This window comes from Kryptolebias marmoratus, linkage group LG1, assembly GCF_001649575.2.
Source record: "Kryptolebias marmoratus isolate JLee-2015 linkage group LG1, ASM164957v2, whole genome shotgun sequence".
Classification (NCBI taxonomy): domain Eukaryota; kingdom Metazoa; phylum Chordata; class Actinopteri; order Cyprinodontiformes; family Rivulidae; genus Kryptolebias; species Kryptolebias marmoratus.
Window position 1 is genome coordinate 21532322 of NC_051430.1, and position 70557 is coordinate 21602878.

General features: G+C 38.5%; 5 protein-coding genes and 1 long non-coding RNA gene across 7 annotated transcripts in view; 4 read left to right on the plus strand and 2 right to left on the minus strand.

Annotated features, from left to right (window-relative positions):
* Positions 1-2807: 2807 nt before the first annotated feature.
* Positions 2808-13662, plus strand: mapk4 (mitogen-activated protein kinase 4). The gene is made up of 4 exons (XM_017431313.3): positions 2808-4832; positions 6576-8146; positions 9153-9328; positions 12829-13662. The coding sequence occupies exons 2-4, from the start codon at positions 7780-7782 to the stop codon at positions 13039-13041; spliced, it is 756 nt and encodes a 251-aa protein (XP_017286802.1). The 5' UTR covers positions 2808-4832; positions 6576-7779; the 3' UTR covers positions 13042-13662.
* Positions 13663-13832: 170 nt separating this feature from the next.
* LOC108244815 (mitogen-activated protein kinase 4) lies at positions 13833-19473 on the plus strand. The gene is made up of 5 exons (XM_025009372.2): positions 13833-14415; positions 14614-14692; positions 14868-15084; positions 15558-15723; positions 15919-19473. Exons 1-5 carry the CDS (start codon positions 14353-14355, stop codon positions 16846-16848), a joined length of 1455 nt encoding a protein of 484 aa, XP_024865140.1. The 5' UTR covers positions 13833-14352; the 3' UTR covers positions 16849-19473.
* Positions 19474-19641: 168 nt separating this feature from the next.
* On the plus strand, positions 19642-29808 carry me2 (malic enzyme 2, NAD(+)-dependent, mitochondrial). Of its 2 annotated transcripts, none has more exons than XM_017431322.3 (15): positions 19642-19820; positions 21989-22145; positions 23712-23845; positions 23936-24085; positions 24306-24381; positions 24625-24786; positions 24909-25122; positions 25312-25409; positions 25558-25671; positions 25772-25883; positions 26038-26180; positions 26275-26377; positions 26527-26597; positions 27113-27211; positions 27529-29808. In XM_017431322.3, the coding sequence occupies exons 2-15, from the start codon at positions 22032-22034 to the stop codon at positions 27688-27690; spliced, it is 1752 nt and encodes a 583-aa protein (XP_017286811.1). In that variant the 5' UTR covers positions 19642-19820; positions 21989-22031; the 3' UTR covers positions 27691-29808. The 2 variants fall into 2 exon arrangements, with proteins under 2 accessions (XP_017286811.1, XP_017286810.1); XM_017431321.3 differs by having other exon boundaries at positions 19642-19816.
* A 242-nt stretch (positions 29809-30050) lies between these two features.
* elac1 (elaC ribonuclease Z 1) lies at positions 30051-33934 on the plus strand. Its single transcript, XM_017431318.3, has 5 exons — positions 30051-30327; positions 30757-30963; positions 31519-31577; positions 32443-32653; positions 32858-33934. The coding sequence occupies exons 1-5, from the start codon at positions 30171-30173 to the stop codon at positions 33346-33348; spliced, it is 1125 nt and encodes a 374-aa protein (XP_017286807.1). The 5' UTR covers positions 30051-30170; the 3' UTR covers positions 33349-33934.
* Positions 33630-42094, minus strand: mier3b (mesoderm induction early response 1, family member 3 b). Its single transcript, XM_017431315.3, has 13 exons — positions 42047-42094; positions 40671-40695; positions 40252-40397; positions 39812-39934; positions 39528-39651; positions 39070-39143; positions 38887-38959; positions 38602-38750; positions 38343-38424; positions 37485-37579; positions 37257-37384; positions 36985-37142; positions 33630-36897 (listed from the first exon to the last, which is right to left on the minus strand). The coding sequence occupies exons 1-13, from the start codon at positions 42053-42055 to the stop codon at positions 36422-36424; spliced, it is 1662 nt and encodes a 553-aa protein (XP_017286804.1). The 5' UTR covers positions 42056-42094; the 3' UTR covers positions 33630-36421.
* A 27265-nt stretch (positions 42095-69359) lies between these two features.
* LOC112451107 overlaps positions 69360-70557 on the minus strand; it is a 2191-nt gene continuing 993 nt past the window's right edge. The window contains exon 2 of the long non-coding RNA XR_003039857.1: positions 69360-69606. This is a non-coding gene — a long non-coding RNA (uncharacterized LOC112451107). The remainder of the gene's footprint in view (positions 69607-70557) is intronic.

Sequence of the window (70557 nt, forward strand, 5' to 3'; positions counted from 1 at the left end):
GTGTCAGAGAGAAACAAACACAGAAAGTGTTGAATTTGTTGCAGGCAACAGTTGTTCATGCATATAATTTGGCGTAGCAATTTTTTTTTTTTCCCCTTTGAGTCATCTTTGCACACCTACAGCTGTGTCCCCTCTGCTTTCCCCCCCCCCCTATTTAGGCCATCGCCTCACTGGAAAAATACTCATCACAAACATGCACACGGTGGTCCAAATGAGCCAGATGCCATCACTGACCTCTAATTTATTTATTTCCTTTCGTAGGATGAGGATCTTGTGAAGGGAAGTAACCTGAGGAGGACATAAATGCAGTGCTGCTGCTCACTTTGTGCCAAAGGGAGATAAACAAAAGGGCAGGACTGCAGTTTCCGTGTGTCTTTGTGCACATCTGAGTACTCTCTCTCTGAGAAAATTCCTTCATGGCGTGCTCAGCTTTACAAAATGCCCTCTCTGGGTTTGTTTCATACCTGTCTGTTTTATTGCAAATCTGCTGGCTTTAAGATCAAACAAGAGGCCTGCTCAGCACAACCAGTCTGAAGGGCTCTGTAGGTGGGTTTTTTTTTTACATTGTTCTCATGAAAACAGAGTCTGTTTTCTCATTAAAGACAGCACACTGTCAGATTCGTTTTTCCTCTCCACTGTTATTTTCAGGACACACACCTAAATAATGATCACCCACCTCTGAGCCCAGGAGCAGGTGCCTGTGAGAATATACTGAGTGTATGTGTGTGTATGTGTGTGTGTGTGTGTCTGGAAATAGTCATCCACAGCCGACACTGTGATGTTTCCATTTGTCAGACATTATCAGTGTTAATTAGGGAGAGCGACAAGAAAAAAAAGGAGCAGGACTACAGCACAGACACCAGAGAACAAAGACTGAAATAGACCTGGACTGCAGCATGATCCATATTATCTATAATGACTCGTGCTTAGAATCTTTACCTTGCAAATCGTGTCACACTTATGCTCCTTTTCTCCCCCTCTATCTGCACTGCCATTAGTCCTTGTCTTGTGTTGTTTTGTTACGTCTCTTTTCGTGTTTCTTGTGTTGAACCTAAAAGTTGTCGGGCGACTTCATTTAGCTTTTGGCTCGGCAACAACGTCCAATCGATTTCTTGAAACCATCAGCTGCTTTGAAACACTCAAATAATAGTCTGTCTCACTAATTTCCAGCTGTTTGATGTCAGACCTCATTTCTGTGATGACAAAGGACACTCTAAAAGATTAAATATGGGCGTTGTTTGACTTACATGACCATTTTATCTTGAATGCAAAGCTTCAGAAGCTTCAGAATAAACAGGTTTTGTTGTATTAAAGCAATATTAAGAGCTATCAAGGCAACTAATTACTGCAAATTAAATTAAACTTTACTACTTTGCCTAAAAGGTATGATTCATTTTACTTTATAGACTGTCCCAAGGTGCTTATTTTGCTTCTTGTTCTTTTAGGAGACTCAATTTTTTAATCCATTGCCATCCATGAACTATTTGGTTGGGACAAAGCTCATAAAAATACATATTATTATCTTGTTTAACAACCGGGTTTATTGGAACCACTTGACAAAACTAAGTTAAATAAATATAACATTTAATTTCTTAGAGGGTACCAATCCATCATCTACTGGCATTCATTAAGCAAGTTGTTAATCAGGATAATTTAATGCATAATGAAGCAAAAAGGTTTATTTTAAAATATCACGATACAAAATAATGTTTAAACCATGAGACCCCCATGATCCTCTGATACCAATAGCATTCCTGCCTTTAATTATTATTATAATTTATTTTCTGCTGTGATGTTTCCAGGGAAAGTGGATATCTTTAGCACTGAACTTTAGGAGGAATCTCCTTTATTAAATATATCATATGTTGTTTTCTAACTTGTGTACTGAATATTTTACATCAAAAACATATTCAGGCTACTTTTCTGCCTGTAATTAACTATAAGATATTGTAAAAACCTGCAGTCTTATTCCTTTCACAGAGCCTTGATTCAGTCTGCCCTGCTTCTTTCTGTTTCCTGACGAATTTAAAATCTCTTGCTCTTCTCTGCACTTTTCGTGACTTTGTTCTTGCCGACAGAGAAAAGCCCCAGCTTAATGTTTTAGACTCTTAAGTGATTCTGAGTAAACTTTCCAGCTCTGCTGCCTTCTCTGGCGTACTTTCAGTCCTTACCAGATACACTCTTCCAAGACATTGCCTGCAAATGTGGGCAAATTTGGAGAAAACTGCACTTCCAAGTTCATCATGTACTGTAATGAAATTAAGGATTCAGTATTAGAATTTGACTGCTTTTCTTTAAAGAACACAGTTCTAGCATTTATCATTGCCTATAAATTACGTTTTTATTTTGTATGTTTCTAGTTTGTGAGGCTAATGATTCAACCAAGTTTCTTTCATTTGATCTGAATGGGAATTCCTGGAAACATGGATAAATTAATAAGTCAGAACAACATGAAACTTCAGAGCCATCTCAGTGACATTCATTCATTACATTAGGAGACTCATGGGTCTGTTACCACATTCTTTGTCTTCTTTAATAATCCCTCCAGCTGCAGCACCTTTCAGAATCATTATTCAGTCAGTATGACCTGAGTGAGCTTCCTGAAAAAAGAATCCTAACTCTTTTCTAACCACAGGGAACAGGGACTTTGTAACTGAACATGAACAGACTGTTGCAAAGAACAGCCTGTAAGATACAGCAAACATTGGCAAAGCTTTGCTTTTTTCTTTTTTTTTCAGCAATTCTGTTGCACTTCCTCCATCTTCATGAAAACCCACACAGTGTCTTAGGTTAACATCATTCTGAAGCAGTCAGAAATGGCTTTCACAAAAGTAAGAAAGCATAAAACAACTTTCACTACTTTCAGAAAATAAAAACCAATGACTGTGAGGCAAAGAACCTTTTCAGTTTGCTTTTAAACCTGGAAGCAGATGATATTGACAGTTTGTTTCTGAGAGGAGGACCAAAATAACTGAAAGCATTCTTAGCAAACTTGAATCTGATTCTGGAAACTGTGAGGAGGCCTCCACCTAAAGACCTGAAAGATGTGATTGGGCTTAAGACGGCGAGCAAGTTAGAAATGACCCAAACCGTGAAGTGTTTTGTGGATTAAGGGTTTTGAAAGGTGATTCTGTGTTGTACCACAATAAGGAGACTTGGTGGAGTGATGTGATTTAAGAACTGTAGCTGCTGCATGCTGAAAAGACTGAAGTTGTTCTGCTGTCATAAAGCAAAAACACAGTGTTACGATTGCCAGCCTACTTAGTTTAAGTGCATGAATCACTTTCTGTGTCTGGTTAAGATGTGGTTTTATTCCCTTTAACTGTTTTTAAATGTTTATTTTAGTTAACAATACACTTTTATGTTAGCTGTGTCGTAAAAGCTAAATGTAAGATTTCTGGACTGCTTAACTACAAATATTTCCAGTCTTGTCTGTCTTTAACTCTAAAAGGTTTCTAGAAATCCATCTACTACTATTGATACAATTTTCCAACACTGTTGACAGAAAAGTTTTGATTAGACAAAAATAATAATTACATCTGTGTGCTCCCAGTGTAAAACAAGCTGTTTATGACAGCATCAAGCAGGTTCATGTAAAGTTTAAAAATATGTGGACCAAGTATTATTCCCTGTGGAGCCCCAAAGAGATTTTTAATGTAAATATTTGGGACATTTTATAGGACACATATTCAGCTTATTGACTGTTTTTTTTGTTTTGCCTTTAAATGTCCTCAGCTATGTTTGTTTCTAGCTTTTAGCTACTGCTCTGTTCCTTTTAAATTTTGGCTAGCCATTTGCTTTGCTACTTTTAGGTTTTACCAACCATCCTGCTACGTTTAGCTTTTAGTTAAACTTCTTATACTTTTAGCTACTTTTAGATTTTAGCTAGCCTTTTATTACATTTAACTTTTAGCTAGTATTTTGCTACTGTTGGCTTTAGCTAGCACTTTGCTTCTTTTTAAACTTTATTTTTACTTTTAGATAGTGTTTTGTTTGCACCATTTAGCTTGCAGTCCGTGTTCTTCAACAGGAAAATTACATTTCTCTGTTACTGAAACAATTACCACTTCCTACAATAACATCTAATTTTGCAAACCGTCATTTCTTCTGGAGGCCAGAAGGACTACATTCCAGCTGCTGCCATAATAAGAATTTATAGTCAACAAAGACCCCTCTCTAGTGTATTTTCCTTGGATATTTTAAACTCCCACATCTCACACCTGTCAGAATGAAAACTCATGACCATGAAACAAAAGTTCCATTTTTAGATATTTGTAAAGACATAACAAGGTTATATTTATTTATTTTTCCTAATTCGTGCATTTTTCATCTGTAGCCTTCAGTGAGGTTTGGAAGATCATTAAGTTCACAGGTTTTAACTGAGGTCATGAGTTTGGGAGGCTGGCCCCAGACTCAGAGACAGGGAGAAAATAGGCGACAAAGCGCTTTAAAGGTCCGTGGTATATATCTGCTCAGGTCTTGTACCTGAATCGGGGTGATCCTCCTCCTCCTTCCTCCTCCTCCTTCCTCCTTCTCCTCCCCCTCTCAGATTCCTCCTCTGAAGCGCTGACAGGGGGCAGACAGTCGCCCACAGTAACACCGGCTCTTACGGCCGCCTCTGGCTTATCTCCGCGGATCGGTGCCAGCCCCCCCGGAGCACACCGTTCCCTCCTGTATCATTCAAAGCTCACAGCAACACCGGGGGCAGGGAGAGGGATGCGCTGACGCTTCACTTTCTCTGCCTCCGAGGATCCGTATCTGTCCCATCTTTTTTTTTTTCCTCCCGGATCTTTGTGCTTGTGGACGGGAGGCTGCGGCTGCGGAACGCTCCTGTGAGTATATCTGCTGATGGTTGCTGTTGATATCTCTGAGTGCACATTTTTCTTTTTTTCCTCCCATCTTCTTCCTAAACATGGATAAGACTTCCAAGGGCTGCTTTTTAGGGCACTTCATGATTGGTTCACTTTTTTTCACCCCCTTCCTTTCTAATAATTTAGGCTCTATGCGTTCTTGTCCACTTCATTTTCAGTGTTTTTGTTCTGTCAGAGGGGCGTTTCATTGTAGACACACAAAGGCAGCTGCATAGAGCCCGTGTTCAGAGAGGATCCATCGTTTCTAAAAGTAAATCTGCTTTAAACAACAAAAGAAAGCCCAAATGTCGTTTTGTTTGCTCACATCTGCCACCACCTACAGATATATGAACATCATATTGGCTCAGACCAAGCAGGAGTTTAATTTTCTCCTCATGAACAAAAACTAAAAGCATTAAAGGTAAGATTTTTTTTAGCCCTTTCGAAATATAAAAGCACTTTTCTTCTGCTTTCGTAAGCTGCAAAATGTCCCTGCTTGGAATACATTTTTTTGTCGTTGCATAACCTGAAGAAGTGTGGAGAATAAAGGCTCAAAGAGAGCACCAACTGCTGTTGCAAGTGGTGATGCATTATTTATACAGTTACCCCAGCGCCGCACCTCCCACCCAGCACCACCGTCAATGCTCTATCTCCTCACTTCTCACCTTACAATCCTGCAGCCTGACTGAGCTTAGCATGAGAGGAAGTATTCTGAAGGCTACTATTGTCCAGTGACTGGATGTGACCTCGCCCTCCCTCACCCCAACACAGGCAAACTCACACACACACACACTTTAAAAGGAGGGAGGGAGGGAGGCGGAGAGTGGGAGAGTTGCCCTCAGGCTTTCCAGCAGGGAGATTTGTTTTATAGATTGATGGATTCTTCAGGTTCTTACAGCTCAGGAAATGAGGGGTAACAAGAAAGTCAATGCATTTGTTTATGACCTTCACAGAGGCAGAACTAAGAACAAAAACCTCAGCTAGATGTGCAGTCGTCTGTAATTCCATCATGTCGACATGACTCTTCGCTCTGAAAATTTGAACAACTTCATACAGCAAATCTCATGAAGTTGGTACTCATTGCAATGTCATAAAGACCGGTTAAATAAAAAAAAAATAATCGTGAAGTAAGAAACAAAATCCGCACAATTATATCGACGGTTAACGTGTCTTTAAATCCTAAATTTGTAAGCAAAATTTGTGAACAGCTGCCAGCTACCACGTGTGTTTGTTAACCTGTAGAAAGTGACTGAAAATAGGTCAACAATGGTGATGTTCATGGAAGTGCCATTTGGAACAAGAAATCCAACAATTTTGATGTTTTGATTTGTATGTGTTCATGCTCAGGATGGTTGAGTAAAATGTGCAGAAAAAAAGTGCTTTGTTTATATGCATATCTGCTTTTAAGGATTTTATATCAATATATCTGGAAAACTACTTGAGTAAACTTTTAAAACTGCACCATTTGTTCATAGTTCAGGATGTAGCACCATATAGTTCAGGATAACCCTTTTTTGTCTGATTTCCCAGTTTGCAATGAGCACCTTTAAGGCATCATTAAACTATCATCCCCTCTGAGCACACAGAGAGTTGCTTGTGTAGATTAGATTACAGTGCTTCTCTGTGTTATGTAACAGCAACTCTTCTGCAACAAACCCTCTCGCTGTTTAACTTTCATCTCTATGTGTTTCTTTTTTCCTTTATCTTTTTTTTTCCTCTCTCCAGCAGCAGCAGCAGATGTGCTAAAAGGCTAAAAGCAGTATGTTGTCACAGTGACAACAGCCAGAATGCTGAAAACCTACATTCATGAGAAGGCAACAGGAGGAAGATTATTGAGGGATTAAACGCAATGCACACGTGGGCCCATGCAAACACGAGGGGACACCACGGATCCAGGATTTAGCCTCCATCCGACTGTGGATGTTGATGTGAATGAAATCGCCTGACTGACTGAGACCCTCTCTGGTATCATGGAAGAAGAGGAGGAGCCAACAGAGGCTCATTGAATTTAAACCCCGGAACCCCTCCTCCTTCCTCCTTCCTCCTGCCTCGCTGTCAGAGGCTTCAGCTGCTCTGTGAGAATTACAGACTGGAAACCAGAAAGGGATTGGAGTGCAGAGTGTCTCGCTGGGGTCCCATGACGCCTCAACGCTTACATCTGCTTTTTTTCTTTCGCATTAATGGATAGCCTTGCCCTGGTTTACATTATTAACTGAGATTCTGAACATTGGCGCAATAAGATACAGAGAAAGATAGGATTTCTGTAACTGTGACAGACTGCAAAACAGGAAAAAACATCCAGCGTCAGAAGGGAAGATGTTGAAGGCAGCTATTTTTAAGCCTTTCGCTGTGGATGTCTTACATGTTTAAACAGGACGGCATAAGATGACTGACAAAACCAAACATTAGATTTCTTTCAGTCCAGATGTTCCATTTTTGGCTCAAACACATCCTAACCACATCATAAATCATACAAAGCATTTTAAATCCTTGTTTCTTCATCTACGGTTATTTGAGCGAAAGATGTTCTAGTTCTGAATCTGAGAAGAAGTGCCCCGAGCAGGATTAAACTAGGAGGAACCTTTATGCACAAAAAAGGGAGGCATAAGGGAAATAATATACTTTATCAGACTAATGAATTTAGCTTGCAAATTCAGAACACGCCTTGTTTGATGCTTTAAACCAATTTCCTCTTTTGAGGGCATCTATTTTTGCCAACACTCTTAATAAAACTTGTAGACATTTGAGCATTAACAACAAGAAAGACAAGTCCAGCAGCTCCCAAAAGGAAAATCAGGTCTCTACTCACCAGCAAAATGTAAAATTATAGTCATAAAATATATATATTAAAAAATTAGATTAAATCCATCATCTATTATCTGCATCTGGAATCACTCATCAGTTAGTCAAGCCTCCAGTCTGAACTGCCATGGCCACCCAGAACACGCCTCTCCTTTTCCACGGCTTTGAACTCGGCGGTCACTTTGTTGACCCCAGACCTCTTGGTACAGGTGTCACTGGCCTGGTTCTGTCAGCTGTTGACCAGCGCAGCGGGCAGCGGGTGGCAATTAAAAAGCTGGTGATGCGAGACGCGGTCACGATGAAGCACGCCCTGCGGGAGGTGAAGATCACCCAACGACTGCACCACGAGAACGTAGTGCGTGTTCACGAGGTCTTAGCTCCGTACGGACGACCATTACCCAGAGATCCGTCTCAGCTCAGTGCCCTGTACATCATCCAGGAGTGCATGGAGACCGATCTGGCTCGGCTGCTGGACCAAGGACCTCTACCCACAAGTAAGTGCACAAAGTGGTTGTTAAATAAACAGTGATCTATGCTTTAAGATGAAAACAAGTCAAAAATAAAACCTAACAGGCAGCAGTAAATGACACCTGTGACTCTGTACACGATTCTGTAGGAAAATATATGTAGTATTTACTTTGGATATTATAATTTAATGTAGAATAAACAATACAATAAACCTGAATATGTCCAAGGATTATCTGCTAACATTTGCATGTTTGACTAGTGTGAGTAAAAAAATATGGCTGGAAAATTGGCCCCATATAGGGTTTTCTATTCATCTTCTATTTATTCTGGAGTGGACTGCCAATGTAGATTTAATGCAGGATTGGGTCCTAGTTGGGTTCCCCTGTGTGTTTCCACAGTGATTTATCAAAACTAGTTGGTCTCACATTGTGTTTCCCATTTGGAGTCCATTCATGCATTTTACATTAGCAATCAGTCTCGTGCACATATGGGAAGCTCACCTGGGTTTGTTCATTTGAGCCCTGTTAGAGGAACCTAATTAGGCCCCAAGATGCCACTAAAGCCACATGTGCCTGAGTATAACTTTAGGATGGAAAATATTTAAATTTCTGTAAACTTTTATTTGGCCGAGTCGGTCTCAGAGTGTTTGTTTGCAGATTTAGTATTCTTTTAGAGTCTGTAACTGTCTTTTTCTGTAAATTTGGAACAATTAAAATCAATTTAACAAAACGTTTTTTATGATGTATTTCTGTTTTTACAATGGTAGTGATAAGAAGGTTGTGATTTTAAACATTTAGAATATGTTATTTTAAGCTTTTGTTCAATAAAGCCAAAATCAAAGTACAAAAAAGAACAAAGTAAACACAAAGAATTACTTAGAATTATACATTTATTCTTTATTTTAATAACCTCCTTGGATTTTATGAAATCACAAAGATCATCATCAGACTCCAGACATTTGCAGTAAGTTACTGTAGGTATAAATGAAAGTATATCCTCAGTTCATTTGATATTTTTTTCACCCACAAACAGGTCATGCCACCCTGCTGTTCTACCAGCTGCTGAGGGGACTAAAGTTCATCCACTCAGCCAACGTCCTGCACCGGGACCTGAAGCCTGCCAACATTTTCATCAACACGGACCAACTCCTGCTGAAGATCGGTGACTTTGGGCTGGCCAGAATAGTCGACCCCCATTATTCCCACAAGGTGAGCCGGAGACACACAAAGACCTACATACACTGTTCTGACACTCACATCTAATGTTTTTGTCTTTAGGAGGTTTTTAAAAAGCCTCATTCAGCTGCAGTCTTTTTATGCTTCACTATGAACAGATTAAAGAAAGTTCATGTAAACAATTTTGATATAACAGCTATATTGCCTATATATGCTCTCATGAAAGAAAACTATGTTTTATGGCTGACAGAGCATATTAATTGACAGATTTTTGTTTGTGACTAGATGTATTTGGTTTGGCGTCATGCACATCCAACCCAAGTTCTAATTTTTATTTTGACAGCAGGCCAGAAAATCCCCTCTTTGAAAGGATTATGATTTTTTAATAAGTCTGGATTCTTAAATAGAAAATCCAGCATTAAAGTTTAGATTATCAGAGTCAACTATGTACTGATTTTATTGTGTTTTAAAAGTGGTAGTTTTTGACTATTTACCTTAAAAGGTGAAGGACTCTATAGGTAGTCGCGTCAGTAGACATGATTTTTCACTCATTTCACAGCTCTGAGGCACTGTGGGCTGTTCTGCAGTCAATGGATAGATCTGAAGAGGTTATTGTAATGTGTTATCTCAATTTCCATCTCAACAGAGTTGCTGTCAGGAGCCTGTTAGACTCTGTGGCTCTGTGTGATTATTAGACAGCCTCATATGAACTCTTAACCCAATGTAGCAATGGATACTGTCGCTAAAGGAACATCTAATAGAAAGTAACTGGGTTACACACATAATTAGACCAACTTGAATTTGTTACATCTCATCTGTTACTTGTTCAATTCTGCTTATAAACAGGACTAGGATATCTGATGATGCTGATCTGTTTCTTTCACAAAGGGATTTCCTCTTCAACACAAACCCTGCTAATAACACCTTCCTACGCTGTGTCAGATTTTGCACTCACCTATCCGTGTGATCAGGCTGTTCACAGAGGCCTCTGACCATTTACCATTTACTACATCACTGTTCTGCTTTATTATGTCCAAAGATCCCACAGCAGTGCTGTAACATTAGGAGGGCAGGATGTGTGGGCATGTTTGTGTCTTTGTGCGATTTTGTTGGGGTTTGTGCATGTGAAGGAGGGCGATCTGAAAGGCGATCTTTGTCGGCTTGGAGCACTGGACGGGGAATCAGCTGGGTGCAGACACAGGGGTGCATTGGGAGAGTGAAAGAGAGTGGAGGAGTCGAAGGGAACTAAGTTATAAAGATGAGATGAACAGCGAGGGTGAGAGGTACATAGCTATGGAGGAGTGAGAGAAAAAAAGAGAGGTGAAAAGTGCAAAGGCAGAGGAAGGGAAGGAAACTGCAAAGGGAAATAGATTGAAAAATGATCAAATGCAGGGAAATGATGAAAGAGATTCAGGTTTGTGTGTGAAGGAGAAGAAAAACAGGTTTACTTCTGTTTCACTGGATGGATGGATGGATGGATGGATGGATGGATGGATGGATGGATGGATGGATGGATGGATGGATGGATGGATGGATGGATGGATGGATGGATGGATGGTATTTACATTGTTTTCAAATAAGACTTTCATTACATTTGTACCTACTCAGATTTTATTTAGTTTATCTTCAACAGCAACATTTGGAATTCTTTGTATTTTTTTTTACATCATTTCCTTTTTTAATCACTTCTAAATTGTGCTTCTGTTATATCATCCATTCCCTATCTCAGTGGTTTTATAGGATTGCCTTTACTCTGCAGTGCAGTCAAATTAGGTTTTCTGACTAGTCATCCGGCATCAAACCTTACAAACAAACATTTACCTTGAGTGGAGAGAGATGGTAGGAAGCTTGTTGTGCAGAAGAGCAAACCAGAATCACACACACAAAAAAAAACACATTTACACCAGCAGGAACTTGATGCATCTGTGAGTTTGCATGTGTGAATGTTACCTGCTGATGCCCTGAAATTGTTTGGATGAAGGACAGAGGGGAAGAAAAGAGGAAAGAGGTAAATGGAGGCTGAATATTCAACACAGGTGGAACAACAAACAGAAGGGAAGAAACAGGTGAAAAAGTGGAGGAAGCAGGGAATTTTTAAAAGAGTGAGATGAGAAGAAAAGATTAAGGCGTGAGAAAACTGTTGCAGCAGCCTAATAGAGGAAAAAGTGGGAGGTGGAGAAAAACAGGCAAAGAACCTTCTGTATCAGTGAAACCTAAGGGTGCTAATATAGATTGTTTTATGAAACTTTGCTGTTTCTTTCATTAGGATCGCATTCTGAAAATCTACTGTAGCATGTCTGAAATACTCCGATGAAGACAGATCAGCACAGAAAGGAGAGAAAAGCGGAATGGGTGCATGTTTTCAGACCGTCACGGAGCGCTCAGCATCAGTTTCTGCTTTGTTATCTGCCGCCACATAAACGAGAACAGACAGTAAGGTGCACTGAAAGCAGAATCAGCGAGATGAGGCATGGAGATAGAACGAGAAAAGAAGTGGATAATGATGTGGTGTTACAAAGGGAAAAAGTAGAAGAGCAAGGGTGACAAGAAAAGGAGGTGATAACTAAAAGACGGCTGAAACAGGCTGTCAGAGACTTTTGCTTCTTATTCACAGCTGCTGCCATGCAGCTAAGAAAATCATTTCACACTGTTCTTCTCCTAATAAAGCTGGTTTAAAAAAAAAGAACTGAGCTGTATGTCAGGGCAGATTGTTCGGTTTGATGGGTGCATAAAGGTTAGGGAACATTTTTGTAGGTGGCCAACAATGATTTGACTCTCTGAGTCATACCCACCACCTACTGATCAAGAAGCAATTCCCCATCTAAGGAAAATACTGAGCCTTGAAGATGGAAAAGGCTGTGGCATTTAGCTGTCAAGTGTTGAAACCAATTTAGCAGGCTTGAAATGTCATTTTGACAGAAGTTTTTTTCTGCTTAGTGTAGAGTTAAACTTAAGCTACAGGTGGATTGATGACGGACAGTTTAACTGGTTGATAGAAAAAAAAGGCTACAGAGCAGTTTATTAGCAACATTTTGAGAGCAATAACTCATTCATGCTGGGATGAATGAGCTAAGTTATAAAATGGTTCAGTCAGCTTTAGCAGCAGGATGAGCGAAACACCTTCAACTCGAAGGATGGAAAGGCTGAAATAAAAATGATGAAGGGAGGATTAGACACATTTTACCCCATACATTTCCTCATATATTGGAAAAATAAAGGAGAAGAAAAAAGAGAATAGATGCAAATTTGTATTTGCACAAATGACACTCAAGTTTGGAAATTCTTTTCTGCCATCCATATGAAGTCTTTTTTTCTTATAATAGCTTGCGTATTTCCAAAAAGAAAGATGTAAGACAGCTTTCTGAAACTTGCTTTAGCATACTTGCTGCATTTTCCAAACTGCTGATATCTAAGTAATCTGTTGCTTGCTCATCACAGTTTTAAGTACAAAACTGGACTGTATCCTGTTGCTCCACCATTCAAATGTGTACTTTTTGTTTTGTTTTGTTTTTACCCACCTGACTCATTTCCAGGGCTATTTGTCCGAAGGTTTGGTAACTAAATGGTATCGTTCGCCCCGTCTGCTCCTGTCCCCCAACAATTACACCAAGGCCATAGACATGTGGGCAGCTGGCTGCATATTAGCTGAGATGCTGACCGGACGAATGCTGTTTGCAGGTACTGTTACTGTCTTATGTAATCTCTATGAAACCACTCTGAGTTCAGCAAAAGTGAGCAAGAATTAAAATTAGCAAAAAAGAATTAAAAGAATTAAAATGAGCAAAAGTAATAAATCTGAGTAGGTGAATAGATGTACTGTCCATCCATCCACCTATTTTCTTTACTTGCTTTCTCCTTTTTGAGGTCACAAAAGAGCTGGTGCCTATCTCCAGCAGTCACTGTGCAAGAGGCTGGACAAGTCCATCACAGGGCCACGTAGAGACAAACATCTCACTCACAGCTAGGGACAATTCAGAATTTGAATACCTGTACAATTCAATAAATTAGCTGTGATGCATGGTGAAAAACAGTAATTTCAAATATTACTTTTAGGTAAAAACAGCCCTAAAAATTGCAACACGGAGGAGACTTCTTCTTTCCAGAGTGTCCTCCACCAAAGACACTTTATTCTCTTCCTGCAGTCTACTTCTTTGCCTGACCAGAATAATAATGATGATTGAGAGATACTCTCTTGTCTGAAGGAAATGTAGTTCCATCTGACAAGCTGACTTTGACCTCCTCTCCCCACAAAACTGACATGAGAAACTCAGAGGGGGCATCTTCTCCCAGGTGATCCTGCGTGAGACTTTCGCACATCAGGTGTTGGAGATGTTTTCCTCACCTTTCACTTCACAAACAAAGGATACAGCTCACACTATATATATATATATTTTTTTTTTTGTTGTTGTTGTTGTTGTTGTTTACCAGTGGGATTTCGAGCACTGCTTGCTTATTCCTCAGAGTGCGCGAAGTGTGGGTACAGCACCACCTGCTGTTGCCTTGGAAACATTTCAAGATGGAAATTCACACTGTGTCGCTTGGGTGGAAAAAACGCTGCAGTGCTGCTGTTTGACAGGCAGAAACTTCTACAATCTGTGCATGGGACCAAAATATTTGCTCTCTATCAGCTGAAGGAAATAACATGAACTTTGTGGCCTTTTTTCTTGGAGTTGAACATGACGACATCCAATTCTTCGCAGCTTGTGTGTTAGTAACAATACACTCAAGGTGGGGTTCAAGCTTGTAGGATTGGAGCTGTTTGGGGGAGAATCCTTGATAGTCTAACAGGTAAACTCTTAAGCTGATTGACTACCGTACAAGTGATATAATTCACATCAGGCAGAACAGAACGGTGGACTCCAGAGAACTCCAGCCTGCCTGGACCTTTATAACAGAATCTTCTAACTTTAGTACTTCTGTCTCTTGACAGCTCACACCTCCCGGGTACACTCGTTTGACTGTATTTTTTTTTTGATTACGTAACCGATCCTCTGTCTCCTCTCGGCTGGTCTCTGATTGGCTGCTTCTTTCTCCCAGGAGCTCATGAGCTGGAGCAGATGCAGCTGATTCTCGACACAGTGCCCGTGCTGAGAGAGGAGGACAGGCGGGATCTGCTGCAGGTGAAACCTCCGCTGCGAGCCACATGTCGTGGGACTGCAAAAGTAGAGGGCTGTTTAAAAAATTACTGTCAAATATGCATAGAAAGTAATACTTTTTGATTATACCTGGAAAGAACGAAACAACATATCAAAATAATTAAAAAAAAGTGCTTTCTGCTAATCGCTTTCATAACAACAGTATGTACTATGTTCTTCTAGGTGATGCCTTCATATGTCAGTAATAGATGGAAAGTCAAGAAACCCTTTTCTGAGCTGCTGCCTGAAGTGGATGCTCTGGGTGAGAGGAAGGAATCGAGTGCTAGAAATAAGCAAAAGGTCTAGCAGTGTGAAAATAACTAGAAACGGTTGAAATTTTAAAAAGTGTAAAACAGATAAACGTGTTGCACATCAGCACAGTGTAACTGACATAGACGTGGTTTCCTCTGAGTTTTTATGTCTTCTTTTCTTCTCAGCTGTGGACTTTCTGGAGCGTATTTTGACCTTTAACCCCATGGATCGTCTGACAGCTGAAGAGGCCCTGTCCCACCTTTTCCTTCAGAAGTACTCCTGCCCCGAGGATGAGCCCACCTCCTCGTATCCCTTCCGCATTGAGGATGAGTTGGACAGCTTCATCACAGAGCAGAGCCTGAGCAGCAGCAACAGTCAGACCTCCAGCTTTTGCTGGGAAAGGTGTGTGTGTGTGTGTGTGGTGGGAGGAGGTGGGCATTTGTTCATACATTTTATAGCAAGCTTACTATACTATACTCTGTTCCGTTTTATTGATTTTCCAACAATTTAAACTTCTAGTAATTTCTTGTACAATGCTGTGCAAAAGTCTTGAGGCACATCTTATTTATTTACTGTTTTGATCCTAGAGTGCCAATCCTTCTTGTAACTTTTGCTGTAATTTTTAAGGTAGCAATCTTGAGCTGTAGTTCAGACTAAATCTACAGTATGGATTTACCACAACATTTACAATAAGTAGGATACAGTGTGTGTTTGTGTGTGCATTTAGCATTTGTAACCTGCCTGTCTTCTGCCAAGGCTTGCAAATTATACTGCATGCTGCCATTGTTTAATAACATTCTAAGTGATTTTTAAATACTTACAAGTGTTCATTCTTCTAGATTAACAAATTAAACCATTTTTTTTTCTTTCTGCAGGTATGATAACAGTTTATCAACAAATATGTGCTGGCAACATTCATGGGAGAAGTGTCGCTGCATGCCGCCTAGTCAAAATCTGTCTGACCTTGGAGACACCACAGATAATGAAGAAGTGCAGAGGGACCCCCGGGCCAATTCCAGCTCACTGGCAGAAGAGGCTCAGGTTGAATTTAATCTGTCCTTTTATCCATTCCTGACTGGTTTATGCCGTTTTCATTTCAAATTTGGTAAAACCTCTGTAATAAAAATGATAAGGCGTTTAGAAACAAAACTGAATCAATCGAAGCAATTAAACACACACTATGCAGTATTTTAATTTAACATCAAGCTAAATGTTCTCGACTTTTGTCTTAAACAGGTTGACCCCCGGAAATATTCCCACAGCAGCTCAGCTGAGCGCTTCTTGGAGAACTCCCACCCCTCTCTGGAACGGGTTTGCGGTTTGGGGTACGGGGAGCTCGACTGTGCCCGCTCCTGTGATTACAAAGTGGGCTCTCCTTCTTATCTGGATAAAATTGCCTGGAGGGAGGGAAAGCCCCAGCACTACTCAGAGCCCAAGCTGATTCTGGATCTGTCTCACTGGAAGCAAAACAGCAGCAGCCTCCCTGTGCCTGCTGAGCCCATCGGTGGCAGCATGGAGGATCTGGGGGAGATTAAGGAGGAGCGAGCAGAAGAAAAAGAGGAAACGGGGGATTTATTCCAGGAAATCTCTCGCTGGGTGGAGACCACTCAGTCTCGTTCGCACTCGCCCAGTCCCAGCCCTTCAATGGAGCAATCCTCACCCTCCTGCTACACCTCCTCCCCTCCTCTCCCACTCTCTCCTACTGACCACCCGACTCTGGTCTTCCACATCAAGGAAGTTGTGCGGCAGCCGTCAGCTGAATATGAACAGGACAGGCTGAGCCCCCTTCCTCCTTTCACTTCGTCGTGTAACACCCTCCCCTCCATTTTCCCTTCATCTCCCACAGCTCCCTTTTCCCCTCAAACAGTGTCACCCCCATCAACACCACTTGTGGGACTCCCAGAATCGCAGCCCCTTTCCTCCACCTCCTCCTCGGTGAACGCCGACTCCATGGAGTCTTTGCCTGTCAAGCAAAAAGAGCGCTTGTTTGACCTGGACGTGTTTATATCCCGAGCGCTGAAACTGTGCCGGCAGAATAAGGAGAAAGTCAACGGGAAGAAAGGAAAAGATGGAATGTGGATGGAAGAAAGCAAAATGCCAAACATTAAGGTACCTGGACTTCCAGAGCACAGGACTCCACCACCATCACAGACTCCCAACTCTTAATGTTTTATTTCAGCTCCAGGTTCAGCACAGGATAACGTTAAAACTGATAACACTTCCAAAAGCTTATTGAGGGAACTCTGTCATGGACTACTGCTTAAATATTTGACCGTAGCAGCTTTTGTCTCTTTGGTCTGACTGCAAAGGCATGCCACAAGCTGTGAGAAACCTTCCTCTAAACAAGCAATCATGAAGCTTTGCTTTGAGATGCTCTCAGCCATCTAAAGGTCATAAAAATAAATAACCCTGCTTACCACAGCAAATAGAAAATACCAGAATAAATCAACGGATCGATTAGACTAGACTTACTGTGTTACAGGAACATCTGAGGTCACTGAGGACAATACTTTGAGAAGGGCACCATCGTGTGTTGAAAGTTGGCTTTTAAATGTGTTTTTTTGTACAAGATTCTTTCAAATAATCAAAACGTCTGACAGTCTTCCGATGGTGACGTTCACCAAAATACTGCTTGTGGCGCAATTTTTCCCCCCAAGCATCTTTGAATGTATTAACAGAAAATTAATCAAACTGGTCAAAGTGTATGATTTTTAATTTATTGCTGCTTTAACACTACCCTGTTGACTTTCTAAATTTAGTCAGTGTAAACTTGTAAATTTTTCTTCATATATTAGTAGAATTATGCTTTTGTTGTGGCTAAATACTAGAACACGTAGCTTTTTTAATTAACTTGTAACTGTATTGTTTGAATGCTCTATGATAGTAATTTATTATTATTATTATTATTATTATTATTATTATTATTATTATTATTATTATTATTATTATTATGCCAGTTCTATTTTGATCATTAGTTGTTTTTTCTGCTTGATATGTCAAACAACGTTATATGTTCCACTAAAAAAATTGCACAGTTTTCTAGACATCCATTTGTCTAACTGGATTTTTGCTCACCTAAATACATGTCACACAAAGCTTTAACACCCATAACAGCAATCTCTATTTAGGAGAAATTTGTTTCTTATCAACTAACATTACAGAAATATATTTATACTAAAAGGTTCTCAGTGACGTGTAACCACATTAATTGAAGGGGTAGCTCAGATATTTTTAAGTGGTGCTCTGTGGAAGGGTTATGAACAAATAATATCTTACCTGTTGTAGATAGCTGTTTGAACAACCTTTAATTCTGACTAGACTGATGAGCTAACAGCTAGCTCGAGCAGGGCCAGCACCAAAGTAGGTGCCATCTTAAAACAACTCCAGTCTTAAAAAATGTCATGACATCAAATAGACTTCAATGGAAATTTTGAAACTGGAGTAGCTTTAGGGAGACGATAATCCACCTTAGTTTTGGCTTTGCTTTGGCTAGCCATTATCTTGTCAGCACAGTCAGAATTAAACTCCATTTTCCCAAACTGAAATCATTCAAGGAGCTATCTACAACAGGTAAGATGTTGGTTGTTCAAACCCTTTCTACAAAACTCCAATAGGAAATATGGAACAATTTTTAAAAAGGTTTTTAAATGCTTATTTTTTCAAGAATACTACAGTAGTGGTTGCTTTCTATGTTAGACATTTTGTTTTGGTATTCAGAAGCTCTCAGCCAAGTTAACTACAGTGGGTGGAATGATGTATTTGCTGTTTAATTTATTACCAGTTGACAAAAATGAACTTTTGCCAAATACAACAGTCTTTCACACATGTGCATCTGACATTTGCTTCATTTGTGTTAAAATGCAATCAGTGAGCTAACAGAAATATAGCATTTGACACTGCCAATAAAACTGTAAAATAAGGATATTTTAACAGTGCTTCAGTCCTCCATCTGACATGCATCCTTACTAGTCCATTTTACAGTCAACAGTTAAAACACTTGTAGCTTTAAAAAAACATAAATTGAAAAATAAATTGCACTGTTTTATGCGTACTGTAGCTTTCAGCTTGTCATACACCAGACAGCTAAAGTTCAAGTAATAATTCCTAATGATACAACTCTATGAAACAGCAAAGCCAGGTATGTGTTAATTTCCACACTGAAGCACATGTAGTATCACAAGCACATTCACAACTGTAGGATTTCTTCACTTCAACTGGAAGGTGGCAGTCCTTTATCATCATTGCTGCCAACGGTGTACCTCTTTCGAACTTTTATTGATTGCCTTCCAAAAAAGTACAAACTCTTAAGTTTCTGATCCAGAGGAATTGGGATGAAGATGCTCAGCAGTCTAAGACATATTTTTCTTTTTCTTTTTCTTACAAATTTAATGGTTATATTTGCAGCACAATTTTCTCTGCAGCAATAACATCATTACTAAATGAGTCATATGTGGCAACTGAGCTGAAGTCTATTATGTTAATTCTGTTGAGAAATGCTAAAAATGTGCCTCAGTACACCTCAATGCTTCCAGCTGGCTGAATGTAACATACGCCCTCTGTTCTGTATGGCTATGCATTTTGCCTAATCATTGTTTTTATGATGCAAGTCTTTGTGAAATTGACATTTAAGTGGCTCTTTTTTGTTTATTTGTTTGTTTTTACTTGTAGCCTACTCATGCTTAAAGGAGACAGCTTTCTTTTTAAAGAAAAAGTCTGTGACGTTTTTAATTGTCAGTATTGATCACTTTTTGGATTGCCAGCTGTTGTTGGGAAATTAATAAAATAATTTTGAAAATCTCTTCAATCCTTCTTTCTAGCTAAGCTAAAACATGCGTTACCGTAGTTACCGCTAACGGGCGTCCGACAAAAAGCTCTCGCGCACGTTGCAGACTTTACGGTAACTAAGAAGGAAACCCCAGCATGTGATTGGCTGAGCGGCCAACTTCTTCTACTGCTGTTCCTGCCCTCCTCTGACCACTGTGTATCACTCGTCTGTCACAGCAGTGGCGGACACCGTCCAAGGGCACTCACTGCAGATACATGATATTCTTGCACCGCGGGCATTTGAAGAAATGTGCTGAATAATCAGGTCAGCCGCCCAACAGAAGAAACAGCAGCCTTGCCACATTTTAAGGCAGGTAAACCGAGTCGGTCCTCTTCGTAAATGTCCCCTGGTAACTTCCCCTTTCTGGGAGCAGCAACAGCAGAGGGGTCTGAATGATTAGTAACAACACGGAGCAAATCCGTCAGGGCTAAACCTGGTAGTGCTGTTTTATCTTACTGCTTCCCAACGTGGTGGAGAATGTGGACTTTTCTGTCGCTGACACATATATGAAACTTATGTTCAAATAACGGAAATGTACGACAAGCGCGAGACGTGTTAGCTTGTAGCACCTGTTAGCTGCTTTTGCTTCAGTTTGTTGTTGTTGGGGGGTTTTTTTTTTCTTAAAACTGTCAGTCAGTCTAGTTTTTCTGCTTTAGCCAGTTAAACTCTGATTTATTTGCATAAACATACGTGCTCCTTGTGTAGGTTGCCATTTACAGTATTCGCTTTAAGGGGAGAGGCTTGTGAAAATAGTGATGTGGAGCTAATCTTTGATTTATATGTAACCAATTAAATTGGTTTTAAAGCATTAAAACTACGTCTGAACAAAGGCTTCGTTGTTCAGATTGTGGTGAACAGACTATTTTAAATCAGAGAAACTAAACTGTCAGATGAAGCGACAGATAGCAGCTGTCATTAAAACTAGTATTAGTTGCACACTAAAGGCCACATATTAAGACGTGTATGTCTGTGAATTACTGCTTGTTAGTTGCAGAAAGTGTGCAAAAGAGTATAGTGCCCTCCTGTTATGGTATTGACTCATTTTCATTGCTTCTGGGTGTATTTTTGCAACCATATCATGCCTGCATAAACACTTAACATATTTCACAATGGTTGAAGGCTCATAAAAGGTTGTTCAGGGCTCATATTAGTGTAATTGTTCTGTCACAATCACAAGTCAGATTTTGTTCTTTTAGCACCTGAGCTCAGCTGCAATTTTTTTTAGAGACCATCAAATTATTTAATCAAAATCAGGCCTTTTTTTAAAATATCACTCCAGACCCCAAGTTAACTAATAGGGTCTTTAGGAAGAGCCTTAAACAGTTTGGCTGTATTTGTTTTATAAATCTTATATTTTATTATATTTGTTTTATTTATATTTATACCAATGGAAGCGTTGGTCACTGAACTGTTTCATTGTTGCATTTTCACCTGAGGCTTCACATACATTTTAGCTAAAACTAAAATTGATTTAAAAACCAGTTTGTTTTGGCCGCATGTTTGCTGTCTGCCCTGGTGAACATCTGTGTTTAACACCAGACAGCAGCTTATGTGGATCAAGTTTAGAGTTGCAAGTTATCCAGTATTTACCGTCTGCGTTTGTAAACAAAAGGGTCCCTTTCACTGGTCTGCTTCTGCAGTCAGCTCTACATAATGAAATTTGGCAGCAGATCACCGGTCACGTGTGTGACATAACTTTTACAATGATGAAAGGTGAAAGGTCGTAGTTGGGGTCTAAAGAGTAAAAGCTGTAATTGTTCTTTATGCTCTTGTTTTACGGACATCTAGAATCAAATCCTGTTTTTTTTATTTATAAGCTGTGTTTTTATTTACCCACCTAGAATCAAATCTAGAATCTAGAATCAAATCTAGAATCAAATCCTGTTTTTTTTATTTATAAGCTGTGTTTTTATTTACCCACCCCAAATATTAGAAATATTGTGTTCCTTGATCATAGTTGTTTCATGTTGCCACTGTGATTTATTTTGCTCTGTCTTCTGTGGTGCTCTTTACAAAAAAATAGAATGATTTGGTTCTTAGATCAGACATTAAATCTCTTTAGACCACATTCAGATTAATGATCACTGTAAGCTTTTGTAATCCTCAATATGACTTGATTCGAACTACGAGCATTCAGTGGCGTGTGTGTGTGTGTGTGGTATTACGCTGATACTCATCATTACTGATTGCTTAATGTCATGTCAAGCTGTTACAGTGGTCTGATGTCGTATAATTAAAGACTGCTGCCTCTTCAGGCATTATCAGAAGCCAGAACTTCTCACTGATCCTAAGAAAACAGAAAGTTAATTCTCAGGAACCCTTTATGCTTAATGTTAGAATAAAAAAACATTAAGAGATTAATTATGTGCTCTTTGTAATATAAACTGTCTAACTCCTTCATAGCTAATGCAAGTATATGATCATATTTTTGAAACAGCTGGTTACTGATGTTTTGTCTTTTTTTTTTTTTTTTTTACACAGAAAGTTTCTACCTGTGGAGTTTCCAGACCAGCGACAGTTCAGCATGCTGTCCAAGTTGAGGACGACCTGGTCGCTGAGTCCATGCGTCTCTGCTTGCAGATGGGCACACACCAAAGAAAAAGGGAAGCCTCTCATGCTTAACCCTCACACCAACAAGGTAGGCAGACGGCTGACGTCGCCTTTATGTGTCAGCCTTTAAAGGGAAACCGTAAGATGGTGCAGGATGTAGACAGATGCTGGTTGTGTCGCAACATGAAGTTAAATCAGTTGACGTCGCTTTTTTTGTATAGCTGGGCAAAATATAATTGCAAATTCAGCAAAAAGTTTAACTACAGTGGAGAAAAGAAGAACAACCTCAAGGCAAAACTGAAGATCAGACAAAATGAATGTAATCCCTCTCTATATATTTTCTGTTTTCTTATTTCAGGACTCTTTCTTTAAGCTTTTCACAAATTTCCTATAAACTCTGTGTTTGTGGCATGTAGAGCAGTCAGGCGAGAGCTTGTAAATGAAAAGAAAACAAGTGCATTAGTTTAAATCTCGATTGCAGGAATAGAAGAAAACTCACAGAGGATCTTGACAATGAGAAATGAGGCACTGCCGCTTTTCTCACTCTTGTGGAATGAGGAAAGTTCTGTTTTACAAGTGAGACACAAACAACCATTGTTCTGTCTTCACCCTTTTCTTACAAAGAGAATAGTTAACATTTATTTATTGTTTTTTATTGTTTGATTAATTAATTAAAAACTTGAATTGATGCTCACTTCCAGGGGGAGCTTTCTTCGTCCATTTTTGTTGTGTGTGTTTTTTTAAACTTACAAAGCATTTTGACTATGCAGGTAGAACTTTCTCAGCCAGCATAATCAGCATGACTACGCATTTTTTCAGGGGAGCCCCCCCAACATGCATCCCTTGTGCAGCCTAACCATCCCCGTCCCCAGCCCCTCACTGAATGGTTGCATATGTTCAGGCCCCGTTCCATTCCGAGCCGGCTCTGTAACTCCTACACGCTCCAGGCCCATGAAGGCTCCTCTCACGTCCCGCTCCTCACTTTTTACAGGGTGTTACTGCAACACAGGGTTCCTCATTGGCTCCGGAAAGCTACTCCTCTTTTTTAAGTCCTTATACATTCCTCCGGCAGAATTCCTTTCATCTGGGTTCTCTCGGGTTTCTCTTCTTTCAATTTGCTGTAAAGAGTCAGTAGGTTAGGCCTGTTGACCCATCAGTAAGGCAGCACGCCCTCTAGTGGCAGAATCTTATTACAATAAATATACTGGATCTTTTGGGGTTTTTTTTTTCACATACATTCATTTCAATTTTTTTAAACAAATAATAAATTGTCTTAGGTATTATTTTATTCTCTTGCAACACATATGCAGCAGTGTAATGATTTAAAACTTGAATATTCTAAAACACAAATATCTATAATATATTACAGTAACAACAGCACTTGCTGCGATACAAATAGGGAGAGGAAATATTACTGTAATACAAAGATTTCAATTTTTTAACTAGATATAAATCACAAAGAATTGTTTTCTCTCTTTCTAAGTCATTTTAAATGTCATTTTATATGCATTTTGGTTTAAACGATGATTCTTTAACTATGTTTACTTTCTAAAATGTTTTTTTTATCAGTAATTTCTCAACTCTATCAGATTTGTTATTCTAATAATCTTAATATTTAATTCTTGTCGTTTTGGGGTGTGTTTTTGCTCCACAGGGTATGGCCTTCACACTACAGGAGCGACAGATTTTAGGGATACATGGTCTGCTGCCTCCCAAAGTGGAAACCCAGGACATTCAGGCCATGCGCTTTCAAAGGAATCTCAAGAAACTGAACGAGCCCCTGGAGAAGTAAGGACAGGATTTTCTTAAAGTACAGCAAAAAATAAACATTTAGTTGCCTTTTTTATTATTATTTAATTTTGCTTCTTCTGTACACAGGTACATCTACTTGATGGGCATCCAGGAAAGGAACGAGAGGCTTTTTTATCGGGTGTTGATGGAAGACATAGAAGAACTGATGCCTATTGTTTACACTCCCACTGTAGGCCTGGCTTGCACACAATACGGACACATATTTAGGAGACCCAAGTAAGCATTTAACAGCATTTATTTTTGTCTTTTAATGTAATTTATTGTTTGTTTTTTTCAGACATACTGCATCTGTTACACTTTGAATGCTTTCAAACAGAACATTAAAGGTGTTTTGTTTGGAAAAAGAGTTTTCTTATCAATTTTGTAGTAAAAAGAATACCTAATTCTGTTTTTTTTTTTTTTTTTTGTTTGATTTTTTTTTTTTTTTCCTTATCAGAGGCTTGTTTATTTCCATCCTGGACCGAGGACACATTCGCTCCATTCTGGACAACTGGCCCGAGACTAATGTAGCAGTAAGTACCTGAAAACATTTATCACAGTTTTGCATCTTTTCTCGATTCCACAGTGAAGGATTTTAAGTTTTAAATGAAAATGGATTTCATTTTTCCTTTTTTTTCTTTTGACAAAAGTGACAATATAACTATCAATACATCAAAATGAGTTTTAAATATCCACAGAAAGACTTTTTAACCATCCACCTTCAGCTGGCAATAATAGATTTGTTAATTAATGGGCTTCTTTTTCTCTTTCTAAAGGCGGTGGTGGTCACTGATGGAGAACGTATTCTAGGTTTAGGGGACCTGGGTTGCTATGGAATGGGCATACCTGTTGGAAAGCTTTGCCTGTACACTGCCTGTGCCGGCATTAGACCTGAGAAGTGTCTGCCTGTGGCGATAGACGTTGGCACAGACAATGAGGTGGGTTGGCTGTGTGTATCTGCTCTGTTTACTCTGCGTGTGTACTCGAAGTGCTCTGGTGAAAAGAAGGATAAGTTGAAAATTGTTTGCCCCTTTCCCGTTTGTCTTTATTCTCCCGTTAGACTCTCCTTAAGGATCCGTTTTACATGGGCCTGTATCAGAAGCGCGACCGCACTCAAGCCTACGATGATCTGATTGATGAGTTCATGGAAGCTGTGGTGGAGAAGTATGGGCAGGATACGCTGATCCAGTTTGAGGACTTTGGGAATCACAATGCATTCCGCTTCCTTCGGAAGTACAGGGAAAAATACTGCACCTTCAACGATGATATTCAAGGTTCACACATCTTATTCAGTTGTGATGTTTTAAACACTTCCGCAGCATTTAAGCATCCATTTCAAGTATCTCGTTTAAGAATCATGACCTTTAGGTTACCTGACTTATAAGATCTAGAAAAGACAAATAGTCAAGAGTCCGTGTTGGGTTTTCTCCAAGGCAGACACTCAGTTGTTTTACTGTTTCCAGGCACCGCATCTGTCGCTCTCGCTGGTCTGTTAGCAGCTCAGAGAGCCACTGGCAAACCGATCACTGAACAGCGTGTGCTTTTCCTGGGAGCCGGGGAGGTAAGTTGACACTTAATTCATTTAAAATTGAAATCCTCTCAATACGAATCCCGCTGCTTCAAAAATAGTCAAAACAAAAGGTGTTGATTTGCTTTGACCTCTTAGAAAATGGTGTTCGGGTCCGCTCTCTGAAATAGTTTCTTCACAGGCTGCTCTTGGAATTGCCAACCTGATTGTAATGGCCATGATGGAATCAGGGATGACCCAAGCAGCGGCCAGAGAAAAGATCTGGATGTATGATGCACATGGTTTACTTGTGAAGGTCAGTGTGTATCAGAGGCACAGGCTCACTGTGAGTACGTAAACTAACTGGTGATGGAGCTTGAATTGTTTCCCATTTATGATTTATGCTTCTTCTTTAGGGCAGAGCACAGCAAACAGACACTAACCAGGAGGGATTCGTCCACGACAGTCCAGGGGATGTCCACAGCTTCTTAGATGCTATCAACACCATCAAGCCCACAGCTATCATTGGTGATCAACATCTCATTTCTTTATTTCATTATTTTTTTCTGACATGCAGGTTTGAGCAACTAACAACTTTTTAGTTTACTAGCCAATGTTTAGTGTACTTGAATTTTGATGCAGCTGAAGCAATAAAATCTATATATATATTTTTTTCATCCAGGTGTGGCGGGAGCTGGACGTCTCTTTACCCACGATGTCATCAAGGCCATGGCTGCCCAAAATGAACGACCGATTATCTTTGCCCTGAGTAACCCAACAAACAAAGCAGAGTGCACAGCAGAGGATGCTTACACACTAACTGATGTACACATTTTTTTTTATTTATAACTAAGTTTAAATCTAAACACTAACCCTGCAGCGTGCCTAATGCTAAGTTTCCTGTCCCTGTGTTTCTTAGGGTCGATGTCTTTTTGCCAGTGGTAGTCCATTTAATCGTGTTACTCTAAGTGATGGTCGGGTTTTTACACCCGGACAGGGGAACAATGCCTACATCTTTCCAGGTGACATAAAAACAGACACATATCATGACCTTAAATGGTTATTATCAAGTTACATGGTCCAAATATTTAATTAGGTGTTTATGCTTTGGTTAGGCTACAGATGGACATCCTGAAAAATGTTTGTTACACATCTTCATTTTGTGTTTTAGGTGTGGCTCTGGCTGTGATTCTGAGTGGTGTGAGACACATCAGTGATACCGTATTCTTAGAGGCAGCCAAGGTATGATTAAAAAATACGTCATTATTTCTCCATTTAATGTGTCAGACCTGCTGAAGTTCTCCATTTCACTCTCACCCCGTTTTTCCCTTTTCTTGCCGACTCTGTCTTGTGTGCATATGCTTGCCTAAACCTTCTTTAACGTTTTCTTGTCTCCTTTTCCTCTCTCTCTGTAGACTCTGGCATAACAGCTTTTAGATGAAGAGCTTGTAAAAGGCTGATCCATCTGTTCTTCCTTCTTTTGCTGAGCTGTGTTTGACTAAATACAGTTACACAAAGCATTCGTGTTTAGAATTGAAATTGGAATAATTTGCATGATGATCAGTTATGTCTCTTGATCATTCAAATCTTCTTTTATTATATCCTATTTGGTATGACATTAAATATATCACTGCATATTGATTTGAATGGAATGCTATAGACAGATGAACATTGGAGTATTTAAATCTGTTTTCTTTTATGAGAGGCTGTAGAAATGAAGGTTTAGTCTAAAAGTGTTTTTTTTTTGCTCCTTCTAGTCACTTGCTGAACAGCTGACAGATAAAGAACTGAAGGAGGGCAGACTCTATCCTCCCCTCTCCAACATCAGAGAGGTCTCTGTTCAGATCACCATCAAGGTAGGACCCCTGATTTTTTTTTTGTTTGTTTTGTTTTAGTTTCTCCTAATGACAGTATTTATTTCCACAACATTAGCTGAATGTTTTGTCTGTTGATATTCCCGTCAGATTTATTTGAAGTCTTTACAGTTTTTTATTTTTATTTTATCCTTGTTTTGTTTTATTTTTATTTAATTCCATGACAGAATCTGACAGATGTCTAATGTTAACAATTCCCTTTTGGCAGCTTCTTAAGCTCTGCTGCTTGCCAGTAAAACTTATGTTTTTATTTAAAGCTATTTGTTTGTCAGTGCTGAAGTTTTCCTCCTTCCCTGCAGGTGATGGAGTACGTCTATGCCAAAGGCATGGCGTTCCGCTACCCCGAGCCCCTGGACAAGAATCGTTTTGTACGTGGCACCGTGTGGAACACAGGTTACGAGTCCTTCCTGCCTGATACCTACGACTGGCCCGGTGCCAGCTTTAGTCCTAAAACGAGCTAAAAGTAGATCAGATCCTTACAGTAGCTGGTGTCATAGTGGACCTCTTCCATTTGAAGAGGTCTGACTTTGTTGTAATCATGCGTTTGAATTAAAGCACTCTTATTAGATTTGTGAAATTTAGGGTGGACACTTGAGAGAGAAGAACACTTTGTGACAATAGCCATTTTCTCCTAGTTATTTTTCTACTTTGTGAATGTAAACCTTCAGAGAAGTCTAGTGCCACCTGGTGGTGAAAATGGGCAGTGTGGAAATCTGGTTTTACTGTTAAGATACTTGAATGAATTATAATTTTAGTTAAAATGCAAAAAGAAAAAACTAAAATAAGTAAAAAAACTTCAGGATTTGAACTCGGTTAAAATATTTTAAAAGTAAATTAGATTATGCTTGTCAGTAAAACATGTTCTGTAAGGAGAATTGTTTTGCTGTTTCTGATTTAAAATGAATTTATTTTACAAGGGTGACATAAGTGCCTGTTGTGTCAGAGACCTAATTTACTTTATTGTTATATATAACCCAATTATAAGTTGGCCTTGTAATCTTGCGCTGTAACGTGTTTATATGTGAACTTGACCTGATCGTAGTATAACAATAACTGTAGATTGATATAATTCTTTTTTTACACTCCTGATGCACAGCTATCTATATTTAGCACAAACAAACCTTTGTTTTAACTCCTCTAACTTAAGTACACGTAGCTGCTAAGAACCCACCACATGACTTGCACATTATTCATTTGGTGTCTGGATTTCCACATTGCCTTTTTCACTTCCCGGTTGACTTTTGGTGGTTTGACCAGGCATGCCGCAAAGCTGAGTGCTAAAAAGCTTGGCGTTTGTCTGCAAACTTGCTGAAAAAAGCAGAACATTGTAACTTATAGGAACAAATTAAGTGAGTTTCTTTATTAGATACCACTTGACTGAAAAAGATCAGATTTGACAAAGGGAAATAGATAACTAAGTGAAAATAATATCTTAGAACATTTAAAGTAACTTTCAGCTAGAACACTTGAATATACACTCCAGCAGTTTATTTGTCAAGTACTCTTGTCACCTTTTATTTTTATCTTTTGAATTAATACATATTATTACTCCTTTAGATGTTTATATAAAGAATAATACATCCTTTAAAAGAAAGTCTTTGTTTTAGTATTACAAAGATATTACCTAAATATTAGAAAGACTTCGCTGTTTAAAATAATTAAATAAAGATTATTTTGGTTAGAATTCATTTACTTTTTTGGCAGCACCTTCCTTATTGTTTTTTTTTATTATTATTAAAATAAATGTATATTTATCACAGAAAATTATATTCCTTCCTGCTAAGAAATAACCATTTTGCTCTTTTTAAATATGACTTTATGCACACCTCCTTGGAGAATGAAGGTTTTTGCTCATTCATATAGTTCACAGGTTAAAAGTTAAACATGCTACATTTATTGTAAAAAAACAGAGTTAAAGTACTGTCTTTATACATTAATTACACAAGCACACATACTCTTGTATGGCTAAAATCTACAGTCAGCTGATGACTTAGACTTATTTTTATACACTCTGTCAGTAGTGTGATTAGTCCTTATACATATATTAGGTTTACACAGCCAGTGTAAACATAAAGCTCAGAGCACTGTATAAGGACCCTGGAATCACTCCTCGTTGAAGTGGCTGGACATGCTTGTATCATGTCCCTCCTTGTAGACCTTACAACATGCTGCAGACACCCAACATATGACTTGTCAGCCCCATGAATATAAAGAATGCTTTTTGTTTTGTATAATCTAATTTGACGCCAGTATTCAGTACGCAGCTTGTTCTTTGTGCAGCTTCGAGTTATGATCTGTTGTTACGTTTTCTACTCGTAAGTTTTGTGTTTTCATTTGACACATTCAAAAACAACTGCAACTCGTTAAAACTCATCAAACGTGTTCATGTGTTTACCCTCATTACGTTGACTTTAATTGTGTTATTTTCCGGTTCATTTGTAAAATGTGTCTCACTGAAGTAAGCATCTGCTTTACGCTTTTTTTTTTATACACATTTCAAAGGAGAGATGGAATATATTTGTGCTGCTTCAACATAGTTGCTGTATTAAAACTCCAGAATAAAATTTAATGGACGCTGACTTGTCTGCTTTTATTTTCTTCTGTTACTAGTTCATCCACACAGATTTACTGCAACAAGGGTTTTTTAAAAAAAAACTTGTAATTTTACATTTTTATTTATAAATAGAGCTTAATCTGTGATTACAAACATGCTCAACTGATTTCCTAACGGTACTAAGGGATAATGTAGTTCAAGTGGAAACAACTTTTTATGCGATGAAATAGCATCAATTGACATGCGCATTAGGGTCTGGTCCTGGTCCCTTCGGCTCCGTCGCGCACATGTCGTCACGTATGTCGTCATCAACATGGGACACTTGGTTAGCTACACTTTTAGTGAAGTTTTTCTTAGTTTGAGATAGTTTTATTGAAACTTGCGAGGATGTCCATGGACATGACATTCCTCGGCACCGGTTCGGCTTACCCGTCCCCTCACCGCGGTGCCTCGGGTCTGGTTCTGCGGACGGACGGGGAGTGCTGGCTGTTTGACTGCGGAGAGGGGACCCAGACCCAGCTGATGAAGAGCCCGCTCCGAGCCGGTGAGTCCCTGCAGCACCACCACGCAGTCTATATAGGGTTCAAATAACTGAAGAAGCGTGAAAGTTAAAAATATATTTTAACCTGCCTACACGTTTCCACTTTCTTCTGCCAAAACTTGAATTATTAACTACGTTGGCTGGTTTCTTTTAACGTTTTTTCTTTTTCTTTTAGTTTTTAGAACATGTTCTCAATTATAAAATTGTTGAAACACCAAAATGGTGTCCAAACTTACATTATTAGGGTAAATTATGTTTAAGTTCTTGTGTAGATGTGAAGGTTGAAGCCAGTCAGCTAGAAGGTTAGCAGATGATTACAGCATTTTGTTCCCATTTCTACTCTAGATTGCAAACCTTTCCCATCCATAGTTTATTCAGACTTTGTCCCACGTTCCCACTTCGACTTCTGTGTATCACATGGTCTTCACGCAGGTCGTATCACCAAGATCTTCATCTCCCACCTTCACGGAGACCACCTGTTCGGTTTGCCTGGCCTCCTCTGCACTGTGAGTCTCAACACCAACGCAGACCCCCAGCAGAACCTGAACTGCGTGGACATCTACGGACCCCGGGGCCTCAGGAAGTTTCTCAGGGTGACGCTTGGCCTCACAGGATCGCAGCTTCTCTTCCCATACGCAGGCAGGTTCAGTAACATCTGTGCACTGCTGGGAGCCTGAACGTGCATGATATTCTGACACCACGACTGTGTCCTGGAGAAAAACCTGTTGTGTCCTTTGAATACAGACTATAGTTTGGAAAATTAATTAAATTATGTTTTTTTTTTTCTAAAACAAATGTAGATATCAGAGCAAATATTATGAGGGAAAAGTAAGCTTAACAGAAATCATTTCTAAAAAGAACAAATATATTATATAAAGCTTTTGTTTAAACACTTTGTTTCTGATCACCATCCACAGGGAAACTGCCTGAGGCTGGATTGTGTTTCAGAAATGTTTTTTTTTTTTTACACAATTAGTGGTACAAAAATTCACTTAAGCTTCTCCCCTTTTTTTCCTGTGCTGTAATTTTTGCAATGCCTAATCTTTGTAGTCATTATAGCAGTTTTTATTTGATGTAGTTTATGCAGATATCACCATTTAGTCCATTTCTTTCCTTTTCTATTTCCTGTTTTTGATCCGTGAGTCTTCTGTGCTCTGAATTGTTGTTTTTTTGCTCTCTTCTGTGTTGCTGTAGTTCATGAACTGGAGCCAACATCAGACCAGTGTCCCGAGGAGGGACATCTGAGCCCGGAGGTAGCTGCTTTGCTTTGATGTTCCTCTGTAATAAGTGATCACACATTGCCTCCTGTTCCATTTAATAGTAAGAAAACATTCTAGTGTTAGCCTTTTTTTAAACATGTGAGGTTTGTAATTTACCTCTTTTTTTGTGGTGTGACTTCCTTGTGGGAGTCAGTGTGTCAGTATCCCAGCTGGTGGAAGCAAACAGCCACCAATCCTGAGCCTGGCTCTGGTTCTGCAGGAAGTTTCTTTCTGTTAAAAGGGGATCATTCCTCTCCACCGGCTTATGTATGCTCAGGATAGGATGGTTGTATTAAAGTAAAGGTTCGATCCAATGTGATTGTTTCCTTTAACTAACTGGTGTTTTGTCATACTGTATACTCAGTCTGAGTTGTATTATAATTTCAGTGAATTAAACTGCACATAATTGGTGAACTTAATCAGGTTGCATGTAGTTTGATATAATTTGGACTTGATGCTTTTATGTGTAGTGCACTAAGATGATTTTTGTTGTGAAATGATGCTCAGTTGAACTGAACAACTTTTTTTTTCAGGAGCAAAAACTTGAACAGAAGCAGCCTAAATTTAATTATAACCCACTCGGTGTCAATTTAAACTGCTGATCCACGCACTGTTTGGACATTCATGCTGTTCAAAATAGTTTGCTGCTGTGCATAAGCTTGATCAGTTAATAATATTCACATCAGGCTTTTAAGACCTAAAGTCTTGCTTTGCTTTTTAAAATTTGGCTTAAACATAGTCATTTGCTCTAATAATTTTACAGAAGGCCTGTTTTTTTCTTCTTCTTCTTTGTACTGTATGCGCTCGTGTGTTTAGATTTTTCTCAGTTTCTAATGTACAGTGTGTCTGTGTCCACCAGCTGACAGCAGAGAGTGGTCCTCTCCATCCTCAGGAGCAGCCGGGCAGGACGATCCCCCTCGATGGCTCCAGTGACGGTTATCTGCTTTTTGAAGATAAGAAGTTTGCTGTCAAGGCCTTCAGACTGTTTCACCGCATCCCTTCCTTTGGGTTTTGCATCCAAGAGCACGATCGGCCTGGAAAACTGAAAACAGAACTACTGAAGGAACTAGGTAAAAATAATAATAACCCATACTATGAATGTAAATGACAAAGAATTTTAACATGTAGCTATAAATTCATATTTTAATTTGTAACGTTTGCTTGTGTTTTATACTCCTAGCACTAAGGGATGTGATTTAATGCTAGGCACCCTTAGAAAAATGGCATCCTGTAAATACAAAACCCAGTGATTGGTCTCATTCTGTGCACCCCAGGCCTGAAACCTGGACCTCTCTATGGGCGCCTGAAAGCTGGCGAATCCGTAATTCTTGAAAACGGACACTTGGTCGTTCCCAGCGACGTGCTGGAAGAGGCCATCCCGGGGAGGAAGGTGTGTATTTTAGGGGACTGCAGCTCTGTTCTCGGGAAGGAACCGTTGCGGATGTGCAGCGGAGCGGACGTTCTGGTCCACGAGGCCACCCTCGGGAACGAGCACCGAGAGCGAGCGATGGAGCACGGACACAGCACACCTGAGATGGCGGCGGCCGTGGCTCGGGCCTGCCGCGCGAGGAGGCTGGTCCTGTATCACTTCAGCCAGCGGTACAAACCCAGCTCCTTACAGAAGGAGGGAGACGAGGACGTGTCCGAGCTGAAGAGGCAGGCTGAGGAAAAGCTTCAGGACAGCAGCGTAGAGGTGATTCTGGCCGAAGACTTTATGACTCTACCCATTCTTCTCAGAAGACAGAAGTCAGGAACAACCAAATAAGAACATTTTAGTAAATTCGATAATGGTAATTTTCAAATTTTCTGACCAGTTCCTTAAAATATTTTCATCTCAGTGTCTTCCTGTTTGCTTGGGATAAAGAATTTGACTACACATAATTGAACAATCAGTTTTACTAATCAAATGTTAATGCTTGGCTTTATTTGAGCACATTTCATGACTCCTGTCCCCTAACTCTTAACTCGAGCATTTCAAACTTCTCAAAAAGTAGACATTTGTTTTAACAATGTATAAGAATTATGAGCTGAGATAATTTCCATTGCAAAAGATATTAAATCATGCTATAATGTGAATTACTGACAAAAAATTGACAGTTGAATTCACTGGAAATGGTCCCTCTCAAATTCTTGAAATGACTTGGAAAAAGTTGTTGGTTTGTAACACTGTAATCTTCTACTAAAAACTCAGTCATCACAGAAATTGTTTTTACATCTGTGATTTAAAAAAAAGAGCATGTAATCATCTGAGAACTTTTTCCAGAGCTTTATTTCTGGATCTGTACACAAGGTATTAAAGTACAACAGAAAATACAAAATAATGTTTAACAAAAGGAAAAAAAAAAAAAAAACCAAAAAAAACAGCAATGTTTATGTACACTTCTTATGAACAATAAAGATAGCTTCTCGAACATTTCTCATAGTGAAGTTTTTGATTGTCTATATTTCTGGATATACATTTTTACGTTTTGTAGGTTTTTATGCACAAAGGTGTTTTCTGTTTCGTCTTCAAAGGACTTGAGTTTTCGTCTCAAAACCACAACTGCTATATCTTTTTTGTTGTTTTTAAACTTCTAAACACAATACAAAATATAAAATAAATTTGTTTAGTGCTTTCCTGCACACACAAGTCTCATATCAATAAAATATCACATTTGAGTTCACAGGGTGGCGAGAACCTACTTGTACTACTTAATGGCCTTTACATTCTGACAGTTTTCTTAGTCTTTGTACAAACCACAGGTGAAATAAATATCACTGCACTGCTAAAGCTAGAAGAGCTCGGAGAACCTACTGCATTACGCACATTGCATTAAAAGAGAATCTAGCTCTCCACAAACTTAGAGCAGCAGCCTTCCCTTTACCATCGAGACAAATATAGACAACATGTAAAAAGATTTATTATTTTTTTTCTCCAAGGAAAGAAAGATGGGTGTCTTTTACACATGGCTGCAAGCCTCAAAAATCCCAACATTAATATCAATACGTGTTCAGGTAATGCCGTTTTTCAGTGGTACACTCGAGAGACGGACGCAGCTGGCATGCGTGGGTTCAGCTGCGTCCTGGTGTTCTGGGATCATGACTGCCCAAAGAGAAAATGAAATTTAAACACCAAGTCAAAACGGTAAAATGCAAAAACCCCAGAATGTCTGTACATATCTACAAATTATTGCCTTTCTGCCAAAGAATCTAATTGAAACCTTTGTATCGACACCAATTCACAAGTGTAAGAGGTCAGTTAATAGACTTTTTAAAGGCTATTTGCTAGTTATTTACATGAAATGCAGAAGAAGTGAATAATATGCTCTAGGTTGCTGGGCTAGTAAACGGTTACATGATCAACTAAACGATGCTTCCGTCTTTACAAATACACGTGATGGTAAAGTACTACATTAAAGGACACGACAAACATGATGTACACCTGGAACAAACTAAATACTCAAAGCACAATGCATAGATAATTTAAGTAAACACTACTACTGCATCCAATAAACTGACGCTGACCCGCTCAACGTGTTCCAATTACGGAGTTCAGTCAAGCAAAATAACTCGTTTCAATTCTGCTACTAGTTTCTCAAGAAATTGTCGACCAGTTTTCAAAAGGCATCTCTCGTCAGTACAGGCTAAGCAGAGGTTAAATACAAAATCAGAGCGGCTTTAAATAAATATAATACTACTAGGAAGTTGATAAAAGCTTGCTAGTAGGCAAAAAAAAGAAAAAAAAAGCGCTACTACATCTTTAAGCAACAACTAGGACAAACAGAGATAACTTGCCTAAGAGCAGCATGAGTGAGAGAATAAACTCAAAAAGGATTAAATTAGGCCTAAAAAAGGTCAAAATAAATTCAATAAATACAAACTATACTGTATCAGTGTTTAAATGGCTATTAACCCAACCAAAACCTTTGCATTGATATATTGCTGTTACAGTTTGCTCCTCGGAAGATTGTGAAAAAAGAAAAAAGTGAACTTTTCATTATGTTAGTCTGAAGATGGATTCTTCGTAGCTTGTTTAGAAGCAGAATGGTAAAACAACACATCAAGGCCAGGAATTTAACTACGTGGGACAAAAAAAATAAACTACTTCAAAGATTCACATCTTCCAGTTTAGCCAAAAAAAAAAAAACCTCAAGTAGGCAAATTAAGAGCAAGCTTTTGTAGGAGGAAATCAGAATGAGAACCAAACAGGAGGGCCTGAGCAGCAAAGCAACGACACTTCCTGACCTTTGGGCTCATCTCCAAGCTAGTGTTGCTCATACATTATGTACCCAGGTATTATAGGGATCAAATAAGAACCATCGGCACCAATCTGGTAACTGAAAGTACCTGTAAACCAAACTTAAATTAAAAACAAAAGTACCACGTCAAACAATAAACACAAGCAACTAATTGCTTACACTAAAGAGGCAGAAAATTAGTTATGGCAGCTGAAAAGAATGGCAGGATAGCAGATTGCAGCTCTGAAGATGTGTGTAAGGGAGGAAGATTCACAACTCTCCTACTGCAGCTTCTGGGCCCCTCTGTACATGGACGTTACACATCTCAAAACACGAACCAAAAAATAAAATAAATGGCTATATAAACTCTTGAGAGAAATCAAGATTTTAGTTCTATATGATAGACATCACTGATGTCATATTACACAAAAAATGAAAACAAAAAGTATTTTCATAAACATATAGATATATATATCTATCTATATATGTATACATATATATAGATAGACATATATATATAATAGAATTTAAACAAATCAGATTTTCCAGTGAGATCAGTCTTATGTACAAGCAGAAAAAAAGGTTTTAAAAGGGAAGATCGGAAGAAGAAGACGAGGAAGATCACTCTGACTGAAGTGCTGCAGTATGCTGCGTGTGGTGCCGTGCGTGTGCTCCGAAAAACCCGTTGGGCTCACCGCTGCCGGCCAAGCTTCCAAAGTCTGTGACAGACACGGCCATTTTGGCGCCGGTGATTCGATGGTGATGCGTCGTCGTCCGTCGAGTTTCGAAGTCCACTCCGAGGTTTGCAACAGAAACGTCGTTGATGAAGGAGTCGGGCAGTGTCATTTTGAGCCTCTTGGAGGGGCGCTCGCAGTCCTTGTTGACGCACACCCCTCCAAGCTGCCCCAGGTCTGAGTGGTAGAAGCCGGCGTCCAGCATGTTCAGGCAGTCGGGGTCTGCGCCGTTGGAAGGGAACCCGAGGGACTCGTCGTGGCTCAGGGATCCACGATGGAGACTTTCCAGAGGAGGAAAGCTGTAGGAGTCCAAGCAACTCACCTCTGCGGGGGTGCATACTGTAGCTACAGTGTTGCTCAAAGCTGAAGCAAGAACAACAACAACGATTGATTGTGATTTAGTGTTTCTCAACATCTTTCTGCCACTGCAGAGCCACGGCTCATACCAACCTGTGAGGTCGCTGGCAGTGATGGAGTTCAGCAGGCTGAGTTGCTGTTCTGTAGTAGTCTCCATCCTCCCTCCTCCGCCTGCTCCTGAACACACAGAGGAGGAGCTGCTGTCCACCGCCAGACCTTCTGCTTCATCAACCAGTCTGTCCATCAGGTCTCTGCCAATGAACACACAAATAAGAGTGTTTGTTTCTCCAACGGCGTTTGAACGTTTTCATTTTAAAACGTGAACTGCTTCACAATTCTGTGAAACAAGAGCTCCTTCCGCTTACGTTACACCAGGATAGCTGCTGTACTTTTTCTTCCCGAACCGATTCTGCTGTACGAAGACGTCAAAGCGCTCCGACTTCTTCCACATGTAATAAAACGCTACGCATTCTGCTACCGTTCGTGTTGTGACCTGAGAGGACAAAAATATGTTAAACAGACAGGAAGTTTTCACTTTTGCACACGTAGCTTTATGCTTGTAAATATTAAAAAAAAAAGAAATCAAGACTCACTTTGTGTTTCTGAATGAGGTGAAAGTTCTTGTCATACATCTGCAGAGCATGTTCAAAGTTCTTGCATTCCTCTTCTGACCACGGAGGGGATTTATCTAAAATGAAAACGCAAAAATGTCTTTTTTCTTTTTCCACATCAGTGGTGAAGAAGTGACCTGTAAGGCTAAATTTAGCCTTAACTTGAAAGTCAATTTAGCTGAATTTGGTAATTTTCACTAAAATAAAAAAAAATAATACATTTTCCAAAGTGCAAACCATGATAATTATAAGAACAGAATAATTTTAAGACTTTAAGGTTCAGAAAAGTTTGAAATCTGGCATTTTGTTTTTAGTGCTTACTTTTGCCACATTAGGTGGGTAATGTTGATCAGATTTATTTGTCATTTCTCATGTCTAAGACGCTGAAGGAGGAGCTGTAGCCCTCAGACTACACAATGAATGCTGGGTGGGTGGGTGGGGTCCTTCATAGTGGTCTTTGCTCTGGTTTTGCCTCTGCTGAAGTAAGTGCCCTCTAGTGAAGGGTGGCTGACTGTCGTTTTTTAAGTTGATTTAAGTGATCATTATATTTTCACATTACTGTTAGTAAACTGAGTGGAGAAAATATTTGCAGTAGTAGTATCAAATTTTGTATGAAGTGAAATCCAGTCTAAACAAAATATGAACATGCACAGATATATACCTCGTTGTACTCCGGAAAGTGGGAATCTGTACAAGTACTTCATACCTATACTTGTCTGGTACCATTACCATCGTTTGTCAGTCATTATTTATAATCTGGAGACTCGTGTTTGGCTTTTTTCTTTCTTGTGTGCTCTTTCTTCTACGCAAAGCTACACACAGTGAAATCTGTTTTCTTACCTTTTGAGGACTTTACACGACTGCAGTATCTTTCTAGTGCTTCACGGGTGTTGTAGTTGCTTCTCACAAGCTCATACAAAGCCTAAATGGGAAAGAAAAGTATTGGGCACATTAGAAACTATAACTTAAAGATGATAAAAGATAAAACAATCTGGGGACAAACTGCTATGAGATGCAACGATTGCCAGAAAAGAAATCAACATCCTACGTATCGATTTATGACGTCAACAAAAGCTTGAAGAATGAAGACACGACTTACCTGCTCATCGTCTCGAACATGCGTCCCTGGTTTGTCATATCCTGTCCTCTCATCTGTCGTCCGCACCAATACTTCAGAGAGGAAACTCCTGACTTTATTTTCCGATAGGCCATCTGGGCTCCATAGTAACTCATCTTCATCTTCATACACTGTTTGAAACACCACGAGTGGACATTAAACATCTTTACTACATTATCTTGGGTTTGAACAGATGACAACACTGCAGGCAGCTGTGGTAAAAAATAAATTATATTTATACACTGAAAATTTAAAAGCAGCAGTCACCTTTCTCTCCATCTTTGTAGTGACAAAGGCAAGAAGGAACCTCTGCTTGGTACTCTGCTCCCACCATGATTTCCTATAAAAGAAAAACAAAACAGTATGTTTAAAGAAAAGACTGAATAATGTTTAATGTAAAACATCAAGTACTTTATCCCTTTAGGTAATTTATAATAAAAATATATTTACCTTTCTGGAGTCTTCTGGACTTGGACCAAGTTCATCACATTCGGACTCTTTGTCACCATCAGAGATAGTATTGGCTGCAAAAAAAAGACACTTTAAGAACCTGAACTACAGAATATCTGAAAAGGTATTTCTTAAGGCTGAAATAGGGAATTAAAAAAAACTAATCTTAATAATAGTAAAACAGAATTTGTTACAGCATCATTTTATGCATGTTAAAATTGTTAAAAGAAAAAAAAGCTGTAGCTGTAAAGTTAATACCCCAAATGTTTTGGACAGGTTTTTTTTTTTTTTTTAATTTTTAAATTTCTAAAATAAATTAATTTTAGTTTCTGAGTTTTACTGATGTCAACAAAAAGCAAGCAAAAAAAATAAAATAAACAGTGACAGTTCTGTCATGGAAACAAATTCACACCTACGATGCTCAGGGTACTTTTAAAAATTTGTATCGTCTCACTTACATCGAAGTGTCCGTGGGAAGAAATCGGTGGTCTCGTGGGAGGTAACTGAGGGGGTCAGATCATCAGCTGAGGACTGGGTCTCCTCCTCATAATCCCCAGACAACAGATCTTTCGCTATTTCCTCCTGAGAAAAAAATAAAGAAATTAAAAAAAATTTACTTTTATTTGACATTGTGCTGGATCAAAGGTGGTCAATGTGCTCTACAGCCATATTACATAAGATTCACTTTTAACTGTTTATTACACATCTACTCAGTACCACTCACACACCAGCAGGTACTTACCTTATCCAATGTCATGTCAGGTAACTCATCAGTCAGGTCTCCAGAGGAACTGTCTATACTGGAGCCAGCTGAAGCTTCGTAGCGATAAATAGCCAAAAGTTCCTCTAAAGGCATGTTCCCTTCCTGAAGGGGGAAATAAAAAATACAACGTCCATTTTTACTGTTCTCTGAATCACTCCAACATGTCTAAATTGGAAAAAGGTTTGCAGATTTCTTTTAAACTTAGGTTTACACAAATGTCAGACATGAAAAAAATAATATATCTTCAAAAATGTTAGTCAAGTTTTACTGAAACCTTCTTACAAGTGAGACAAGATCAAAACAATGAAAATCTCTCACTTCAACTCACTCCTAGTAGTAGAATTATTTATAACTACATGTACACCTACACAGGTAAAAAACAAGTTTTTTTTTTTTTTTTAAGAATTGTATTAGATTACCTTCTCCAGATCTGCAAGTTCAGAATTGAAATTCGTCCCGCCTTCCAAAGACTCCTCTTCTTCCAGAGTCCTCTCGTCATCATACTCGTGAACTAACATTTCTGCGGTCGGGTCAAAATCATGGTCCTCTGACGATAAAGAGCCAACTGATGGAAGAACAAGAAAAGGAAAAATCTCAGTGGGATGGCAACGTTAGTTTAGACTGAAATTTAAACATTTCTACCTAAAAAGATACATAAAAAACATAAGTAGTTATTTAATGCCAATGTTTCAACTTAAGAACTATATTTTCTTTATTAACAAAACAAAATAACAAACATTTTTCCTTCAAGTAAAGCAAATTTATTTCTTTAAAAACATCAAGCCTTTTAGGAGCTTAAACGGCAAACAATAAAAAAAAATACTCATTAGTTTCTTACCTGGACTTGAACTTCCTAGAGAAGCCTGAAAATGCAATAAAAAGTAATTGTTAAAATGTGGTTTTATCAAACTGAAAAATAAACAGCACAGAGAGTAATAACAGAATCATAAAACTTATGTAAAAACTTTGTTTCCTAAAATCTACCTATAAATGAGCTGAATACTGTAAGGATTTCAGCTGTAATAGTGATAAATATTTTCTTACAGTGTATATAACATTTTATCATAAGCTTAACAAACGGGGTTTAACAGAAAACACTTTAAGGGTACTTAGGCCAAATTCTTATAAAGTTAGAACTAAATAAAGCAGCAACTTAGAAGACAATATTTGATCAAATGTTTATGACATTTTATTGACATGTCACAAAATCCTTAAAACATCAATTTAGTTTTTGTCTAAAAGTGCGTGTATTTTACATGTAAAAGCAATAAAAGAAGCGCATTTGCCTTCAGCGATTAAAATACATGTTAAACAATTTTTACAACCAAAATCAGGTCACACAACCAGGTGTTACATCGTTGTTATGTGTTAGCTGCGGTGCGAAATAAGCTAAATTATGAGCAAATTTTAGACTTGAGCTGAAGAATTGGGATTTTCTCCCCCTTTAATGCAAGTTAAATCAGATGAATGTAGGCAGGAACAGCTCAATCTGTGCAGTGTTGCCTCCTGAGACAGTTTGTTAGCCGGCGAGCTAACCTACAGCCTAAATCTGGGGTGGCCAATCCTGGTCCTCCTTGAGTGCTACTACCCTACATGTTTTACTTCTTTCCCTGCTCCAACACACCTGATTCAGTGGTTAAATTATCTCTTCTTGTTCCACAGAAGCCTGTTAATCACCCACTGATTCAAACCAGGTGTGTCGGAGCAGGGAAACAAGTCAAACACACAGGATAGTAGCCCTCAAGGACCAGGGTTGGCCACCCCTGGCCTAAACGTTAACGCCGTGCATCGACAAAATGTAAACATTAAATTTCGCTCAAATCGCGCTGTAATTGGCGGAGCAAGATGTTCTCTCGGATACACACGCCGCCGATTTAGCCCGAATGGTGTAAATAAATTCCCATCAATCGTAAATGCCAAATACCCGGTTATTTCCCTTAAGCGGCAAGCTAACGTTAAATTTACGTATCAATTTACAGAGCCGCTTCGGCGAAGCAGCTGAGAGCGCAGAGAGGCCTCACAGTGAAGGATCAGTCCGGACATTAAGGCATATTTAAGAGAAATAAAGCTCACAAATATGACCCTAAACACGCTACACACGCGGAAAAACCCTTCATCTTTCCAATCGATACAATAGAAATCAAAAATAAAACACAGAAATTGAAAAAAATATCGATTAAAGATCGATTGCTTCTTCCCTGTTTTCCCTCTTACCTCCGCCATATTGGTACCTTTAGCTAATGAGCTCGGTCTGGCGCAGTACCCGGATGTGAGCTCTGAGCCAATCAGAGATCCAGGTGACGGTGGTAGTCGTGACACCGCTCAAAACCCACCGCTGCTCAGACTAACGGTAATAATTCATAAATGCTAAATCCACGGATGAAAATTGAACACGAAAGTTACACGAACATGACTCAAATGCTAACTCTGCTCCAAACATCACATCGACGACCATGGTAACACTTGCAGTTTGCTAGAACATTCCAATAAGATTGGTCCTTGAACACACCACAACACTTTAAACATCTGTAAAGCTCCCTTTACAGACATTATTGTTTGTGTTGCAACTTGTTAAAATTATAGTTTCTCACTGTGGCTGTAGATAAAAATAACTAGAGGTGTAGCTTGTCAGCTGGCCTCATTACAAGTACAAAAATGACTAGTTCGAAGTACAGTATTAAATTCTGTTTTCAAAACATAGTAAAATGAATTAGCAAACAGCCCTACTCACACTAATAGAAACCAAAGTGTTATAGGGCCTGTCTTATTGCATGAAAAATAAACAAACACCCTTTAAAAAAGGCCTTCAAAACAAAACTGAGTTATAGTTAATCTTTGTGAAGATTCTGCTTTAACTGAAGTAAATTGTACAGTAATTCAGCAAGAAACTAATTTAAAAGCTGTCTGGTGTGTGGACACTAGTTCCTTCTTTTAGTTGAGGCTATTTTATTGTTTGAATGATTTGTAGGTCAGTGTTTAGGAGGCCTAACAAATAAGAAATAAATATCAACAGGTAATAACCAGACTGAAAAAATGTATGTTTTTTTAAAGCATCACATTTTAAAGAGAAAAAAAATTGAAATCTTTAAAAAAAGAAAACAACAACAACAACAACACTTTGGAGACCTGATGCTCAGGAACACTTTAAATGTTTACCAGGAAGTTTGACTCTGAAGCCAGATTTACTTTAAAAAAAGAGGGATAACTCATGATGTTTTGTTTAATATTGTAATAAGGTCAGAAATACTGTATTTTATTTCCTTGTGTGTAAACTAACTGGTCTAAAACCAAAACAGGAGGTGATACTGCTTCCATGTATTTAATGAAACTAGTTCTGTAATATTTAAAAGAAAGTTCAAGTATATTTAATTCTGTTTGCTATTGTTAATTTCTAGTTGAAAAGCTGTTGTAACTATTGGAATTAATGACCCTTCTTTTGCTTTAAAAGAAATGTGATGTAATAGCAAGTGATTACCCCTAAAATGTAGTCAGTCACCTTTTCAAAATGTTGTTTTCTAATACAGACCAGCAGGGGGCAAAAGAGCTCCATGAAGAGACATGGGGTGCTCTGTGTGTGCTCTTCTCTGTTCTTGTTTTAAAAGTCTTCATCAAATTTAATTACCATAATTTTACATGAAAAAAAAAATCAAGTCAACAGTTTTAGCAGGCCAGGATATCAGTTAACAGATGAGCTGCATCTGATTATGACGTGACTTCAGTCTGCTCTCTAACCAGCAAACCTTTTTTTTTCTTATTTTCTCTTACCTGTTTTTGCCTTTTTGTTTCAAACATCAAGCTCTTAAAACTGTTTCATGGTGGATTTATGGTGTGTTTGAAAGGGTGCGGAGGTTTGACCACAGGGTGTCAGCTGTTATCTGGCTCCTGGTCTGACTCGATGCATACCTAATGAGCGTAGCTTCAGCAGAACTACTAAAGGAAATAAACCGAATGCATTTTTCATTTCGACAGCTAGCACACGATCCGAGCTTTACTTCTCTGTTTTCTGCAGGGAGGAATCCCTACAAGATGGAAAATATCTACTGTGAGGTGCATGAAAGAATCATATCTTTCAGAGGGGCTACAAGAATCACAAGCAATTTATGTTCAATTTATGTAATTTAATTTATAACTAACACATCTCTTTAAAGGCAACTGAGCTAACCTAAACTTAAAAAAACCCCACCCCAAACTTAAAATAATAACGCTAAACAACTTTTAATGCATACACAATGTAGATTTTCATAAAAAGCAATCTAATCAAAGGTACTGATTTATCTTTTTCTTTTGTTGACTCCTTCAGTACTCAATTAATCATATGCAGTAAGAAGGAATGCAGGTTCATTGGTCAGCAGATTTTCAGCTCGTTGACGTCAATGAGCCCATAGGGTAATAGGATAACATCAACCAAGGGCACTAGCCAATATTTATCTGGTGAATCCTGGTTGGTCCATGTAAACACAAAATCACAGAGTTCGTAAGGTGAGAAAACAATAGACAGTTTTAGGATAAAGTGATATTGCACACAAAACAAAGCTTTGTTAAATTTTTTGACACATTTATGTTGGTAAACATGCAGTGTTATACTTTTACAAGGTATTGTAATAAAGGCTTACGTTTCCACATCAGTGCGTCCCTAGTAATAAGTGCAGCAGAGTCGGAATAATTCTCACTATTTGTCTCTCTTCCTTTATTTGACTGTGGCTAATTTGTGAATAACAATGCTCAATTTGACAGAACAATGAAGTCAGGAAGATGTGGGCCCTTATCTAATGCACGAAACTGTCAGGTCAACAAGTTATCCTCTGACGTAGGTTGCAGAAAGGCGAGCTATAAAGGGTCACAATCCATTGTTACGGTGCAAAACGGAAGCTGCTGATTAACACCGGCCCACACCTACACTGGCTCTGCAGCGGCCCACTCAGCTGATGCGCCATACTTTGCACTGTAAGAATAATAACCTGGTGATAATCAATTATATTTCAGCCTAAATGAACACATCTGCTCCATGTTCACCGAGCATGAACTGATGATAAACGGAGCATGCCTGCACATGTAAGGAGGCGGATATATGCAGTCACACTGAAAACATATGTACTGTTTAGTGGGAAAATATTGTAGAATGTCAAAATCATTGTAAAATATTCAACAAGAGATGCAATTATTGTGTGAAACAGAGTAATATAATGAAATTGTGAATGAACAGATTCAATATTTAAAAGAAATAGGATAACAAAAACCCATGTTAAACACTAGAGCACAGGTATAGTTTGATTCAATCTAGAAATTAAAGGATAAAGAGATAACTAGTGATGACTCTGAATGTGTTCTGAATGCTTTTTAAGCCAACTGTAACATAGTTCACTGTGTACTCATGAACAGCTGGAGACATTATCTCCATAAAGTATCACACAACCACCAGGTGGCAATGTGTGACAGCTTTGGGTTGCTCATGACTCAGCTTTGCATTATCCATTTTCTCCATGTTATTACNCACCCCCACCCTCAGGCTGCCGAAGTGAACCCTGAGTACATGTTATTGTTGATTATTCCCGGGTGAATCAGGGGAAAACTCCATGGTGTGCACTCACACAAGTTTGTGTGTTTTGGAGTCCAGTGTTTAAGCCCAGATAAACAGTCAGCAGCTGTGGAGCAGCCTCTGCAGCGTCAACACACCTTCCTGAAGGACGTTGCCGTTTTGAAGTTTGGATTATTTATCAGAAGCATATACAAGATGATGCGCTTTCTTTCGAATAATACAATTTCCACGAAATCAGGAAAAGGTTATTGCACATTATCCGTGTTCGTACAATTCTTCGAAGTGCAGTAAAAATAGACTGATGTAAGCAGTTTATTAGGAAAGTAAATTAAGCTGCAAAGGCTAACTTTGCCTGTGAGAATAAATCAACTTTTAGGTTGATGTTGTTGATAGATAACATATACAGGCTGATTTGTTAAATGTGGATTTCACTAAATACTCAACAGCTGCTGGAATAAATCATCATTAAAAAACAATCTAATTATAAGAATGGAGTAGGGTCAAGATGTGACTTTAAACATATGATTAATAGATTTTAACTGAAAAAATACACCAAAATTAGAAAAAAAATGGTAAACTTGTTTAAATATTACAACTTGTTAGATCTATTCTTTACATCGTGTTATAAGGTGACGTATAAATCCCATTATAAACACAGGAAAACAAAACCTGTTTACTTATTTGTGGGCATAAAACTGAGAAAACCAAATGGGGCTGAAAAAAATTTCAGTCTCTTTGAGATCATTTTTCTCATCCTTGTCCCATTTTTGTCTGAAAAACAGTGGGTTAGTATATGCACTATATAGGAAATTGTAAGTGAGCTTCTAAAAAGATGAATTTGTCTAATTCTAAATGCACCCATTCAGACTCCGAAGAGGGTTTTTTTTTGCCTTGGATGTCAAGTGTGCATTAGTAACAGTGGGTATATACACTGAGGCTATTAGTGTCACAGCTGCGGTGGAAGTGTCATTTTGTCTGATTCGAAGGGGAGAAAGATTCTGAAGTACTTTTAAGAGCACATCTTTCCAACTGAATGTTGGAGGAATGGAGTGATTATGAAACAAAGGCCTCCTGAGGACAAACTCACTGTTCCTGCCAGGGATAAGTACATCTCGCCTGAACCAGACAAAACACAAATAAACTGGACAGATATAGTTTGTGGATGCTGTTTGTTCCTAAAAATGTAATATACAAAGGTGTTTTGTAATTTAACGCAATTCTATCATCATGTGGTTATTATTTGTCCCAAATGTGATAATTTAGCCAGGATATTTTATCTGTTTCTGTGTCCCTCTCTTGTGTAGTGTCTCATTTATTGGTTGTGCTCGCAAAATTTTTATCATCTGTATTTAACTTTTGTCATTTTCTGACACATTTGGCTTGTTTTGCCCTTCCTTGTGCCCTTTCAGTTTATTTGAACTGTTTCAGTCATATTTAGGTTATGTTTGGTTTCATAGTGTGAGCACTGATTCAGCAGGCCCACTGTTGTTTTCCTGTTTTCAATTTTTCTGTACTTTTGTTTGGGACTCTAACTGCTTCTGCATACTTTGTGCTATTTTAGCCCTTCATACACCAGAACATTCAGCTCATTTTAGAGATGGGTGCTATGACTTTTGGTTTTTGTAACAGTTTTTCAAAATATTTAACTTTATTTTAAAATGTTTGTAATAGAAATACATTTAAATGTCTTTAATTCCTTTAAAAAACATTGCTGTCTTTGGATTCTGCTTCAATATACATACTCTATTTTGGTCTTCTAATGCTGTTTTTAGCTGTTACCTGGTGATTTGCTACTTTTGACTTCTAGCTAACTTTTATTTTTTTGTAAGTCTTTTGCTACTAGATAAGTTAGTTAGATAGATAGATAGATAGATAGATACTAGATAAAAGTAGCAAAAGGTTCCTTTCAGCTGACCTTATGCTACTTTTAGCTTCTAGCTACCAATTTGCTATTTATAGCTTTTAGTTAGTGTTTTGCTGCTTTTAGCAAGAACTTTGCTACTTTGGGCTTTTAGCTAGGGTTGTGCTCCCTTTAACTTTAAGGAGTCAGCTTCTTCAGCAAATATCAGCAATTTCGTTCAACACTCATTCACACTTCATTTTCACAGAAAATACAGTTTTTCTGCTCTTCGATCGTTTTGCTTCTTGTGGTTTATCTTTGTTCAATAATTCGTCAGCATTTTCAACATTGTAATCATCTTTGCCTCTCATTTTGGCAGCTCTCTGCATCTTCATTGCTCCTTTGTTCCTGATTTAGTCATGAATATCAATCACTCTTAGGAGTGTTAATGAATTTGTTCAAGACTATCTGTTTTAAAAATTACATTAAATTAGACAAGCACAAAAATGTAGACTTTGTCAACCTAAGAATAGAAATAATGATTAAAATAATCACTAAAATCTCTAAAATACACTTGCACACTTGCAAGTGTATTACATATTTCATGGATTTGTTAAACCGCACAGATTTCCCCTGTATGTTAAACGTTTCTGAACATCAACAGAAGAAAAGTGCTGTGCCTTGATGATTTTCAAACGTTCTGAAAGTGAAAGAGTCTGTCCCTCACTGGATACCAGCAAAGGTAGAACACAGCAGCCTCAAGAGAGAAGCTTGATTATGATTATGGCTCTTGCTCTTGACTGTTCTACTTCATTATTATTTGCTTTAAGTCTGTCGACCACAGACAATTTGAGAACATTGGGAGATTTTATTCCCTGCTAAGTGTTCTGACCCATATGGTAGAATGATTGAGAGATATTTCATTAAATCAGCTCTCATGCAGCACACATCATCTTTGGTTTAATTCAGCTGTTGGGAGCTGGAACACAAGTTTCTCTAATCTGTGGGGCATCTGTTATGTCTCCTCAGCTGATGTTGAGGTCAGGGAGTTTGAGACATGCATCAGCCCGGAGTCTGGAAATTAGCCCTAATCGGCCCCTTACTGAGCTCTACAGCACAACGCAGCAGGGTCCATTTTTCATTGGACCGCTTTATGTAACACATGTGATGCATGCGTACGGATACACTTATGTTTTAAAATTTAATTCACTTTTATTTATAAAGCTCCGGCTTACAAAAATATGCCGTCCCAGGGCACTTTACATAAAGACATTCATGGAGTCCAGCTGAGTAAGCACTCAGCGACTGTGGGAAGCAAAAACTCCCTTTTAGCAGGAAGACAGCTCCTACAAAACTGGACTCATGGAGGACTGCTGAGAGAGACAATGACAAGAAGATAAAAAGTTGGGTGGTCAGTCAAGTAACCCCAAATAAAAACCCTGCAGCTCTGGAGATAACCAGCAGATTGGAGCAAAAAGCACAAACTAAGAGTCAAAGTTTTGGTCAAATCTTTTAAGTAGGTTAGGTTAGGCTTTATGATCAATTATTATCTTACCTGTTGTTGAACAGACTCAGTTTGAATATTCAGAAATATATATATTAATGTAGTTCTGACCTCACAAGCTAACATTAAGTCTGAGCAGAGCCAGAACCAGGGCTGATGTGTCATAAAACAGCTATAATCTCAAAACTTTCATAGTGGTTCATGCAGCCGTTGTCTTATGACTGCTTTCAATTTTGTATTACATAGTCAGTCTAGCAGAAAGGTTATGACATTCCTGCAGGATATGCTTATGGCTGCATTTGAAGTGCTACAGCTAGCCGCTGCTGCCAATATCTGCAAATAGCCACAGAATTCTATAGCTTAGTGGTTACATGGACCCTGCTTGAACTATCCGTTAGATCATCAATGCATTCAGAAATAAACTCTTTTTCTCCAAACTGAGGCCGTTCAAAGAGCTATCTACAACAGGTAAGATATTAATTGCTTGTACCCTTTCAACACAACCCTATTTCAAAAGACCTGAACTATTGCTTTAATGGCATTCAGTGAAAACCTTCAGATGAGAGAAAGTAGAGAAGTGATTTGTGTACTTGTACCACAGCTAAACCTTAACTGTGAGCTTTATTGAAAAGAAAGGTCTTGAGCTGAGAGGCTGTTTGCCTCCAGAACTCAGACTGAGATCTGATTTAACAAAACCTGACAGCAGAGAGCTCTGCCTCCCATTCCTTGTCTAGAAACCCTAGGAAATGAAAAGAACCCATGCTGTGTACAACATCACCTGGAGATTGAGCAGTTAAAAGCTTTATATGTAAAAAAAAAAAAACTCCATCGAAGCCCTATATTTATCAGTTTAATGTCAGCATGAAAAGCTGCCAAAACTTTACGCTGTAAAAACCTGGCGGGTTGGCCTGCGCTCCGATCCTTTTTGTAAATATTTGCAGCACTTCTTCATGGCAGAGTAGCAGTGAGTGGGCAAAGCATTTCCTCTCTCTCTCTCTCTGTAGTCAGACGTAGTATCTTTCCGTGTGTAGGTGTTTGTATATATATTTATATACGTATAAAATCAGAACCTGCGTCACACTGCGCACTCACGTTTCATGTAAGATTGCTTCTTTGAATGGCTCGTTGTTTTCAGCAGCACCTGCGGAAATGCCCATATTTGTAAAGATGACACTGTGGTGAAGACAGAGCTGGACATTAATATTTAAACAACATTTAAAATGTGGCTATAATCCCCCAGAAAGGGAGAACAAAGAGACACAGAGGTGTAAATTCCACTACCGACAAATCAAATCACGATTCTTTTCCTTTATCAACGCTCCCTTTGAAAGGATTCTTTTAGACGCATCTGTGAACATGTAGGTGTGCTGCTAAGTGACAGTTCAGAGCTCCATTCATCGCGGCAGTAATGGTAAAGGTCTTTAGCAGTTTGGGCAGGATGCTGTGCTCTCCAAAGCCCCTTTGATTCGAGTCTTGTGAAGAATATGCAAATTGATGAGCAATGCACCAAATGTGAAGGAAAGAGGAAACAGCTGTGTTGTCATGGATAAGAGGCTCCTCATGACGAGACATGTGGGTGATTCGGTCTCCATGGCAACCTAAGATTCTACCACAGGAACAGTTTGTGAAAGGGAAGAGAACAGAAGAGGATGTAGAAAGTTAAAACTTGGAGATTTTTTTTTCATTGTTATACTTTGGAGTGTAAAATTAATTTAAATATCATACATCTGCTTCCTATTCTTGCAAAGGCATTCTCACAAAGGGGAGTTGTCGCTTTCAGCCACCTACACTCTGGCTTTTAAAGCTATTAAAGAGAAAGAAATAGGAATTCTGTTAATGGTTCCACTTAGAAAAAAAAGACAACCGTGTTTTACTCAGAGACACTTCCAATTGTGATCAAGAGAGGAAGTGAAATTCTTTTAATTATTACTTCCAGTGAAATAATTTGCTTTTAAAAAGACACCTGAGTGAAACAGGTTACTTCAGTTTGAACTTAACCTTTTAGTTTTTACCTTTTGATAATCACAAGCAGAGAATGTCTGGATTGACCCGGGGCCTTTCTGGGTGGAGTGTGCATGTTCTCCCTGTGCACATGTGGGTTTACTCCGGGTACTCCGATTTCCTCCCACAGACTAAAAACATGCATTTTAGGTTAAATGGTAACTCTAAAATCATCCCTAGGTGTGAGTGAGAGTGTGAATCATTGCTTGTCTTGTTTGTTTCTATGTGGCCCTGGGATGGACTTGTGACCTGTCCAGGGTGTCCCCCGCCTCTCACACAGTGACTGCTGGAGACAGGCACCAGCTCCCCGCGACCCAGAAAGGAGAAGTAGGTAAAGAAAATAGATGGATGGATGGATATTACTGAAGAAAAAATAACGGGTTGCTTGTAAACACGAATAGAGTTATTACTCAGTACTATGATGTAATTGCCTGTGGCTATAACTGAGTAACTTTTACAAATACTGAGCTAAAATTACGTTTGGTAGTAGCTGAGAGCACAACATTTCATATTAGGTGCAATCACGCATATTTTCAAGATTTTACCCAAATGGCTAAAAATCTATTTTAGTTAACATAAGATAATTAAAAGCTGGCGGGCAAAATTCATTTTGTTAAGAAATGCTAGACCTTTAATTTCCCTTTGTTTCCTGCAGGGTCCTCTTTTAACTCCCACCACACGGTGAAACAAATGTCAAATTATTTTCTGCAAGCTGAAGTTGAAAGTGAGGAGGATCTCATTTTAACCTCATAATTAGTTCTGGTTGCATCTATAAGTTTTATTGAGCAGCCATCTGTCTCTGCTTTTCTGCACAGTATGAGATATGATTGACAACTGAATGTCACATCAAGAAAGGACCTTTTATCAAAGATAATTTTAGCATGTTGACATTTTACAACATTCTTTCATGTTATATATTTTTAAAAGTTAAAGTTCTTTGCAGCATATAAGAATGATGCTGCTTGATAAATGAGAAACTTTGCTTCCTTTGGTTCTAGAGAAACCTGAAATCTTTAAAGTTTCAAACCTTATCTGCTCAGCGACTTGTTCAGTTGTCTTTCATTGTCTTTGTTTCTTTTCTACGTAGGAGGTCTGAGATGTAACGGCGGCTCAGATGTGTTCACAGGCTTTCTGTCTGGAAGCAAAAAAGAACAAATTTCACAACTTAACTCCTCGGTGAGCTTGAACAGTGCATCAGTTATTCTGCTTTATTATTTCACTTAGATCCCTGATGGGAACTATTGTTGTTGCAGATTTCTGAAAATAAATAGCAAACTTCTTTCTTTTTATTGAAAAAAAATGAGAAAGCATTTCATACTTGACAGAACAACAAAAAGGAAATAATCTAAAAGACATTTAAAGGGAACTTTTTGTTGCAACTTTACATTCTTTGGGCTTTATTGTAATTTTTCCTAGCAGCAACTAATCACTAATAATATTCAAGAATCTCATATTTGAAGTTTTCCACACTGATGGAAATGTGTGACCAGCCCCTGAGCTTTTTAAATCTGCATCTATCACACCTCTATATTTGCAGGCATTATCAGCAGAGTGTAGGTGGATCGACTGGAAAAGGAAACAAGCAAACGGAACTCTCTGGTGGAGTAGCATTCAGCTTAACATTACGTAAGAGCTCATTTTTCCAAGCTGTGTAACTTATATGCTACCTGGCCAACATATTTCTATTGTTCAAAACTTTCTTCCTCCTCTCTGTAACTAAAGCAGTTCTGAAAATAAAGAGGTCTCAAACTCTTCTCTAGTTTAGGTTCATGTCAATTCTATGAAATGTGTTTGTAGTTGGGAAAATAAATGTGCCAAAGAGGACAGAAGAAGACAGGCTTCTTATCCACAAACAGATACAAAACAGGCCCAAGGCAGTTTGTTAAATCCCAAACAGACTAAATATAGTGCCTGCTAGACATCCTGAAAACAAAGCCACGTCTATAAACTTCCATCCTCCTTGCTATTCTGATCAGTTTGGAAACGTGAGAATGCGCAGGACTAACGTCTCTTTGGCAAAGTGCCTAAATTCTTTGTGACACAAAGTTTGTCATGAAAGGAAACCGAGAAAAGCCATGTGACTTCTTTTTTTTTTGTCAGTTACGTTGGCACCACCTTTTATGCCAGTTTTAGACTAAAATCATCTTATGTTGAGAAATGTTAAGCTAGCGCAATGTTGATCAAACCTTGAAACTAATGTATTGTTCAGAGTATGTGTTGAAAATGACTCTGAGCTGCTACCACATCAAATTTTGTCTCAGTATCAGTAAAACTGACTGAGTTACAGTCCTTTTCGTGTCAGCTGAGGTTGACTAGTTGTGGTGGCCATCTTAAATTGGAATTACCCCAAAAGTTAATCAGTCATAGAGTGACATTCAGTGATTACTTTCTAAAAGTTTCATTAAAATTCACTCAGTGGTTCATGATATTTTGGTAGCAGTCAGACACAAACACATGGACACGCCCACGCCTTTTGGCAGTCGGCAATAAAAGTGTTTTCTAAGTTTCTCCAGTGAAAACTGACATCTCTGTGTTCAACAAAAAAAAAGGCTGAAGCAGAGAAGTTGTTTCAGTGTGTGGCTGTAAGGTAATAACGGGACGTGCTCGGCTCACCTCTCCACTTTTTGATTCACAAGCACCTCTCCCTCCCTGACCTGGGTGGTGGCCGACTTTCACAGCATTGTTCCAGGACTCCTGCACTCGGCCATTTTGTTTCCTGTGCAGGACAGGAAGTCCTGCTTGCAGCTGTTCCCAGGACTGTGAACTAAAGAGCTTTTACAGCCACAAACACACACACATACAAAACACATCCTCTTCCTTCGTGCTTCCCCTCAGCCTGAGTCCAGGATGCCCCTCTCTGATGTGAAGATGACCTCCAGTGCTGTTAGGAAGAGGCCAAACTTTTCTCGTCAAGACAAAACCGAGGCTTTTTACGTAAGCTTAACGTGTGCAACATCTGAAGGGATATTGCAACACGCAGGAAAGTTTGCACAAATTCAAACATACAATAAACAAAGTAGCTGAAAAACAAAACAAACTGCTTCACTCAGAGTCAGATCTTTTTGGTTTAGTTGCGCTCACTCCAAAATTATGTAACATTATGTTCTTTTAATCTCTGCAAGCTCAGAGTGAAGCGTGAAGAATTACACAATAAAATAATGACCTGCACTTCACTGAGAGGCTGATAAACTCACTTCTACAAGTTGAAAAGATTCGTGCAGATGAAGGTATTGTTGGGGCACAAAAGGCTTTTATAATAAAAGTTCAAGATATTTTATTTGCAGGTGTTTCTGTGTCTCTGCAGTGGTTCGGATAAAGACCCCTATCATCTAAGCTGTGTGGCATTAATCCAATGACCTTACAATCTGCAAGTACTCACAGGGATGTGTGATGACAGGAGGTACAGCGGACATGATGACCATCTGATGCCAAACACTGCTCCCCTGTCACAAAGGACAAAGAATAAAGAAAAAATAATTATAATAAAATAGAATTTGCATAGCACTTTTTCTAACACATTTGCATGCTGTACAAGAACAAAATAAAGGCCTAGCATTTCTTGAAGGAATGCATATCGCCTACCACCTTTCATGTCAGAGTTTTAAACTAAGATCATCTTATGCTGAGAATAAATTACAGCCATTTTGGTCAAAATTTGTAAATGATATTATGCACAATCTCATGCATTACTGTGAGATCTTACATGATCTCTAACCACTTGAAGTATGCATTGAGGATGTCTTGCAGGATGACTTGAGGATGACTTGCAGCCTCTACCACATCAAATGTTATCTCATTATCTGTAAAATAGACTGAGTTTTAGAGATTTTTGTGTTGGTTAGGTTTGATTGTCTGTGGTGGCCATCTTGAATGGGTGTGACTCCAAAAGTGAATCAGTCGTACATGTACATCTAATGATTATTTTCTGAAAGTTTCATTAAAATCTGTCCAGTGGTTCATGAGATATTTTACCAATGGTACTAATTTTACCAATGGTAAAAACACCACACACACACAAAATCAAAAACATTATCACGTTTGGCTGTGGGCGTTAATAAGGTGAGTTTCGCCTTATTAGTTTCTTTTCCCTGAAAAGAAAAGATCTAAGTTTGGCTTTGAAGAGAGACAAAGATTCGATGAGCCTAAGTTTGAATGATCTATAAATAGTTATTTTAATGAGGATCTTTCGTCACAAATGGTGATCTGGGAAGTTATCAGGATGCTGTTTAAGGATCTCAATGATCAGGAGGCTGAATGCACATTATCTATTTTAGAAGGAAGTATTTTAAGGTATTTAATGTGAGCAATAAGTTTTAAAAATTGATGAAGCCAGATAAAGGGAATGTTTTTGTGCTTGTTGCAGGAGTGATTTTGCATGCAGTGCTTTGAATCAGGAGGTGATGGAGAAAACCTCCAACTTATACCTGTGTTAAACACATTACAGAAATCAGAACATAGATTTCATATCTTTGGAGTCAAAAAAGTCTGATCAAAAAGGCATCTGCTACTGCAGATGAAAGCAAGGCATTTTCATTAATTTATTCCTAATGCAACAAATCCCAAACAAACCCACTGAATCAGTTAATAGTACCCTAAAGCTCACCGGAACTGTGCAGCTGTCAGCGACCATAACGGAAACCTACATTATTAATAACACAAGTCCCCGCATTGCTCACCTTACCACACGTCACAAACAGCTGAAGCTTCATCTGTGATTTCACCAGGTGGGAGGCAGGAAAACCCTCTGGACATACTGATTAAACACCCTCTCATTTACCTGTGGGCGAATCAGACTATTTGACATGTGAAGTAAATAAAAAATGGCAATGCAAACTATTTGTAGAAACTGATAATTGCTTTGAGGGGTGGGAGTACTTTTTGTAACTCGGTTCACTTGTTACTTTCCGCCCACATCAATTTTCTTCAAAAACTGACAAAATACAATCAGCCAATTAAATGTGAACTATCACGACAGGAAAAAGAAGCTCTTTCCCCCCCAGATGAAATAATGAAATGGCACCAAAGATGGATCATCATGTAATCTTAGCAAAAAAACGTAGTAGTTCAGTACATTTTTCAAATCAGCCAGCCCTCACTGGCAATATTAAATGGAGAGCAAAACCAGTGACTAATGTTAAAGTGCTCTCCACTTTTTATTTTCCAAGTAAAAAAAAAAAAAATACCTTGAAATATTTATTACTTCTAAAACACACTCTACAAAGAAATGTAAGCCACTTTTTAAGATAGATACTTGCTGACTCAAAGAATGTAAAAAAAAAAAACCTCTTACATTCTCGAAGTAATTAGACTTCCTGTCCACATCCTTTGTTTCGCCCAGCGGAGAAGATGGTTTCCACCTAAAAATCCTCCATATGTTTCCTTTAAAGAAGGATGCCTCTCACACCTTCTGTCTAAGGGTTGCACCCTTTCCTTTCTTTAGACCTTTAGCCTCTTCAAGTTCAGCAGTAAAGTCCGGATTGGGTGTGAAGTCTTTGAACATTAAGCCTTGATCCCTTCTAGATGAGGTGTACAAAGGGGCATGTACAGAATGTTTATTATGGGTGTGAGCCTGTGCATTTTTTTAATGCATACTTGGATACTTTATTTGCATTGTGTGCTGGACATTGACGCTAAAATAGTGATAATTCATATCATTTGAATTGGGGCTCTGTGGAAAAGTTATGAACAATTATTACATTTCCTGCTGAAACTAGCTCATTTAATGACCTCAGTTTGGATACATAGAGTTTATTTAGGGCTGGATTGATGAGCTATTGGCTAGTCTGAGCAGGCCCAAGACCAAAAGTGGATTCCTGTCCGTCTTAAAACAACTTCAGTTTCAAAGGTTTCATAGCAGTTCGTGCAATCAGTCTTTCCAAACTTTTACTTTGCCATCAATTGGATGTTTGCTTACATAGAATTATGGTTGTTTTTGTACAAATAGCGGCAGCAGCTCACTGTAGCACTTCAGCTGCTGCATTTAAATTGTAACTTCACGAGGTAGACAATTCAAGTGAAGCACATTTTACAACGAGGACAACGTGGGGGAGTTTTTTTTTAAAAAGCCTTTAAAGATGGCTGGATGAACCTCATAGTTGCAATAACAGCAGTTGAGAATGGGGGGCACCATCTACCCACACGGGCCATCTATATCTGCGGATTTGCTTGTGACTCACTGAGTTAAAAGAAATGGATCTCTGACTAAGGTGAAAGAGGAGGAGGAGTGTAAAATGTTACTCGGATCAGGCAAAGTGAGAAGAGGATATTATGTTTCTCTAGACCAAGGGAACTTAGTGAATCATTGCTGGGATTCCATGAGCAGAGAAGCCTCCCCCTTCACAGCTTGGGAGGAAGCCTCACCCACAGGTGAAAGGGTGAGAGCTAAGGAACTTCCTCCCACATGAGGAATGTTCACCCTTAACAGCACAGACACATTGGGGTTAATCCAGGTAAACTCCATCAGAATCCTTATTTGCCACGAATCACCTCAAGGCTCTTCGTTAGAGGTGTAAACATTGAATCCAAGAAGCTTTGTCAGCTCATTTTAGTGCACAAGGCGCACCGGTTCTGCCTTTAGGCGTTTATTGCTTTCTACAAAGAAAAGTTTCAGTTTGCATTTTTCTCATTACTCAAAAGCTACAAGACCACATTTCTCGCATGTTTTAAACATTGCTACATATTCTGTCAGATTCTTACACTGTTTTTTTTTCACACTTGTGTGGGAACGTCCCTGTGAACGTGTCTTTCCACAACTACACTCGTCAAAATGAAGCTTCTGCATACCTGCGTGTGTAAAACGCTGAAATTGGCGAAAGCGCTCCATGTCATTAGCAGCTTCAGATGAATTTGATAGCCGAGAGAATTGGAAAAAGATGAGATAATCAAGAACTTGTTTAAAAACCGATTGTTTATCATTTTAATTCAGCAGGTGACAACTAAATGGAGTCGAATTTGAACAGATTATTGTTACTACAATACCAGCAGCAGTGTTGCAGATGGAAATGTGTCAGCTCTGTTTCCATTTTGGCTAAAAATACCTTTCTGGTTTTTGAGAATGTGTCAGGTATCACAGGTTTACCATGCTATGATTCATAACCTTTTTTTTAGTATTATTACAAGCTCGAGGAGTGGAAATTTCTCCAGATTTTTCTTTTTAAACAAATGATAACAAACGCTTTTTTTTAGATTATAACTACAAATAAATTTGAAGATTTCGTCAAGTAAAACTAAAGGCCTAGCATTCCTTGAAGGAATGCACCACGCCTGCCAGCTTTCATTAGACTAAGGTCATCTTATGCTGAGAAATTTTAAATTTTAGCACAATATTTGTAAAAGTGACTGAGTTATACTTATTTCTGTGTTCTGCGTAAGCAATTCTCAGCTACAACAATACCAAAATTTCACACATGATTTAGTAGAAATTTGAACAAATTAAACCCATTTTTATGGTTTTTAAAGTCAGTTGAATGTGGCAGCCATCTTGAATTGGGTTGGTTCCAAAGGTTAATCAGTCGCAGAGGTACATCAATTGATTATTTTCTGAAAGTTTCATTAAAATTTGTCCAGTGGGTTCATGATATATTTTTTGTTTACAGTGTTGACCCTAAATAGTTAATGGCAAAATTTTAAACAAAGATGCAGGACAACCTATTGGCTCTGAATTATGTGTTGGAGATCATTCTCAACTACTATCATACCAAAGTTTAGCTCAATCTGTAAAATTCACCAAGTTATAGTTATTGCTGTTTTTTTAAGGTCAGTTGGCTGTAGCAACTATCTTGATTTGGACTCCAAAGGTTATTCAGCTGTACATGTACACCCAACGATTACTTTCTGCAAGTTTCATTAAAACTTGATTCACAAGATATTTTGGTAACAGACAGGCAAGCATAGCTTTACAAATCCACTTCCAACATGAGAGGCCCAGTGTCAGAACAAATCTATGCCAAAGTTTTGTTTCACATTGCTGAGACATTCCTCTATGTCCCTGAAATTTGTTTAGTGAGTGTCTGATGCAATCAGGGACAATTACTGTTTCTAGGAAGAGTTTGTTTGACAACACTGAACGGGGCTGGCCACCGGTCAGCTATGAATATTCGGTGTTGTTAGAGAAACCGTAGGAAGCTCACTATTTTTAGCCATCAAACGCCATCAGATCAGATATCAGTTTCATGTTGCCACAAAGACTGGTTTGGGATGTAATTAGCCCATCTCAAAGCAATGGTTAAGCAAGGACAAAGGGGAATGCTCCAACAACAACTTCAGAGTTTTCTGTTGCATCTATGCTACATGCAGTAAAAGCAGAAGCTTCAAATTGATGTTCTGGGAACATTTTGTGACATGAAACAGCAGAACCACAGCCATAGATCTGACTTTTGTAACAAGTAAATCAATATAAAAATAAAAAGCAACAAATCAAAATGTTGTATACACAATGATGGACACCAGGCATCCTTCCTGTGAAGAGCGTTCACCACGTACATTAAAGTTGTTTGTTATCCCAATCCTACTGACATAACATAACAAATCTGACCCTTATGTTGGCTGTAAAGTCCATCTGTTGTCATGGTGACAGCAAAAGACACATTTAAAATCAGTTTTGTATTTTAGTAAATACAGTAAATTTGAACTAGATTGCCTTTTTAGCTATAATTAGGTAATTGCATGCTAGCCTGGGCAAATGTTGCTCAAGAGCAATTAAAAAACAGGGAAATCTGGCTCATTGGAAGCAAAATATAGGGGTTTCCACAGAATTATACACCAAACAATCTTTTATCACAAGATTTTCAAGGACAGTTGAATTTTAGTTTATCTGACTCTCACCCTGTAGCAGTGACCTGTGACAAAACAGGATATGGATTTGATGAATGTTTTTTGTATTTGTAGTTTTCACAAGAGCCATTTCTGAATTACCACTGATATTAAGTCTTTCAAACTTTTTACTCCTACTTCCTGGATTGTTTCCATCCTTGGACTCACAGTTTTTTTGATTATTAAATTTTCACAGAGTCAGTGGTGTTTACGCGTCAACAATATTAATCCCAGGTGGAAGATGTAATGGGAACCAGAGTGGTGCTGTTTATGAAAAAAAAAAAAAAAAATACAATGTAGGCTTTTCCTTTCGCTGCTGTTTACAAGCCTTTGGCAGAGGTCATCTGTGTGCACAGAAACAATAGATGAGGTAATTCATACAGGTGCAAATGTTTTCTAGGTTTGACTTGAATCCAAAGGGAGTGAGCTGGACCAAAAGGAAAAGGGGTCGGGGGGTGGGGGGAGGACCCTGTAGACCTTCACTCCCACTGTGCGCAGCTGGCAAAGCGAAACAATAATGTGAAGCAAACAACAAAAGAATAAATGTTACCATTCCCTTAGGAAGGTTCCCAGTGGTACCTTTAGGACAACACAGCCTGTGATTAAACTCAACCATCAATTGAAACTGTCATCATGTCAGAAATCACAAACATCCACTGATGAAACAGCAAAGTAGCACATTTTCAGCCCTGCTTTGCTTTTGGTATACCAAATAACTTATCCCTGTGGGCTTTAATCAGTATTTTAAGCAATTCAGTGGTTCAGTGTGTGACCAAAGCATTTTATGGTCATTTAGGTGCTGGGATTCCATTGCAAAGGACACAAGTTTGGTTTTATGAACAGGATTCCAACCATGAGTAAAACAACTGTCAGAAATATGGACAAATACCAACAACCCCACATAAGACATTGTTTAAAGTCACCAGCAGTTGAAGAAACTAAAAAAAAAAGTGTGTAAATTGACCAACTGTGCAATCCTGCTTCATGCAGTACAGCCACTTGTTCCAAGCTTTCTTTAAGATGAGTATCTGACTAATGAATGTTTAACCAAAGCTAACATTGCTTGTCCCAAATAGTGTTTGTGTGTGTGTGTGTGGTGTGTGTGTGTGGGGGGGTGCAGGTGTTCATTTGTCTGTTCGTTTAAGAAGGCCGCCACAGCTGATAGACAAACGATCACATAGCGCAAGATCTCACACAATGTTGCATGAAATCATCACAGTTTAACCTAAATGACTATAATTCCATCCCTTCCCAGAAAAAGATCATCTTAGTTTAAAACTGCATTAAAGGTGGTGGATGATATGCTTGGCCTTTAATTTTTTTAGTAAACTTATTGGCCTTGTTGCTGGAAGCTTATGTTTTTGCCATTTTTTGACAGGAAAAAAAATACACGGCTTGTTGTTTTGTTATAATTTTATGATCTGCATGTTGCATAAAAACATACTATGTTTGCATGAACCTTAAGTAAGCACTGCAATAAATATGATGATGAGCTGCTGCTTTGGCTGCAGACACTTCTTGGACACAAAGTCCATTTGACTGTGTTAAAAATAAATAAAACATCACATTTTCTACCGTTCTTACAGCTGCAATCTTAAATTTTCCGTTGTAAGAGCCAGCGAGCTCATAATAAATAATATGAACAGTCACACCATTCATATGGGTCTTTCCAGGTAATTCTCTGACGCTGGCATTGCCAGCTGTACATTTTGCAATTCAGTGAAATCACCAGCAGCTGAAGTCAAGCTCATTAACAGTCATTGTTCTCGTTATTATCCCCCAGGATCCTGTCAAGCTTCTGGTGCACTCTGAGTCATCTGAGATAAGCATGGAAAAGAGAAAATTAGAGGTGGGGGATGAGGTGGTGGTGGTGGTGTTTCTTTGTTGCATCCAGCACACAAGAGGGGCTATTTTCTACCTTATTTTCATTCTCTACATCCCCTCTAATCTATGGTGCTTACTCACGGTTTGAAACTTTTGTTTTTCTTGCCACATTTAATTTTTTTCACAATGTTCTTCCTTAATATGCATAAAATGAGTTTTCCTGCCAAAGAAAGGAGTTGTCGAAGCCTTAACAGATTTTCTAAAGCCATTGCAACCTGACATAAGTTGCACTACTTATTCAGAAGAAAATGGTTAGTATGCTGAGCCCAACACATGCTGTAGTACACTCAGCATGCAAAAGTTGAATTATTTGTTGAAATAATGCAAGAATGGTAAAATATACCAAGGTGTTTCTTGATTTTTCCTAAATAAATACATTTTACATTGTTATATAATGTATGATAATGTGACTGCAAAGACATTCGTCCCATCATGGAGTCAGCTCCTGTCTGTAAATATTTGCCTCCTCTGCTCTACTATGATCTTCTTCCCATAGTATTTGCTCACATACTCAAGAAAAAAGAGCCTCCTCTTTAACCTCAAGCCATCATCCGGCTCCTGCCCCTGTTTACCGAGCTACACGTGTCCTCATTAAAACGAGCCGTACAGCTGGTTAGACAACTCACAGAGGCTTGTTGTCCTGAACTCTGTGGTTAGTGGAGAAAAGGTTGCCCTAATCAAAAACCCCCTTTACCTCTGCAGAATTACTGAGCTGCCATTCATGGTATTGTTTGCCAACAAAGAAACCCGCAGGAATGTTTCTCTTTTTGACAGTTGTACTAAAGATGCCACTTAAACTGGATAAACTGTATCTGATTTTACCTACAAAGAAAGGTCAGTCTTCACGATGTATGTACATGTGTTGCTATGCAGTGCTCTGCAGACAGCTGCGAAAAGAACATTGAAATCAAAGGAAAGAGAACAAAACGTGTGACCTTTAGTGGACAAAGTTTAGCCTGAAAAAGAGCAGCATGGTCTCGTCAAGCTCTTTTAGGACTCAGAGAGGATTCTGGGAGCTTAACTGGCTGTAATTACATGTTAGTCCTTCAGGATGAAAGGGCAGAGCAGGCAGTAAGAGCAAGTGACTGGCACAGTGTCTATGCAAAATGCTCAAGTTTAGATTTTGGGGTAAAAATGCACTTAAAGCAATTACAAAACGTTAAAAAAATGCTCCTTTTAACAGAGTGGAATGAATGCTTCATTGCGCTCCTTGACCACAGTGGAGCTAAAGTTCAAGCTCTAAATTAACCATGTTCTGTAAATGTTTGAACATTCTTAGTTATGTAAAATGAACGGGTACGTTTGCTGAAACTGTGTCTTTGTGCAGCTTTTTTAATCTGTAAATGAACCGTTAGCTTTTATTAGGCTCAAAGTAAAGAAAAGCACAAACGCCACCACCAGTCTAACCTGTCATGTTTGTTTGAGTGACAGAAAAAACACAGAGAGGGAAAAGACCATAGCTGTGAGAGAGTGTGTGTGTGTTTGTGTGTTTGCAGCGTGCATCTGCGTTGTGTTTGGGCATGTGTGAATGCCACCGTACATCTGTGCTTGTGTGCTTTTTGTACGTCAACCAAAAGTGTTAAGTAACGGCCACATGGGGTAAGGGTGGTTAGTGTTGCTTGGTGGAAGGACATGATGATTCTTGACAAAGTGTCTGTGTGAGTTTGTTTGTGTGTCGCTGTGGGGACTGAGGATGCAGCAGAGTTGACAGTGACTGCCGGCATCTCAGTCTGAAATTTATCCTCAGCATTTATTTGGGTGTTAAATGTGTTCACACTGGCATCATTTTGGCATTCTATCCATTACAACTGGCGAAACAGCATTTATTATAAAATTATTCAAACTATTATATACAGTTGTCTGCAACACGTTGACAGGATTCATTTCTCCAATTAAACAGCCGGTAAAGACAATTAAATGTCTTCCTCGTCTAATGGAAGACATGATGTTACTGTAATATTTGCCAAGCAGACATTGCAGTTTATTTTGATGTGAGTGTTGAAATGCTGCAGTGCAGACAGTGACTCATCGAGGCAGGGGAAGCTTTGGTTGACAGAGCTGAACTTAAGAATAAATGTCTCTTCAATACATCATCTGTGTATGTCACCATGGATACCACAACAGAATTATAGTTACTCTGAGCTATGACTATCTAAAACACTGTTATGAGACTGACGTTGAAGGTTTTCATTGACATTAAGATTTGTCCAGGAATACATGTAAAGCAATTTGACAACTTTGACACATGAAAATTGTTTACAGGTGACAATAAGATCTTTAAAAAAAAATCTCATAAGCACTATACATGTATTCATTCAGTCAAAAAAGTCATACAAAACCCTTTCTGGAGCCCATGTCTGGTCATCACAACAATATCATATGAAGAAATTAAGCTTTAGGCCACTCAAGTCTAATCCTTAGATGAGAAAGACGGATCTAAAAATGTTGCCTGAACAGATAAAAATAAATGATCAGAAAGAGTCGGTCTTCACAGGAAATTGCCTTCAGCCAATTCTGATTCAACTCATTTGAGACACCATGCAATGTACTCAGTAAAGATGCGCTGCATTTGTTCAGCTTCTTCGAGCCTGATGCTCGCTCTTTGCTGCCGCCCGCGGCTAAATTTACCATTTGTTCTATCAGAGACTATTTCGATCCAGCAAAAGCAAAAGGGCTGAGCCATAGTAGTCCTACATTACCAGGCTGACATCCACAGTAGTGTGCCAGCTCAGGAGAATGGGCTCATTATCATTTTTAGTGTAACTATGGATGCAACAGGCAAGGCTTGTTTGTATTTCTTCAACCCAGACACAGTTGTCGAGGATGGCACTAAATGCAGCACAAGGCGAGAGACCAAACAGGAAATTTGCCATAATGTGTCCAAACATATTGCACACAAAAGAAGACTTGGAAAAAATACATTCAGCTCTACTCAGTAATACACCAAGCAATACATACAATACCGTATGATATAATCTATTGTACCTTTGGTAAAATTTGTTTTGGACAGGCATTATTTTAAGACAATAACTAAAAATTGTTGAAGCTTCAGGGTGATTCTGTTAAAATCTGATCTCTCTCCCATTTTTCCCCTTATTAAAGAGTTTTGATACACTTTACACTATATTTAGCAAATCGGTTCCTCAGATTGTTTCTGTAAGCATAAATTATGTTATAAAGCTGTTAAAATTCAACATATTTTTGTCATTTTTTTTCACTGCATTGAGTTTATGATTAAAGCGGAGCCGCAGGAAGTGCAAATAATAAGAAAATGTGAGATGGTAAAGAAAAAAAAATAACAAAGTGTCAGATATATAATAAATGCAAGTGTCAGATAGCTGAAATTGTTTAGACAATCCTAATATTATGTGGTGCAATGTATGTTATTGGTATCAAATAATGTTGAAAACGAAGTTAGTTTTTTATTGTTACCACAACAAATGATCTTTTTTTTATTAATAAAAGGAAGATGTTTGCCCTTAGGCAGATGGATTATTGAACTGCACATAGAGAAATATCCAGATAAAATAAAACAACATTTATTTGTTTTCTCTCATTGTCTCATACTAGTGATTCCCAGTCATCCAAGGCATGATGATCCTAAGTGGTTTGATAGAAGTCAACTGGACTCCTCTTGTTGCTTGAAAACATTTTACCTTTCATCCAGATAGTTTCTTCAGTTTTCTTTTTAAACTCTTAGAAACTGATACTGATGGTTTTGCAATAAGCTTTAGTATTTTACAAAAAATAAACATTTTAGGTTTCGCAGAACCAACGCAATGTCAGAGTTTTTAAAGTGTTATTACCAGATTATGTAAGAACAATTAATATGTAGGGTTGATATTTTAATTGTTTAACCAGGCTCAGTTATCCAAATCATATAGTGCTGAGCTTTAAAGTTTTTTTGTTTTGTTTTTGTTTATTTAAACTGGTTTAATACAATTGACATATATAATTATGTGACCATTTCAGCTAGGAAATCATCAGTTTTCCACTTGTTTTTCATTATGCTCATGAATTATTTCACACCCAGACTGATCCAGACTCATGTAGGTGGTTGATTCCGACATCAGCCAAGAGGTCAAGTGGTCTTAAATTGCAGAAAGTTCATTGTGTGTGAGTTTTTTGTTGTTATTTTTTCTTGAGGAGGGCATGTAAATTCAGTACACTTTATGTCGTTTCCCAGATTTGCTCCCCTACTGTAAAACAAAATCAGCCATCCATGAAAGTTAGTCAGGTTTGACAGATGATATTAAAAAAATTATACCCTTTAAAAAGTCTTGTACAAATGTGTTTTTTTAATAGATGACAGTAATATGACAAAACAAGTTAATTCACATAAATTAATATATTATCTTGTTTCATATGCTTCTGCTGTTTATATAATTTATTAAACTGAATCATGATTTAAAAAAGATTATCCAGATGAACAATGAAACACTGAACAAACACTAGTGTTAGGGGTTAGATTAGCGATTGAGTAGATCCACTTGAAGGAAATCTATAATTTTCTTTCTTTCTGGTATTTATGAGCATGTTTAGCCTGAGCTTGCTCAGCTGGAAGATTATTGTTTAGTGTCACCTCTTCACATTTAGCTTTTGATCCTTAAATATTCTGATCTAACTGCATCTTCATCTGCCCATAAAAACACACCTGGCACACAGCGCTGAGCAAAGCACTTTCCAATGTTTGGCTGGTTTGTTTGGCCGGAGGCCTCCTCTCAGATGACGCAGCCGTGCCCTTTAAACTGTCTTGATGTTTGCATTTCTGAATAAACTTGCAAAGCATTCTTCTGATTGTCCAACTGACACCAACGTTTTGATCATCGTAATTGCTACCAGGTTTTAATGCCGACGAATGGCTGAAAATGAAACCCTTGTAGTTCAAGGTGCCTGCGGTTAAGAAGAATTTGAATTTCAAAGCTTCAGCCGGACCTTGGGAAAGCTCACAACAGCACAGATCAAGAGGAAGAGAGAGTGTTTTTCATTTTTGAAACGTCCCTTTGGTGTTGTACAATGTGTGTCACAGCAGTGTCGCCTGGGGCCAGAGGATGGAAGTGACAAAAAGGCCAAGAAGTGAACATGAAAGTCACAGACAACAGTAGAAATCTGATCCTTTCTGGATTAATGAAAAATGAAGCTTTTCTTTCAGTGTTAGGGCATAAAATGTCAAAGCAAGCCGGTGAATCCTTCCAAAGACTGTGTGACATATGCTCTGATTGGAAAATGTCACATGATGAAATGCACTGAATGGACAGCACAGTCTTTTCAGTTTTACATGCTAGAGATCAGGACTCACTGGACATCCACGGATAACACAGAAATGCCCCTGTAATCAAACAGATTTCATTTTACTCTTCCAGAAATAACCTCAACAACCCATCCCTTCTTTTATTATTGAGTTAGAAGCAGAGGCTGTCGAGTGATGGCAATGAAAGGATGAGATGACATCAGTATCTGGAATCAGCTGCATTCCCTCAGGCTATTTTTCTCTGCCCATCTGTTCTTATTGTTTCACCCTCACATATTTACATTCAGCTTGTTACGATTCTTAAAGGGGAACTGAGAAGTGTTTTGAAGCTAACATAAATTTTCAGAAAAGTTATAAGAAGGTGCACATATTCAGAGTCCCGCGTTTTAAAATTTCACACTAATTTTAAACAAATTAAAGATTAAAAAATTACCAGGGTCTCTTTGGCATTTTTTTGGGATCATTCGGAAGTGTGATGTATCCTGAGCCAAACATAGGAACAAGAACAAAGAAGTGAATAGCAAATACGGTTAGCCTGCAAAAAAGCTTGGGGGTTCCCCTTGTGAAATGTGGGGCTTGAGTTTATGACAGACTAAAAACAAACATGTTTTTCAAACTGGTACCCTTGTTACCAAAACTAGCCTTTTCTTCTGCTTCCATTTTCACTGATAAACACTGTGGCTGTAATCTTCTTAATGTCCTACAGCGGTTTGCCACAGCTGGCCATGGCGTCGATGACTAACCAAGGAGGTAACACCGCCCACACAATCACCCAACTTCAGGATTTTGACATAAAAACTCTTAAAAACAAGTCATTAACACTTTAAATCAGAGAAACCAGCCACTGGAATGTTTTATGAAAGTGTTTAATTTAAAAAAGCATGAAAACTAATTATTATACTTTATTTAATTTCATCTAAATATTTTCACATGGCATGTTTTGGTTATTTGTTTGGGAAAATTTTCCTTTTTTAAAACTAATTATGCACATAAATACCACAAACGATAGAAAACGGTGGGTTATTTTTCTTCTTCTGTGCTTCAACCAATTGACACAACCTTAACAAAGACACTGTTTTATGCAGTTTCTTTCCATTTTTAACACCTTATTAACTGCTTGATTAAAGCTAAGACATTAAAACTACATTTTTTAGAGTAGAGTTCACAGTTTGGGGAACATTAAATATTGTTGCTGAACTGATGGTTTTGAAAAATAAATTCTGTTGAACATATGAGCTTCTCATCCCACTGAATTATTACATTTACAACTATATTATGTGTCACAACAAATATATATATATATATGCTCCATCAACAAAAATGTCAAGTTTATCTTTTGTTTACCATTTCACATCTTTTTCAAATTTTGCTACAAGACTGTTGTGGATAAAGCATCCTCTCAGTTTTGTTTTCTCAGGATGATCACGGTCTATACAACTGTTTGGGGTCATTTTTAGCTCCCAGTTTGGAGTAAGTACCATCTGAACACAGAGGACCATCTGCAGCATACATGTTCAACGCCTGATTAGTCAGACACATAAATTCATGCCATACAAACACAAAGCTACACATTGATGAGCATTGGTAATATCAGGTTAACCAAAATTAACAAAGGTGAGCAACTCGGCGACAGACAGACACAGGAGACCGAGGTAACGGTAAGGGATTTTATTTACAAGGAGTTGGTGAAGGTCTGGATCTGGAAAGGAGGAGTAACGGTGAGTATATTGTTGTCGAATGGATGGTAGGCGAGGAAAGTGAGGAAGGCTCAGCACAGAGGAGAGGATCCGGGTTCCAGTGGTGAGTATTTTTACAGGTAGGTAGGTTCCTGAATAGGACGGAGGCAGACAGGCAACAGTGCAGATCGGATCAGTTGAGTGGCTCTCAGGTAGGTCCTTCCATAGACAGGTAGCAAAGATCTTCCATTTGTTGATTTTCAGAAAACTTTCTTTTCTTTTTTGCCACTTTCAAGTTATTTCAGTGACCAATGCAGGATTTTTTTGTTTCTTTAATGAAAGGGTACAAACATATTCATCAACATTTGTAAAATCCTGCAGGAATAAAAAAAACTAAAAACTAAAAACAAAACTGAATTTGGTAACAGGCAGCAAAACCCCAAACTCTAGAAATGGGTTGTATATGTATTCAGCAGCAGAGGAGAATACAGAATGCATTTACAAGGATAGGTAATAATAGACAGAATACAAATGAGAGCCAACTTGATGAACAAAATACAGGTTTTGAGCAAAACAGACTCAAGAAGCAAAATTTATACAACTATGCAAGTAAGAATATTTTTCAAAGTAAAACAGGAAATTAAAAAATATAACCTAAATCATGATATCTTCTGATAATAAAATGCAATGATAATCAGCATTTAAATAAAAAATTAACCTGTGAATTTTACTTGCATGTCAGCTGTGACGTCACTCTGTAATGGTCTGAAGGTAACTGAAGACAAAAGCCCTTACAGGGAAGTTGTCCTTCAGAGATTGAAGCATTGCCTCTCAGTATGTTAGATCTGAAAATGTCTCATAAATCACTGCTGATGTCGAGATGCATGTAGATTTTGTAGCACAATGCTTCTTATATAATTCCTGTACTCACCCTTGCTTGACATTTTATCTCCAATCTTATATGTGATTCATGCTTTACTTTCATGAACCCCCACATTTCAGCTGTTTGTTTCAACAATCACTCTTTTTTTTTTTTTTTTTTTGAAGGATTTGTCTTCACACACAGTCTTTACAGCTCCTCACTGTGTTTTTCCTCTCACATCGGCCTCTTCTTCCTCTATCTCTGCACCCGCTTCATCACTCTTCCTCCACTATCTCCGTCTCTCTGTGCCTCCCGTTCACATTAGTATTCTGTTCAGTCCCGGTTTGTCTCTGAAGGTAGTCGGCGGCTGTCTGCTCCTCTGGTTTGAAGCCACTGGAGTGACGGAGCCCTGCATGGCAGAATGCTTTATTATTCAGATTTTATGTCCCAAACAGACACGTACACACGCAGCATCACACAAAAAACACAACCAAATATATGCCTATTTTTTGTGTTTCATCCGATGTCCCCCTCCACACACACACCCCTGTCTCTCTCCTCCTGGCTTGTGTGATGGTTAAGTAGTGCTGGTGCACTTCAGGCTGCCCCTGAGTGCAGTCTGAGCTGACAGATTTCATTAAAGCTGTAATGCAGCCTGTCTCGTCTGCCCTGCTAAGTCCTTCAGAACGGCACAGACCCGAGACATCACGACACAGCAGAGTACTCAACACAACATTCAGCAGCAAGGCACGATGCAGCATGACAAAGCAAAAAAAAAAAAAAGAAAAAAGAAAAAGAAGCAAAAAGAATAACACAAAGCGCATTGATATCTACTCTAAAACAGCCAATATCAGAAAGCATTATAATAAGTAGAGAATGTGTCATACTAGCCTGCATTTTATTGTGAGTTCACTTGAATCTCACATAAAGCACACTTGAAAAACCTGTGTAAACACTTAATTGCATTTATTTTATCTAAATACCTGCTGTTTCTTAGTAACCCAGATGGCACCGGTGGGATTTAAATGATCAGTGAAGCAGAATATGGCATTTCCTACTTCCGGCCTGACTCAAGCAAGACAAAAGGGTGTTTCAGCTTCTGCCTGAGAAGCATTTTAATGTCAGTGCAGCTGCATTTCTCGTCTCTTTATGTTTCAACTTTAATTTCATTAAAGCCTTTACCAGCTTTGATGCTTTTATGAAACAATTTGGAATCTTTTTTGTTTGTGCATGCAGCGAGCAGTTCTAAAGCAATAGTTCAAATCTTTTGAAGGCTCCGTGGAAGGCTTATGAACAATCGATATCTTACTTCACTCTGGAAAGAAAAAAACTTAAATTCTGACAAGACTGATGAGCTAAT

Coding starts and splice junctions, on each gene's coding strand:
- mapk4 (XM_017431313.3), top strand. CDS start 7,780: ATGGCCACCCAGAACACGCCTCTCCTTTTCCACGGCTTTGAACTCGGC. Junction 8,147..9,152: donor CCAAGGACCTCTACCCACAA/GTAAGTGCACAA, acceptor ACCCACAAACAG/GTCATGCCACCCTGCTGTTC. Junction 9,329..12,828: donor ACCCCCATTATTCCCACAAG/GTGAGCCGGAGA, acceptor ACTCATTTCCAG/GGCTATTTGTCCGAAGGTTT.
- me2 (XM_017431322.3), top strand. CDS start 22,032: ATGCTGTCCAAGTTGAGGACGACCTGGTCGCTGAGTCCATGCGTCTCT. Junction 24,086..24,305: donor CACATATTTAGGAGACCCAA/GTAAGCATTTAA, acceptor TTTCCTTATCAG/AGGCTTGTTTATTTCCATCC. Junction 25,123..25,311: donor CTTCAACGATGATATTCAAG/GTTCACACATCT, acceptor TACTGTTTCCAG/GCACCGCATCTGTCGCTCTC.
- elac1 (XM_017431318.3), top strand. CDS start 30,171: ATGTCCATGGACATGACATTCCTCGGCACCGGTTCGGCTTACCCGTCC. Junction 30,964..31,518: donor GCTTCTCTTCCCATACGCAG/GCAGGTTCAGTA, acceptor GTGTTGCTGTAG/TTCATGAACTGGAGCCAACA. Junction 31,578..32,442: donor AGGGACATCTGAGCCCGGAG/GTAGCTGCTTTG, acceptor TGTGTCCACCAG/CTGACAGCAGAGAGTGGTCC.
- LOC108244815 (XM_025009372.2), top strand. CDS start 14,353: ATGCAGCTGATTCTCGACACAGTGCCCGTGCTGAGAGAGGAGGACAGG. Junction 14,416..14,613: donor ACAGGCGGGATCTGCTGCAG/GTGAAACCTCCG, acceptor ATGTTCTTCTAG/GTGATGCCTTCATATGTCAG. Junction 15,085..15,557: donor TCCAGCTTTTGCTGGGAAAG/GTGTGTGTGTGT, acceptor TTCTTTCTGCAG/GTATGATAACAGTTTATCAA.
- mier3b (XM_017431315.3), bottom strand. Junction 38,425..38,601: donor ATGTTCGAGACGATGAGCAG/GTAAGTCGTGTC, acceptor TTTCCCATTTAG/GCTTTGTATGAGCTTGTGAG. Junction 37,143..37,256: donor AGCAGCTATCCTGGTGTAAC/GTAAGCGGAAGG, acceptor GTTCATTGGCAG/AGACCTGATGGACAGACTGG.